The following is a 64314-nucleotide window of genomic DNA, read 5'->3' on the forward strand; positions in this document are numbered from 1 at the left end:
ATGCATCTGAGCTGCAGTACCACACACACAGCGTGGATAAGGGTGGCGCTGTCTCTGGAGGAAAGCAGACATGTTTTTCTAATATCGAGCAACCCCCTTTAAAGGGGTTATCTACATTTACCTGTATCTAGGCAAACGGTGCAACATATTTAAAGGGAATCTGCCAGCGGGTTTTTGCTATGGAATCTGAGATTATCATGATTTAGGGGCAGAAAGCCTGATTCTGGCAATGCAACGCTTACTGGGCTGCTTGGTGCAGTTTTGATAGAATCTCTGTTTTCTCTGCTGTAGATGTAGCAGTAACCCCGCCCACAGCCCTGATTGGCAGCTTCCTATGTACACTGTCAGCAAACTGCCAATCAGTGGTGGGGGCGGGGTTACACAGATTAGCTGGACTGTCTGGCACGAAACACCTAGTCACGTAGTTATATCTCCTGCTTGTCTTGAAACTGCAGCACACAGCCTAATAAGTGACACATCCCTGGACTCAGGCACTCTGCCCCTGCATCATGCTGCTGTCAGATTAAATTCTGGATTCTCGTTATTATCTTGTAATTTATCTTAGTTAGTAAAATGTTTGGAGATTTATTAAAATTACTGCAGGAAAGGCGTTACCCAAAGCGACCAATCGGAGTGCGTCTTGCATTTTGAAAAATGAAAGGTGGAATCTGATTGGTTGCTAAGGGCAACCTATTCCTACGCTGCCATGTTTTAAATATTATCCTCCATTATGGTTTTAGTTTTCTGGGATTTATGTAGAATAAATTGTTCTGTATATGTTGTTCTGTAACAAAAGTGGATTCCAACTACATTTTATAAAATAAAACGTGTAATTGGGAATATGGCCGCATTTCAGGGTCCATAGCACTTCTACAGGGAGCAGTCTTAAAGAGGTTGTCCCCTACTTTTTCATTGATGACCAATCCTTAGGATAGGTCATCAGTGTGTGATTGGTGCTGGTGCTCCCACCAATCGGCTGTTATCGGTGTCGGCAGCCGGAACTGCTCCATCTTCTGGTAGTGGCCGCGGCAGGGTACTACACGTCCGCCTCCTATTCAAATCAATAGCAGGCGAATGTGCAGTACCAGGCCTCGGCCACTAGACGGAGCAGCACTGCAGTCGAGCAGTTCTGGCCGCCGGCACTGAAACAGAAACAGGCATTGATGACGTGTCATTAGTAGAGGTCATCAGTGAAAAAGTAGTGGACCACCACGTTAATGCACCATACCGAGGTTTAACTGCGAGATGTCCTACATTGGAGCACCGTAAAAGTGGCCGTTAGGACGATTCCGACCATATGTGCGGTGTAAAAATGACTGCTCAGTGGCAGGACCTTTACACCTCTTTAAGGGTCGTCTGTGCTGAAACAATCCTTCAATGGCCCAACGTGACTGCTGCCAAGCTGTTTTTCCACTTGCTTGTCAAACGTTTGACTTATCAGACTGGTTGCTATGGATTTGTCCATGACAACCAGTCTGTCTTGGTTACTAAGCTGAAGGTAGAGCAACAGGAAAGGGGCATGGTGCCTATGTGGACTTAACGAGGTACTCGTATCTCCTATGCCAATATGTAGTAGGTGTAATAATAATATCAGCAAATGCCTCAAATCTGAAATGTAGTATAGTTCTCCTGATTTGCTTTGTCGCAGTAGCTTAGTTGTCCATGGTTACGACGGCTCATTTAGTAGCAGCAATTTAGTTAGCTGTTGGTTGTAACCATGGTTACCTGCTACTGCATGAGGAAAGAGACATAGCAAATCAGAAGAACTGTACTACATTTCTAATTGGGGATCTTTGCTAATATTCTTATTATTACACCTACTACATATTGGGATAGGATGTTTGAGATGGAAATACTCTTTTAAAGTATATATATATTCCCTGTATCCAGTTACTTGTATTTATTGCTTGTAGGATATATTAGGAGGCAGGCCGTCTACCATACCAGTCAGCTGCCCACGGCCTTGATTGTTGCCCGGCATTGACTACTGATTCATTGGTCCCGTGCAGGGACGTGTTGGCCGGGTCTGGCTACAGTGTTTACTATGCATTGGTGATGGAGTCAGAGGCACAGGACATGAAGCCGGGACGTGGATTCCTGTGATCTGGGACCATCTTTGTACCCCACCTTAAATCTATTGTACATTAATATAAATGAATGCGCCGGCGTTGTTACAGTAGCATCGTACGTTCTGCAAAAATATCCCTGTGTCTTGCAGCCTGAACTGTAATAAAAGCCGCCTGTCTATTATACAGATGTGTTCTAATTTTGTATTATTTATTTTTTAAGTTTTCCAATATAGCGGTCCTATCTGCATCCTGCTGTCATGTTACGAGTGTGCACTGCTCCAGGCCTGCAGCTGTATGGTGACAGATCACTGACATGCATGTTATTACTCTGCATAGAAAACAGCAAAAAAAAATATCACAAAGGGATTTTATACATTTTAGGGCAATTTCCCACCATGAGTTTTTGACGTTGCGTATATTCGATGCACAAAAAGTCTTCCAGCCCCAACAAAGTGGATGTGATTTATAGAAATTTCTTTGATTTCGTGATTTCTTTTTTTTTTTTCTTTTTTTTTTTCTTTTTTTTACTGTGAAAACTTTTAATACCTTCACCCCCAGGCTATTTTCTGTTTTCATTTTTTTTTTTCCCAAGAGCCATAACTTTTTTTTTTTTTTTTTCCCCACTAGCCATATGAGTTGTACTTTTGAATGACAACTTTGATTCTGCCACATAGTGTACTGAAAAATAGGAAAAAATTCAAGCATGATGAAATTGCAAAAAAAAGTGCAATTCCACAAAGTGTGGTTTTTTTTTTTGTTTTTTTTTTTATTTACCATGTTCAATATATATGGTAAAACTGACCTGGCAATCTGAAATCAGTACAATTCTGATGCCAAACATGTATAATTTTTTTTATAAAGTGGGAGGGAAAAAAAAATCTGAAATTTGGGGAAATTTTTTTTTTTCGCTTTTGTCGCCATTTTCTGAGACCTGTAACGTTCTCATTTTTCGGGATCTGGGGCTGAGTGAGGGCTTATTTTTTGCACCCTGAGCTGATGTTTTTACTGATACCATTTTGGGTAGATAAGAGGTCTTGATCACACTTTATTGCAATTTTTCTGCAACCAAAAAAACGTAATTCTGGTGTTTTGATTTTGTTTCTCGTTAGCGCGTTACACCATTTACCGATCAAATTAAATTACTTTATATTTTGGTAGATCAGACATTTCTGAATATGGCAATATCAAATGTGTATTTTTTTGTAAGGTTTTCAATTTTATTTTTAATGCGGCTTTTTTTAAATATTTTAAAAAATTTTACTTTTTTTATTTTTTTACTGTTTAATAGTCCCCTTATGAGAGTTGAAGCTGCGATAGTCCTATCGCCTGTGCCATACATAGCAAAGCTACAGCCCTACTGTGTACAGCAGAAATTACAATCTCCTAAATATACGTTTATTGATCATGAAGGAGTTAAAATCCACATGTCAATCTCTCAAGTGCGCTGCGTTTTGTGCGCTGCGTTTTGTGCGCTGCGTTTTATGCGCTGCGTTTTATGCGCTGCGTTTTTCACCATAGAATTGTAGTAGGTGCAGAAAATCCACAGGTAAACACATGTATGTAATCCACACATCACTATCCATGTTTGCTTTTGATACCCGGATATTTCACATTGACCAAAGCACCTTTTTTTTTACAACATGACATGCCAAAAAGCATTAAAAACACATGTAAAAAAACACAAGTAACATAATTTATCCAATAGGCGCAGAAATGTTGCAGAAAATCAACCTCACATATTCCTGGTCAGAATGCAGCCATAAAGTTCATTTGGTCACTAAGGCCCTGATTTATGATTTTTTTTTTTTTTTTAACTCCCTTATCTTTTTTGTCTTGTGATACTGGTTGCCGTTTCTAGCGCCAAATCCATCAAAGTGGTGTATGCGGTTCATGAATTTGCCGCAAAGAAAAAAAAAAAGGGCTTTTTTTCATGTATCACCCATGACAGCACCACGAGAGAGGGGAACTGCCCTTCAAGGACAGGAAACATACAGGCTAAAAAGAGCAGCATCTCTCCAAGCATCAGTTGGTTTCCTGTCCTTGACGGGGGAACCTCTGATAGGCATACCTGCAGATAGAAGACTGAAGACCAGTTCCTTCCCAGTCCTGGCCGGTCGGCTCAGGCAGCGATCCCTTCCCTGCCTCGGCCAGTGCAGGGTCCCTGATGGCACCACAGTGGATCCAAGGGGACTTTCACTTGTGTGTGGGCGCAGGTGAGCGTCATCCCGGGATGGTGATGGACTGCTCTGGCGCGGCTCCTCATGCTTTATACGTGCCATGAGACGCGGTGGATGCACGTCAGCAGGCGTGTTCCAATGGCCGGGAGTGTATCTGGGTGTTGCATGCCCGGAGGCGCGTCAGGGCCTGAATTATGTAGGCCTGAAATGCGCATTGCCAGATGACCCGGACATTTAGGTGGTACCAAAGAGGCAGGCAGCGTGGCTCCCGCATTTAAAACCGATGGACAAGTGCTTCCATGCTCAGCATCCCCTCCAGGATAATGGAGAGAAACACTGAGCAGCAGAAGCAGTCTGATGGGAAGCCCCAGAAGCAGGTGGAGCGGCGTCGACCCCCATGGCAGTGGTGGCGGTAGCCATGCCTGTGAGAGACCGAGTTCTGCAAAGAGCAGCAGATCTAGTCACAGGAGCTCCAGTAAAGTCGACGAGTCTTCAGCCTCCCAAGATGGTCTTTCGGCTGAGAAGTCTCCCCCGCTTAATCCGGTACCATTTGATTGCCTCACAGTGGTAAGTGATCTTTGTGAAAGTTTTCTTGGTAATGTGGCTTTTTTTTTTTTCTTGTCTTTTATTGCCAGGGAAAGAAGTGTGTGACAGACTAAGCACAAGGAGTGTGCGCTTTGTAGAATATTATTGCCTGATTCCTACCAAAAAAAGACGTTGCCAGTCGTGCATAGAACCGACTGTAACAGAAGAGACCCCTAACTTTGCCACTAATTTAAGGTCCATCATCGGGGCAGAAGTTAAAGAATCCCTAAGATCACTCTCTCAAAGTGCTTTATAAGGAAAACCTAAAAGGATAGAAGGGCCTAGGCAGTTATCTCCTGGGTCAGACGTTACTAGTAAATCAGCGGTGACAACTCCTACGATTCCTCCTTGTCAGCCTCTTCTTCAGACAGCAACATAGGGTGTCTCTGTTTTCCTATAGAGGAGACGGATAAGCTAATAAAGGCTGTCAGAGCCATGATGGGGATAGTGGATTCCAAACCAGAGAGGTTGGTGCAAGACATTGTTTAAACCTCCTCCCAGGATGCAAAAAAAAAATCAGGCAAATGAAATGACTCCAATCCCAGGTGGTAATTAAATCTGGGTTACAACTAGAGTTCCAGTCAATCCCACAATGAAGGTTTGTTGTCTACCCCATGGTCATCGTCAAGAGAGCAAAGGGCCCTAAAGGCTGAAATCTCAGATCTGGTTCAGAAGGCTGTCATCCTAGAAGTTCCTGCGTCGGAAAGGGGAGAGGGGTTTTACACATCTTTGTAATTAAAAAAAAAAATCTATAAACAACAAGGTCTAAATAAATTCCTGAAAATTCAACCATTCAAAATGGAACCTATAAAGTCAACAAAGATGCTCTTCCCAGACTTTCATGGCAGTTTTAGATCTGAAGGATGCTTACTATGATGTGGCCATACACATAAAACACCACAAATACCTTAGGATAGCATAGTCATTGGGGTGGTAGTCAAGCGCTTTCAGTTCAGGGCCCTTCCATTTGGCCCAGCAATTGCTCCTCGTGTCTTTACAAAGGTGATGGCCCTTCTCTGGGAGAAGGAGATGTTAATTGTCACGTATCGCGATGACTTTCTGGTGGTGGGTAATTCGGCCCAACATTGCGCAAGTCATCTAGAGGAAGTAATATCTACCTAAAAGAACTTAGGCTGGCTGTTTGAATTTTTTTATTTTTTTTTTAAGTCAAGATTAGAGCCAAAAAAAAAAAAAGAATTTGTAATGCTCCTGTTGAACTCTGAGAGGCAAGAGTGTCTTTTTCCAGACGACAAAATAGAAAAAATTAGGAGTCAAGTGTCAAAAGCCCTGAAAGTCCCCACCATATCCCTTAGGAGTGCAATGTCCCTCCTAGGTTCTTTGACCTTGTGCATGCCGGCAGTTCTGTGGGCCCAGTTCCATTCTAGGATCTTGTAATCAGAAGTGTTAGAAAACGAGATTTCCCTTAAGGGGCACTTGGAAAAGAGGATGACGTTATCCCTAAAAACAATGTAGTCTCTCTATTGGTGGCTGAATGTATCTAACCTGTCCAGGGGGGGTTCCCAGGGTAAATTTACACAGGTGGTCATCATGAATGCAAGTCCCAAAGGGAAAGCGGCTCATCTAAAGGATAAAATGGTCGAGGAGGTCTGGGCAGGGAACGAGGTAGCACTTTCATCAAACGCAAAGGAGATATTTGAGGTACTGCTAGCTGTAACGAAACTCCTTGTATCCTTACAGGGTCATCATGTAAGAATCTTCTCCGACAATCAGGTGGCAGTGGCATACATAAATCACGAGGGGGAACTCGATCCAGACCCATGATTTAGGTGACAGCTTATTCCAACTAGCGGAGAGTTAGTTCCTTTCTTTGATGGCTCTTGAGTCTTGACATAAAATGAAAAGAGAACATCAGGGTGGACTTCCTGAGTAATCAACTAAGGCAAGGAGAGTGGGAGCTAAATCAGTCCATCTTCAACCAAATAGCACAGATGTGGGCCGTCCAGACCTATTCACCACAAAACTGATAAGAAAACTGAAAAGATTCTGTTCCCTGAATCCCAGAGAAGGTCCCCGGTGGGGGGGGTAGATGCCTTCCTGATTCTGTGGGATTTCAACCTGACATATGCTTTTTCACCAGTAGCCCTAATCTCGTTGGTAATAAGGAAGATCAGGGAGGACTGGGCAATTGTTTTGATTGCTCCCTTTTGGCCCAGAAGACAATGGTTTTCATGATTGAGGGTAATGTCCGTCACCGATCCTTGGGTCCTCCAATCTCCTCACAGGGGCCCGGTGCACCATCCACAAGTAGACAACCTTCATTTAAAGGTGTGGAATTTGAGAAGGTGCTGTAAAGAGAGGTTTTACTCCTTTCTTCCCTTCTTCAGAGTAGGAAGGCAGCTACTACAAGACTATATGCTAGAACTTGGAAAAAGTTTCTAACCTCTTCAGGATCAAAGATAGAGGATGTGGTGCCAGTGGGTCTATTCTGGAGGTCCGGCAAAAAGTTCTCTAACTAGGCCTATCCTCCAGTACCTTCAAAGTCCAGGTGTCAGCTCCAGAGGACCTGTATAACTGTGATTTAGCAGCAAATTATTGTATGTCAAGGTTTGTGTCCTTCAATGGACTTAGGTAGGGACTTAAGGCTTCAAAATGCACAATAAGTAGGTGGTACGGGGAGGCCATTCCTTTTAGCTTATTCTGCAAGTTGCAAAGCAGATCCAGAAGGTCTGAAGACTCACTCAACAAGGGCCCGCGGCATCCTCCTGGGTGAAGAGATCGGATGTTTCACTTTACCAGATTCGTAAGGCTGCAACCTGGTGGTCTTCCACTTTTTATAAACCTTATAGACTGAATATGGTTTCATTTTCTGACCCTCACCTTTGGGAGAAGGGTGCTCCAGGCTGTGGTCCCTCCCTGAATTCTTATTACTGTGTAATACTCTTGTGGTGCTGTCATGGGTGATTGGTAAATACTTAATTACTTACTGGTAACAGGATTTTTTGGAACATATGATAGCACTTATATTCCTTCCAGTCAGAGGTGTGAGTGAGCCCTTCTCTTGCGAGTTATATGTTCACGTTTTAAGTTGTGAAATGTGGTGTTGGTAATTTTTGATTTGTTGTAATAACCATTGGAGGTCCTCTCGTGCTCTGTAATCCAACTGATGTAAAGGAGAGGTGCTGCCCTTTTTAGCCAGTAGGCTTCCTGTCCTTGGAGGGCAGATCCCCTCTCTCGTGGTGCTGTCATGGGTTCCGAAAAATCCCGTTATTGGTAAGTAACTAGTCTTTTCCAATCTTAACTATCTTTCTGACTTCTACACAGGGTTGAGCGGGGGGTGAGGGGCTAGAGTGAAGTTCCAACAAGTTTTGTCACTTTTTAAAAAGTCTCAGTTGATGAATAAGGCGAAAGTATGTGGTTTAGTTTTCCACCCAGAAAGCGGAAAACAAAAAAACAGACGAGCACACATAAAATATACAATAAAAGACCAACTATAATAATAATAATGATGATGAATCGGGGCCTGGGTGCGGAGTAAAATCCCTTTCTGTAGTGAAATGGAAAGTTTTGCAATGATTGTTATACTCGGACATAAGAATTGTAGGGCTGTGTCCCTATTACTGACAAGTTCTGGCTTAGTCTTCAGAGAAGATACAGCCCATTCCAGATAATGTTGAAAACAACCATCATTTTTATGGAAGCTCTAAAAATTGCAGAGTGAATGCGCTTAGAAATTTGAGGATTTTCCCATAAAAATGCTCAATCATCCTCCATTCCTGGGTGTGTGAACAGGCTCCTATCAGTATGGTATAAATGTTCCAGAGGGAACAACATTGTTAGGATTTCTCTTCTGTGGAAATAGGGAACGAACCTTGAACAGGCACCAAACCATTACAGGACTGTCTAGGTCTATCCCTGCAATTATCAAACCAAGAAGTCTCCACTTGACTGCCAAATGTGAGCGCAAATTCCACTATAGATTTTTTTTTTTTCACAGTTTATGCCCCATGTGGACAGTCCCCAATTTATGTCCCACGTGGTCCACCAGAGTGCGATCTACTCCAAAATCCACATTGAAACCTGCTTCAAATAAACGTTCTATTGCATGTGCAATTAATGTTGTTCATACAGTTAGGGTTTTTTTTTTTCCTGATGGGGCTAAAACTTCACCGTGAAAAACAAAATAAAGGGACTTTGCACTTTTTTGATGCAGATTTCTTGTGGAATTCGCAACCAACTTGACACTTAAACCAGAAGACTTCAACAAAAAACAACAACTTGGGAACTGTTTTTAATTTGGATTTTGAAGTTGATCCATTTCGAGACCCACATCAAAGAATTTTTTTAAGTACATTTGATTGGATCAGGATTGGACCCATTTACTTCCTGATGAAAATCTTTTTTGGGGGCAGAAATATGGAACTCAACACTGAATGGGTCAACAAAGGGCGGATGAGATTTAGGTGCCATAGTTGGACCTCAATGTTTCCAGTCCTTACAGGAGAGCAGGACGGCTCTGGCCAGACAGAAATGTGACGAATGTCAGAAGATGTCGGTGATTATAAAAGTCAAAGAACAACTCTGTGCCAATCATTCTACAGGTAATGTCACTTTATGGAGTCTGAATACATGTGTGTATGATCTCCTAGATATCGATTAACTCCGCATGTATTTACTTTGATGAAAGTTCCCAGAAAACGTGATAAAAATGTTATTAAAGAGTGTTATAATAAACATGAAATGTTCAGTGATGTTTGCAGAGAATCCGAATGTTGCTTGCCCGTGACCCCCGTTTGTCATGTGTCACATGCTTAATAAGGATGTGGTTCGCCCACGTGGTTTTGCTAAGAATACATTGGAAATGAGTAATTATAATGTGTTATTACCCACGAGGTATAATAATGTCATCGCCTATGCGTATAAAGAATAAATACCAACAAGAAATGATCAGCGAAAAAAAACCCTTTTCAGAGACGCACCCAAAGGTAAATCTGCAAACCAACATTAGAACAAAGAGTGCAAAATGGGTGTCGTAAAAAATAACATTTTATTTCAATATTATTATAAAAATATATATGTATACGTATGAATAACAGAGTATTCCTGAAAAAGTGGTGCCAGTACACGTGTACCATATATTACAGCAAAAGATGTTTTGCATAGAACAGCCCAAACAAAATAAGGGCCCCTTAATGAATACCCCTAGTCAAAAAGCAAATACTAGGACTATTGCTAAATAATTGTAGTCCTAAAGATAAAGCAAGTACCGTATTTTGTGGATTTTAAGACGCACCCTAAATTTTGAGGAGAAAAATAGGAAAAAATATATTTTTTAAATAAAATGGTGGTGGAGCTTAGAATCCATGCGTCTTATTGCTTACCGGGGGTGGTGGCTGCGGTGAAGCGGGGGACCCAGGGTCGCCGCTGGAGGAGGCAGGAGTGGAGCGTTGCTGCAGGGTGGGATGAGGGGGTGTTCGGATGTGCGGCGCGCCGCTGCAAGTGTTCAGAGCTGCGGGCGTCCGCTGCCCCTCGGCCAGAAGCCATTTTCCCAGAGTCCAGTCCACCGCATAGGAAACCATGTCACTGTGGGGGCTCTGAGCTTTCACAAGATGTCGGCAGAACCCCCACAGCGCTGGACATCCGCAGCGGTGCATCGCACACCCGAGCTCTCCCTCATCCCATCCTGCAAGGTATATCCGCATTATAAGACGCACCCCAATTTTCCCCCCAGTGCGTCATATAATCCGAAAAATACGGTAAGTACTTACAACTTGATGGTATGTAAATGCACAGGGGCACACGTTTCACCCAAGGCTTCACCCCCTGACGAATTGTGGATATTGGGGAACCTCAGCAGATGACCGCGCTGTTACTGAAAATACATCTACACAAAGACCAACACTGATATTACCGCCATATGGTGACACATAGTGGTAGATACCAGTCCAACAGGACTTTTATTGATGGTGTCTTACAGCTGACGTTCTTTCTGGTGGAATCGTTCACTTTTCCCGTCTTTTCCATCTGGTCCAGACCGTCACAACTTCTCCAGCAAGGACTCGGCTGCAGAGAATACAACAAAGACACATCTGACTTCTCACATTTCCTACACGTCACCATCTATTCCCAACCTGCACAAACTCCTCATCCTGATGATACCCCAATACTGAGCCGCTGCTGCCGTATGTGTCCCTATTACTGCACCTGATACCCCAATACTGAGCCGCTGCTGCCGTATGTGTCCTTATTACTGCACCTGATACCCCAATACTGAGCCGCTGCTGCCGTATGTGTCCCTATTACTGCACCTGATACCCCAATACTGAGCCGCTGCTGCCATATGTGTCCCTATTACTGCACCTGATACCCCAATACTGAGCCGCTGCTGCCGTATGTGTCCCTATTACTGCACCTGATACCCCAATACTGAGCCGCTGCTGCCGTATGTGTCCCTATTACTGCACCTGATACCCCAATACTGAGCCACTGCTGCCGTATGTGTCCCTATTACTGCACCAGATACCCCAATACTGAGCCGCTGCTGCCGTATGTGTCCCTATTACTGCACCTGATACCCCAATACTGAGCCGCTGCTGCCGTATGTGTCCCTATTACTGCACCTGATACCCCAATACTGAGCCGCTGCTGCCGTATGTGTCCCTATTACTGCACCTGATACCCCAATACTGAGCCACTGCTGCCGTATGTGTCCCTATTACTGCACCTGATACCCCAATACTGAGCCGCTGCTGCCGTATGTGTCCTTATTACTGCACCTGATACCCCAATACTGAGCCGCTGCTGCCGTATGTGTCCTTATTACTGCACCTGATACCCCAATACTGAGCCGCTGCTGCCGTATGTGTCCCTATTACTGCACCTGATACCCCAATACTGAGCCGCTACTGCCGTATGTGTCCCTATTACTGCCACTGATACCCCAATACTGAGCCGCTGCTGCCGTATGTGTCCCTATTACTGCACCTGATACCCCAATACTGAGCCGCTGCTGCCGTATGTGTCCCTATTACTGCCCCTGATACCCCAATACTGAGCCGCTGCTGCCGTATGTGTCCCTATTACTGCACCTGATACCCCAATACTGAGCCGCTGCTGCCGTATGTGTCCCTATTACTGCTCGATACCCCAATACTGAGCCGCTGCTGCCGTATGTGTCCCTATTACTGCACCTGATACCCCAATACTGAGCCGCTGCTGCCGTATGTGTCCCTATTACTACACCTGATACCCCAATACTGAGCCGCTGCTGCCGTATGTGTCCCTATTACTGCACCTGATACCCCAATACTGAGCCGCTGCTGCCGTATGTGTCCCTATTACTGCCCCTGATACCTCAATACTGAGCCTCTGCTGCCGTATGTGTCCCTATTACTGCACCTGATACCCCAATACTGAGCCTCTGCTGCCGTATGTGTCCCTATTACTGCACCTGATACCCCAATACTGAGCCGCTGCTGCCGTATGTGTCCCTATTACTGCACCTGATACCCCAATACTGAGCCGCTGCTGCCGTATGTGACCCTATTACTGCACCTGATACCCCAATACTGAGCCGCTGCTGCCGTATGTGTCCCTATTACTGCACCTGATACCCCAATACTGAGCCGCTGCTGCCGTATGTGTCCCTATTACTGCCCCTGATACCCCAATACTGAGCCGCTGCTGCCGTATGTGTCCCTATTACTGCCCCTGATACCCCAATACTGAGCCGCTGCTGCCGTATGTGTCCCTATTACTGCCCCTGATACCCCAATACTGAGCCTCTGCTGCCGTATGTGACCCTATTACTGCCCCTGATACCCCAATACTGAGCCGCTGCTGCCGTATGTGTCCCTATTACTGCACCTGATACCCCAATACTGAGCCGCTGCTGCCGTATGTGTCCCTATTACTGCACCTGATACCCCAATACTGAGCCGCTGCTGCCGTATGTGCCCCTATTACTGCACCTGATACCCCAATACTGAGCCTCTGCTGCCGTATGTGTCCCTATTACTGCACCTGATACCCCAATACTGAGCCGCTGCTGCCATATGTGTCCTTATTACTGCCCCTGATACCCCAATACTGAGCCTCTGCTGCCGTATGTGTCCCTATTACTGCACCTGATACCCCAATACTGAGCCGCTGCTGCCGTATGTGACCCTATTACTACACCTGATACCCCAATACTGAGCCACTGCTTCCGTATGTGACCCTATTACTGCACCTGATACCCCAATACTGAGCCGCTGCTTCCGTATGTGTCCCTATTACTGCACCTGATACCCCAATACTGAGCCACTGCTGCCGTATGTGTCCCTATTACTGCACCTGATACCCCAATACTGAGCCGCTGCTGCCGTATGTGTCCCTATTACTGCCCCTGATACCCCAATACTGAGCCGCTGCTGCCGTATGTGTCCCTATTACTGCATCTGATACTCCAATACTGAGCCGCTGCTGCCGTATGTGTTCCTATTCCGGCATCTGCTGTGCGGTACAATAACATCACTCCTCTTAGTGCCCCACATAATAATGCCACCACTGTGCCCCTTACATAGCAATATTGCCTTCTTTTGTGTCCTCTAGATAGTAAAATTGCTCCCTAGAAAATAGTAATGCTCAGTGCAAGTGCCCTAGAAAAGTGTCCATATTTTGCCCCTAGAAAGTAGTAATGCCCCATGTTTTACGGTCACAGTACTCTGAGTGCCCCCATAACAATAATGCTTAAGTCCCCACTTAAAGGAGTATTCCCGTCTCCAAGATCCTATCCCATTATGTAGTAGGTGTGATATTAATAATATTAGAAAATACCTCCAATAAGAAATGTAGTATAGTGAATCAGAAGAACTATGTCGCTTACCCCATGTGCAGGGCATTGCAGGAGCTTAGACATCCATGGTTACGTCCACTCATATAGTGACGGTTAGTTAGATCTTAGTGGTCGTAACCATGGATACCTAAGCTACTGCAATGCCCTGCACATGAGGTAAGCAACATAGCGAATCAGGAGAACTATACTACATTTCTAATTTGAGGTATTTGCTAATATTATTATTATTACACCTACTACATATTGAGATAGGATTTTGGACATGGGAACACCCCAGTAACATTTAAAGAGGTATTCCACTACTAATTTCACCACCTTTCATTTGTCCTAATTCTTCCTAGCTAACAGTTTTCTACTACACTTTGATTACCTGCCCTGCTCCTGTAAGGTCATCTCTCTGTGGGTCATATATCCTTCTGTTTTGATTCTGCGACTTCTGATATGGGGACCGTAATCAGATGAAAAGAGCGGGGCACGTCACTGGTGGGGGACAGGGCTAGGCCTCGGTGAGTGACAGCAGTCTGAGCGCGCACGCTCATATCAGATTTCTCTCTCCTCTCTGCTTGGAGACGGCACCTAAGGCATCCGCAGACCCAGTCCGCACTACGCATGCCCGAGCTCAGAAGTGCTGTCCCTTCAGCTGACAAGCCCTGTAATATACTTCCTAATGATCAGCACATCGCAGGGCTTGTCAGCTGAACGGACGGCTCTTCAAAGAAGCATCCAAGCAGAAAGGAGAGTGAAGTTTAAGCATGTGTGTAGACTGCTGTCACTCACCGAGGCGCAGCCTGCCCCCACCAGTGACGTGCCCTGCTCTGTTCTATACATTAAACATTTCCATAGTGTCCCATTTACTCATTAGAGGCTAAATAGATGCCCTTTTGGTCTACATCGTGCCAATTAATGTTGTTTCACCTTTTTTTTTTCAGAATAGAATAAATGAAACACAAAACCTAAATGAGATCCTATTAGCAGTGTATTTCTACATTGCATACTTCTGATGTAGATCCACCGAACCTCCAGTATTCCCCTGACATAGCCTCTAAACAGTACGTATGTAATGTGTGACTCCATGCACTTGTTTAATGCCCCAGATGAAGCCGTGAGGTGAAACCTTGGGTTAGGTTTGTGCAATTTGTGCCACTGTTTTTAACGGTTTATGCTGAATTTGTATCCTAACATTTGCGAGTATAATATATTGACTAAGCTTTGCCGTAATCTGGATCTTGTAAAGGGCACCAGTCATAAGTTTTGTCTGGCAATATCCTGGAGGGACTGGTTGGCAGTATTGGGGAGCACTGGTTGGCACTGTTATAATGGTGCTGGTTGGCACTGTTATAATGGTGCTGGTTGGCACTGTTATAATGGCGCTGGTTGGCACTGTTATAATGGCACTGTTATAATGGCACTGTTATAATGGCACTGTTATAATGGCACTGTTATAATGGCACTGGTTGGCACTGTTATAATGGCACTGGTTGGTACTGTTACAATGGCACTGTTATAATGGCACTGGTTGGTACTCTTACAATGGCACTGTTATAATGGCACTGGTTGGCACTGTTATAATGGCACTGGTTGGTACTGTTACAATGGCACTGTTATAATGGCACTGGTTGGTACTCTTACAATGGCACTGTTATAATGGCACTGGTTGGCACTGTTATAATGGCACTGGTTGGCACTGTTATAATGGCACTGGTTGGCACTGTTATAATGGCGCTGGTTGGCACTGTTATAATGGCACTGGTTGGTACTGTTACAATGGCACTGTTATAATGGCACTGGTTGGTACTCTTACAATGGCACTGTTATAATGGCACTGGTTGGCACTGTTATAATGGCACTGGTTGGCACTGTTATAATGGCGCTGGTTGGTACTGTTATAATGGCGCTGGTTGGCACTGTTATAATGGCGCTGGTTGGCATTGTTATAGTGGCGCTGGTTGGCACTAATACAGTACCGCTTGGGTTTATTATGCAGCTGGTTCTGTTATGAGCACTACTGATCAGTGTTAGAATTTCTCTCTGACAGTATCCTGGAGGGCTGGTTTGCAAAGTTATGGAGCAATATTTTAAGAAAAAAAAAATTGGAGCAACGAGTTGGCACTGTTATGGGGCATTAAATGGCTACTTTTTGGCGATACTGTCTGGCATTGGTTTGGGCCCGGGTAATCAGTGGTAAAAGAATTGCCCGGCAATAATATGGAGGATCTGGGGGGCACTGTTATGGGGCCATTATTGATAATGGCTGGAATAATTGGGGAGTGATTGTCTTTAGTAGAGGGGCACCCACTGGCTCTGGTATGGAGGAACTGACACTGGTTTGGCACTGTAATGGGGTACCAGTTGGCTTTGTTATGGAGTTGTCTGTCTGGCAATATTGGGCTGTAGTGGGGGCACCGCTGGGAGCTGTAGTGTGGGCACTGCTGGAGAGCTGTAGTGGGGGCACAGCTGGGAGCTGTGTAGTGGGGGCACAGCTGGGAGCTGTGTAGTGGGGGCACAGCTGGGAGCTGTGTAGTGGGGGCACAGCTGGGAGCTGTGTAGTGGGGCACAGCTGGGAGCTGTGTAGTGGGGGCACCGCTGGGAGCTGTGTAGTGGGGGCACCGCTGGGAGCTGTAGTGGGGGCACCGCTGGGAGCTGTAGTGGGGGCACCGCTGGGAGGTGAGGTGGGGGCACTGCTGGGAGAACTGTAGTAGTGGGGGCCCTGCTGGGAGCTGTAGTGGGGGCACTGCTGGGAGGTGTAGTGGGGGCACTGCTGGGAGAGCTGTAGTGGGGGCACTGCTGAGAGAACTGTAGTAGTGGGGGCACCACTGGGAGAACTGTAGTAGTGGGGGCCCTGCTGGGAGCTGTGTAGTGGGGGCACAGCTGGGAGCTGTAGTGGGGGCACTGTGTGGAGGACATGAGAGCATTCTGCCACAAACATCCTCCCTCTTTCTCATCAACGAAACGTGAGAGACATAACAGAGCTAAAACCTGTGTATAACCACCACCCACAATGCAGTTCGCTTCTGTCCCCGTCTCTACGGCTATTTTCCGGAGCTCACTCCATAGAGTACAACGAGGGTTTGACTTCAACAAAATGGCCGCTGATTCCGCATTTTAGAGGTTTGTTTTGTGTGAAAGATCCAGCCCTGGAAGGAGGTGTCACTTGTGGTGGGAGGGATGAAGCTTGTGAAGTGGAACAACCACAGGCTGGTACAGCAGAGATCCGAGGAGGATGAGGCAGGGTATGGCGGGGACGCTCTTCACTCTGCTGCTGATTCTGCCTATGATGGCAGCCTGGTCGGAAGGTAAGTCACACTGACAATGTGGCGTGTTTACTGCCCTGTGCCCACTGTACTCCTGCCAGTCCCTGTGCAGTAAGTGACGCCACTGTGTGTATTAACCAATCACATTGCTGCTTCCATTATTCTCTTTAACGTGACAAAATGAAAGCTGCAATCTCATTGGCTGGTAGTTCGATGGCAAAATTGGAGCTTCCATATCAGCCAATTACATTGCTGCTTACATTCTCTTCTCTGACTTGATGAAATGAAAGCTGCAATCCTAGTGGTTCAAGTGAAATGTCCTCCAGGGTGTACGGGGCTTTCATTCTGAACTCCTTAGGCTACTTTCACACTAGCGTTAACTGCAATACGTCGCAAATGCAAATGCAAAAGTTCTTGCTGGATACGTTTTTTCGTCATAGACTAACATTAGCGACGCATTGCCAAACGGTGCGTCCGTTTTGCGACGCTTGGGCGTGTGGTAGCGGACCGTCGGGAGAAAAAAACGTTACATGTAACGTTTTTTGCTCCCGACGGTCCGCTTTTTCCGACCGCGCATGCGTGGCCGGAACTCCGCCCCCACCTCCCCGCACTTCCCCGCACCTCACAATGGGGCAGCGGATGCGTGGGAAAAATGCATCCGCTGCCCCCGTTGTGCGGAGGAGACCACGCTAGCGTCGGGAACGTCGGCCTGAGGCACCGCGACGGGTTGTTCCCGACGCTAGTGTGAAAGTAGCCTTAGGCTACTTTCACACTAGCGTTAACTGCATTCCGTCACAATGCGTCGTTTTGCCGAAAAAACGCATCCTGCAAAAGTGTTTGCAGGATGCGTTTTTTCACCATTGATTAACATGAAGCGACGCATTGTGACGGATTGCCACACGTCGCACCCGTCCTGCAACGGATGCGTCGTGCAGTGGCGGACCGTCGGGAGCAAAAAACGCTACATGTAACGTTTTTTGCTCACGACGGTCCGCTTTTTCCGACCGCGCATGCGCGGCCGGAACTCCGCCCCCACCTCCCCGCACTTCCCCGCACCTCACAATGGGGCAGCGGATGCGCTGGAAAAATGCATCCGCTGCCCCCGTTGTGCGGCGGGGACAACGCTAGCGTCGGGGACCTCGGCCCGACGCACGGCGACGGGCCGAGCCCGACGCTAGTGTGAAAGTAGCCTTAGGCCTCTTTCACACTTCAGTTGTTTGGCGTCAGTCTAAATCCACCATTTTCCTCAAAAAACGGATCCGTTTTTTTCCCCATAGACTTGCATTAGCGACGGATTGTGACGGATGGTCGTACGTTCCATCCGTCATGCGACGGATCCGTCAAAATTTGGCGGACGTCATCTAGACATTGACGGTCATTGCAACGTTTTTTGTCTGCGTTGAAATGGCGGATCGCGACGGATCCGTCGCGTCCGTCATTTCATAGAATGGCCACCCATGGGCGACGGATCCGTCGCGACCGTTATTTCGGCGGATCCGTCGCCCCAATCCGTTTTTTCAATTTTTTTCAATTGCGCATGCTCCTAAAAGTATATACAACCCCCGAGTAACGGATCCGTCAAAAAAACGGATCCGTTACATCCGTTTTTTCAACTATTGTGACGGATCCGTCGATCCGTCATTATGTCGGAAGTGACTGACGCCAAAAAACTGAAGTGTGAAAGAAGCCTTAGGCTTCTTTCACACTTCAGTCGTTTGGCGTCAGTCACTTCCGACAAAGTGACGGATCCGTCACAATTGTTGAAAAAAACAGATGTAACGGATCCGTTTTTTTGACGGATCCGTTACTCGGGGTTGTACATGCTTTTTGGAGCATGCGCAATTGAAAAAAAATGAAAAAACGGATTGGGGCGACGGATCCGTCGAAATAACGGTCCGTCGCCCATAGGTGGCCATTCTATGGAATGACGGACGCGACGGATCCGTCGCGATCCGTCATTTCAACAGAGACAAAAAACGTTGCAATGACCGTCAATGTCTACATGACGTCCGCTAAATTTTGACGGATCCGTCGCATGACGGATGGAACGGACGACCATCCGTCACAATCCGTCGCTAATGCAAGTCTATGGGGAAAAAAACGGATCCGTTGAAAAAAAAAAACGGACCCGTTTTTTGAGGAAAATGGCGGATTTAGACTGACGCCAAACAACTGAAGTGTGAAAGAGGCCTTAGTGACGGCCATTTGTGATGTCCCTATTAGTGATGAGCGAGTATACTCGTTGCTCAGGTGACCTCCGAGTATATGTGACTGCTCGGAGATTTAGTTTTTGTTGACACAGCTGCATAATTTACGGCTGTTAGCCAGCCTGAGTACATGTGGGGGTTGCCTGGTTGCTAGTGAATCCCCACATGTAATCAGGCTGGCTAGTAGCTGTAAATCATTCAGCTGCGGCGATGAAAACTAAATCTTCGAGCAGTTACAAATACTCAGAGGACCCCCGAGCAACGAGTATACTCGCTCATCACTAGTCCCCATAGGTCCCTACAAAGTGCAGCTCATCCTGCCAGTTGTATCTAAATCTGCAGCAGAATTGATGCTCTGCAATCCCAGCCATGCCGCACTGCACAAAATATATCATTATTCCATATTACATCTGCACCTAACAAGAAATATGACATTTTTTCTTTCATTTCGAAGCAAAAAAAACAAACACCACAGGCCTTAAACTGATTAAAAATAATGTTTGGGGAGAAAGTTCTGTGTCCAGAAATGAAAGTCACATTGAGTATGGGCCCTTGTCGGGGTAAGGGCCGCGGGGCCTGTGTCAGGAGGGTGGGGCCTGTGTCGGGGGAAGGGCCGTGGGGCCTGTGTCAGGAGGGTGGGGCCCATGTCGGGGTAAAGGCCGTGCGGGGCCCGTGTCGGGGTAAGGGCCGTGCGGGGCCCATGTCGCGGTAAGGGCCGTGCGGGGCCCGTGTCGGGGTAAGGGCCGTGCGGGGCCCGTGTCGGGGTAAGGGCCGTGCGGGGCCCGTGTCGGGGTAAGGGCCGTGCGGGGCCCGTGTCGGGGTAAGGGCCGTGCGGGGCCCGTGTCGGGGTAAGGGCCGTGCGGGGCCCGTGTCGGGGTAAGGGCCGTGCGGGGCCCGTGTCGGGGTAAGGGCCGTGCGGGGCCCGTGTCGGGGTAAGGGCCGTGCGGGGCCCGTGTCGGGGTAAGGGCCGTGCGGGGCCCGTGTCGGGGTAAGGGCCGTGCGGGGCCCGTGTCGGGGTAAGGGCCGTGCGGGGCCCGTGTCGGGGTAAGGGCCGTGCGGGGTCCGTGTCGGGGTAAGGGCCGTGTGGGACCCCTGCCAGTGGCCTGTGTTGGGGGTCAGGACCGGCTTCCCGTTGATGCCGCAGACTCCTCAGTGTGGGCCCCTCTTGGGTTCATAGCTTTCCCCTCTCACCTTCCAGAAGTTACTACGTTTGCTTTTGTTTTTAGGTCTGTGGCGTTGTATCAGGGTTGTTGTTTTTTTTTTTTTTTTACAGTACTTTATTTCTTTTTTTATTCCATTTTTTGAGTGGATGAAGGCAAAGGGAATAATTTATTTATTTTTTCCCCCATTTCATCGTTCACCGTATGAGATAAATATTCTACTATTTTATTCGTTCAGACAGGTTACACAGGCCGCAGATTTATTTATTTATTCAGATTTCAGTTCCATTCTGGGAAACATGGGGGTGATAGAAGGTACATATATATTTATTTATTTATTTTTTACCTACTTTTTTTAATTTTATTTTGACTGTATCTTAGCGGGCAGGAATCTGCGATCACTTGGTGGCTTGTACGATGCGCTGCAATAATGTGATATTGTAAAATCACCCATCCTCTATGAAACCCCCCACAGGCAAGCGTGGCAGACATGAGGGGCCTTCATTGGGGGGGGCAATGTCATTGGAAGGGATGCCGCTCCCCAGTTCCAACCTCTTAGATGCGCTGTTACGTTTGACAGAGGGATCTAAGACATTAATCCCACCCAAGAAGTTTTGCTTCAAGGTGGGCACAATTTCCTGACCCATTGCTGCAGGAATCCTCACCTGTCCGCACACAGCACTCTGACTCCCCTCTTAGGTCCTGTCCAAGGAGAACCCCCCCCCACAAAAAAAAATAGAATTGTATTTATTTATTTATTGCAAAAAAAATAAAAATAAAAATCAGCGCCTCATACCAGTTGGTCAAGGAATTCTGTATTAAATACATTTTTTTTTCTCAGCAGTAATATAGAAACAGCTGCAGCTTCACAGATGTATTTCACTCGGCTGCTTCTTATTTTTCTTTCTTCCTGTGCCAATGCTGAGACCTTATTTCCTCGGTGACCACACACACGTCTCGCCTTCCTGTATTTTGAGCTTTTTGTCTTTTTTTTTCCCCCATCGTTCACCACACTGGCATTATGTAAAGCACCCTACGCGAAATTTATCAAAACTGTCCAAGAGGAAATCCAATTTTTACCCGTAGCAAAAAAAAAATCGTTGCACATTATTATTATTATTTATTTTTAATGACTCCATTCATTTTCCCATGTGATGTAGTGAAACGTGGGAGTGAAAATAATCCAAGTGTGATAAAATTGTGGAAAAATAGAAAACTGCAGATTTTTTTTAATTTTTTTACAACCTTCCTTGTGCTGTAAAAATAATCTGTAAATATGATTCTCCAGGTCAGTACCATTACAGCAATACCAATCCTGTACAGTTTTGCTTTTTTATGAGTAGTTTAAAAAAAAATATACATAATATATAAATAAAATACATGAAAGTGTATAATATTTTAATAAAATATATCATATTTTTTGGAGATCGGAAACATTTTTTAGTTTTTACGCTGGTGTTTTTATTAACTTTTTGGGGTACAGATGACGTTTTGATCACAACGCATTTTTTTGGCCACTGTTAAGGTGAAGGGGGAAAAAAAAAAGATCGATTCCGTCTTGGTTTCTTTTTTCTTTTTTTTGGCCATCAAAGTCCATTAACATTTTGAGATAGATATAGATATATATATATATATATATATATATATATATATATATATATATATATATATATATATATATATATATATATATATATATATATATATATATATATATATATACGATAACATTATTTAACTCGTATATTGAACAACAAAGAGAAAAAAAAATGGAAAACGCCAGAATTTCCGTTATCTTATTCACTGCACTTCCCCAAAAATGCAATAAAATACGATCATGGCGTAATACTAATAATCAAAAAAAAATGTTCCCGATGTCGACACAAGCAAAGGTTTTTTTTTTACCAATTTGTTGTTTTTTTGTTTTTTCTATTTGGTATTGCCGTACCTGTACTGGCCTAAAAATTCAGGTCGAAATTTTAATTTATTTTTTTTAACCATTTCTTCTCATCGATTTTTCCTTCTCCCCAGCCAACTTTCAGTAAATTATACGGTAAAATAAATAGTTTCATTCAAAACTACAACTCATCCGGCACACAACATCTCGATAAAAAAAAAAATACAGAAAGAAAGTTACAACCCTTGGAAGAAGGGGAGATAGAACAAAAAGAAGCAAAAATCGTCCGGTGGTTTGGCAGGGATAAGACGTCGTCCACTTCTGGTTTTGCAGCCTCTGAGTCATCTCTTTGGCGCTGATCCCTGTGAGTGGAATTCCCCCGCTGTCAGTTTCCCTTTTTGTTTTCACTTCTGTGGTTTCCGTGATAAAACTACATAAGAAGGTAACAAGGGTTTATTATTATTATTATCATCACTTCTGGGTTTAGTGCGGCCTCCAGTCTATGGGGCAGATACATAATCCTTGTGTCCTCCCTCGTGTCTGCACTTTATGTCGTGCTGTGATGAGAGCCGGCGGAGTTTATCACTTCTGAACAGCAGTAGGGCCGGGCATAATTGGGTATTTGCCCAGAATTATCACACATTGCCATGGACCACACGCCCTATATGTTTTTATAGGGGTTATCCATCTATGCAGTATTATTGTTAGGGCGGGTGCAGACGTCTCATCGGAGAAAAGCTGGTTAGCGTTTGATCCAATTCTCTCGGATGAGGAGAAGGCGGAGAAAAAAAAAATTGTCTCCTTCTCCATTTTGTCAGTGGAAATCGAACTGCACTCAGATGTCATCCGAGTGCAGTCTGCTTGTTGTGCTCAGACTGGCCGGCGGCTCTTCTCACCCGAGCATCATGGCTCCATGTAATTCTATGCAGCTGTCGTGCTCGGACTGGCCAGCGGCTCTCCTGACCTGAGCGTCATGGTTCCATGTAATTCTGTATCCTGCTTATTGATCGTTTCCATGTAACAATGCAATATTTTTTTTTCCCATAGGTTACATTGACAATAAATGGAAAAGAATGTCATTTTTAGACTAAACAAAAAATTCTTATTTTGCAGATGAGAAAACCATTGAAATTTCTATCTCCAGAACTCCCGACGGCTTTCAGGTGACGTTGGACTGGGACGACCAGTGTCTGACGGATGAAAGAAGCGTCACCTTTACAGCTGTTTATCACAAGTATGTTCTTTGCCGCTTTTCTGTTTGTTGTAGAAGAGTCCGAGAATTTGGTGAAAATGGCGACAATCTTTTCAGTTACTAAACGGTGGGGGGCGCAGAGTCTTTAGGTATTGAAGTATCACGTAAATTGTACAATATTATCCTCGTAAAAAAAAAAATTGGTTTGTTGCCATATTTCGAGAAACATAAATTTTTATTTTTCAGTCGATAGTTATAGGACAAATTTTTTTTTGTAATTTTTTTGGCGGTACGACCTGTGGTTTTGATTTGTACCAATTTGAGAGGTGTTACGACTTTTTGATCTATTTTTATTACTGATTTTTTTGGAAGGGGGGAGGAGGATGAAGGAAGCGTAAAACAGCAATTCTGCTATTTAAGATTATTTCTTTTGAATTAAAAAAAAAAAAGTTCCTAAAATTTTTTTTTATATATATATAGTACAGACCAAAAGTTTGGACACACCTTCTCATTTAAAGATTTTTCTGTATTTTCATGACTATGAGAATTGTACATTCACACTGAAGGCATCAAAACTATGAATTAACACATGTGGAATTATATACTTAACAAAAAAGTGTGAAACAACTGAAATTATGTCTTATATTCTAGGTTCTTCTAAGTAGCCACCTTTTGCTTTGATGACTGCTTTGCACACTCTTGGCATTCTCTTGATGAGCTTCAAGAGGTAGACACGGGAATCCTTAATTACAGCCAATCACATAGTACTTTCATAAAGCGCAGTACATCATAGCATATTATACAGTCATCAAGGCGCACTATTTCATATTTCCATTTTCTATAGTTTACATAAAGTTCACAAGTGCCAAAGTGTTCCGTGCTCACATAGATGAACAATACATTCATTGTTACTCTTCAGATCACACGATTACTGTGTAGCTCATCGCTCTATTCTATATTGTACTTCCTCTTACCCCAGGGAACACGTGTTTGTTCATGGAGGACACCAAACTCTTTGCTCATGCCCAGGCGCGTCATCACTGAGTAACGGGTTACCGGCCAATAATATGTCGTGTGTGGCATTTTTCGGGCTGCATATGCGCATTGTTTTGCCATATTTGTTGAGGCATTTTCAAAGGCGATATATATCTCATTATTTAGCATATTTAAAGGGCTCCACGGTGCCGGTACTGCAGCGCCCTATGCCACCATATTAAATTATTTGAGATCTATCCACAGACAAAACTCCCAAGTTATTTGATTTTCTTATTGTTTATATTTTAGACTTATTCTGATATTGGAAATACTGTGCAATGTGCTCGTCACCACATGGACGTCATAGGTGCATAATCCCACCCTGACTCAGCGGACGGCACCTTGCTCATGTTGTCTCCGGCAGTCATATAGTGGCCAAATATTGCAAATGACCCTCGCGGACCAATTGCAACAACTAAAGGCAGTCACACCATTGTCCCGGCCAATTCATGTGTGCCCATCAACCACGGCAAGGTGATCTCCCTCTGATGGGTCCTACTCTACCGTACATGCCACCAGCCTACAACTATGGACAAAACATGTCACTCTGGGCTAAACCTACAATTTATGGGCAGGTAGAGTTGATTACCGCCACGTGCAAGGTCAATGGGAGGAGTGCAAGATCAGTCTGGATGCAGCCACATCCAATAACTAAGTAGAGAAAAAAAGCCAACCAGCACTCCTAATGTGAACACGTGCAAAGCTGCAAACTGCATCATATAGATAACAAAGAACACAGCAGCACATGTACATGTAATCAACTCCACCTGCCCATAAATTGTAGGTTTAGCCCAGAGTGACATGTTTTGTTCATAGTTGTAGGCTGGTGGCCCAAAAGTGGCATGTACGGTAGAGTAGGACCCATCAGGGGGAGATCACCTTGCCGTGGTTGATGGGCACACATGAATTGGCCAATTTATGCACTAAGAATCTTCATTTCATCTATTACTGTAAGTTTTATGAAATTTTTTTTTTTTGAATAAATTTGTGAAAAATATTTTTTAAGAAGTATAGTCCATATTGAATATTTGTCTGTGTCTTCACATGGCCTAGATTCATGTACATGTGCTGCTGTGTTCTTTTTTATCTATATGATGCAGTTTGCAGCTTTGCACGTGTTCACATTAGGAGTGCTGGTTGGTTTTCTCTCTCTCTCTCTCTCTCTCTCTCTCTCTCTCTCTCTCTCTCTCTCTCTCTCTCTCTCTCTCTCTCTCTCTCTCTCTCTCTCTCTCTCTCTCTCTCTCTCTCTCTCTCTCATCGTACATACATACATATGTTATTTGTTATTTCTGTGTGAACTAAAAGCCTAAGGGTATGTGCACACGTTTCGGATTATTTGCGTTTTTTGCGCATTTTTTCGGCGGCTTTCCGCTGCACAAACGCTTAAAAAACCCATACATTAACCATCCCATTATTTTTAATGGTTTCCGCAATTTTTGTGCACATGTTGCGTTTTTTTCAGCAAAAAAAAATGCATGCGGAAAAATACGCAGCATGTTCATTAATTTTGCGGATTTCCCACTATATTATTGCACTAGCTGTTTCCAGCCAGCTAACGCTCGGCATGCTCATTGCTATCTAATTGACGCTGCTAGTGATTAAACTAAAGTAAATAATGACAACATTGAATAGCGCTTACACAGGTGGTAAATTAACTTAAAATGAAGTTAATAATAATAATAATAATAATAATTAAAAATCAGAATAATACTAATATATTTTATTCACAGTGTAAAATCAAAAGCAAACTGGATTCGTGTGGTAATGTGTAAGGACGGAGCCTCGTGTGGTAATGTGTGGGGATGCAGCCTCATGTGGTAATGTGTGAGGATGGAGCCTCATGTGGTAATGTGGAGGGATGGAGCCTCATGTGGTAATGTGTGGGGACGCAGCCTCGTGTGGTAATGTGTGAGGACGGAGCCTCGTGTGGTAATGTGTGGGGACGCAGCCTCGTGTGGTAATGTGTGAGGACGGAGCCTCGTGTGGTAATGTGTGGGGATGCAGCCTCATGTGGTAATGTGTGGGGACAGAGCCTCGTGTGGTAATGTGGAGGGACGGAGCCTCATGTGGTAATGTGTGGGGACGCAGCCTCATGTGGTAATGTGTGAGGATGGAGCCTCATGTGGTAATGTGTGGGGACGCAGCCTCATGTGGTAATGTGTGAGGATGGAGCCTCGTGTGGTAATGTGTGAGGACGGAGCCTCGTGTGGTAATGTGTGAGGACGGAGCCTCGTGTGGTAATGTGTGAGGACGGAGCCTCGTGTGGTAATGTGTGAGGATGGAGCCTCGTGTGGTAATGTGTGGGGACGGAGCCTCGTGTGGTAATGTGTGAGGATGGAGCCTCGTGTGGTAATGTGTGGGGACGCAGCCTCATGTGGTAATGTGTGAGGATGGAGCCTCGTGTGGTAATGTGTGAGGACGGAGCCTCGTGGTAATGTGTGGGGATGCAGCCTCATGTGGTAATGTGTGAGGACGCAGCCTCGTGTGGTAATGTGTGGGGATGGAGCCTCGTGTGGTAATGTGGGGGGGCGGGATTATGTGTGGTAATATGGTGGGGGGCAGGATTATGTGTGGTAATGTGGTGGGGGGACGGAGCCTCGTGTGGTAATGTGGTGGGGGGCGGGATTATGTGTGGTGATGTGGTGGGGGTGGGATTGTGTGGTAATATGGTGGGGGGCAGGATTATGTGTGGTAATGTGGTGGGGGTGCGGGATTGTGTGTGGTAATGTGGTGGGGGAGGGATTATGTGTGGTAATGTGGGGGGGAGGGATTATGTGTGGTAATGTGGTGGGGAGGGATTATGTGTGGTAATGTGGTGGGGGCGGGATTATGTGTGGTGATGTGGTGGGGGTGGGATTGTGTGGTAATATGGTGGGGGGCAGGATTATGTGTGGTAATGTGGTGGGGGTGCGGGATTGTGTGTGGTAATGTGGTGGGGGAGGGATTATGTGTGGTGATGTGGTGGGGGTGGGATTGTGTGGTAATATGGTGGGGGGCAGGATTATGTGTGGTAATGTAGTGGGGGTGCGGGATTGTGTGTGGTAATGTGGGGGGGAGGGATTATGTGTGGTAATGTGGTGGGGGCGGGATTATGTGTGGTAATGGGGTGGGGGGGGGCAGGATTGTGTGTGGTAATGTGGGGGGCAGGATTGTGTGTGGTAATGTGGGGGGGTGGGATTATGTGTGGTAATGGGGTGGGGGGCAGGATTGTGTGGTGATGTGTGTATGGCGGAGCTACTGTGCAGGGGGCGGGATTAGAGAGTAATCACGATGCCTCATATATATATATAGATTGGGAACCTCCGGAAAAAAGCGCAAAAAATCCGCACAAAAAAACGCGATAAAAACGCGTGCAGAATTCCTGCGGAAAACCTCCGGATTTTCTCAGGAAATTTCTGCATACTTTCCGGACGTGTGCACATAGCTTTAAAGAAATCATAGTACTGTATGTATCTCATATGGTGAAATGGGGAAAAAAAAATCAACGTAAATGTTCAATTTGCCTCCTAAAAAGAATGAGATAAAGATCAGCAATTGGTATTGACCGCACAATATACGTAATTAAATGTACGTCTCGCCCTGTAAGTATGAAAAAAAAGAAAAAAAGAAAAGCCCAGGTATAACTTTGTCAACAGAAAAATAATAAGTCACACTAGCACAGAAGAGACAAATTGTATTGGCGGTGTGCAGCGTGATGGCGGCCCGGGGCACCAGTGCAGGGAGGGCCATAGATGGCGCATCGTTCCTCCAGTGATGGGCGCCCTCTTGATTTCTTTTTAAGGTTAGGAGCGCCGGACAATGATTCCCAGACGTGTGACATTTCTGGCGACTGCTCCTGTCGGATCCCGTCTGCTGCACTCGATCGCAGCCATAACTATACTCTGTGGGTCACTGCTACAACTCCCCATGGGGAAATCCCACCAGCCTCCCAAGACTTTGATCCCAACAGGAGTAAGTAGATTTTATTCTGAAGATGGTCATTTTTCTTTGAATATTTCCATTGTCCAGAGCTGCACTTTGTGCTCCTGAGCCGCCCCTCCTTTTTGATTTACCACTTTCTAGGATCTCTCCTGTATTGGCCAGCGCTGCATGAAATCTAAGCCGATGCTCCTCCGCCGGGGTCAGCGCCGGCTCTCCACTGCTGCTGTAGTCTCCGAGCTCAGCTCAGTGATTGGCTGCAGCGGTGATGTGGGTTCACTACAGCCAAAATACAGAGACTGCAGTAATGGTGGGGACTGTGCCCTGATTTTATAAGGGTTCATTCAGACGTCGGTGACCATTCATCAGTGCGATCCTACAGAGAAAAACTATGAATGAAAGATTGTCATCTGGCCGGTATTTTGGAGACACCCCTGGTTTGTGCAAAAAAATAAAAATACTGATTAACAATTACTGAGGTCTGAGTGAGCCCTTATTCTTACATAACGCTGACTAATAACTGGGAGTGAAAACGGTTTACACACACCGGCTTTTAAATTCCCAACGACTCGCCATGGTTTTCAAGCAGAAGATGCGTCAGAAAACTCCTTCATGATTTTCCGATTTTTTTTTTTCATTTTTTGAAGAGCCATAGCTTTGTTTTTTTTTTTAAATTATTATTATTATTATTAAAAAAAAAGCAATTCCACAATAGTTTTTTTTTAATATATTTACAATTTTCGCTATATGGTAAAAGTGACGAAATTTTGGAAAATTGTATGAAAACGTGCTGGGATAAGGTGTTACCCGCCATGCCCGGGTGCTAACCACCAATATGGAGACTGCAGTCCACCATGGTCCGGGGGAAGTGAACACTGCGGCTCCATTCGGGATTGATGAAGGTAGCAGAGTCCCATAGATGTAAATGGCGCGGCAGGGGTCCTACTCCACCAGGCATCTCCAGGAGAAAAGGTGTTCAGCACCCCCCGTTCTAGGGAGCAGTGGACGTTCTCAGCGATGCATTTTGTATCCAGTTTTATTTAGCATTTTACAAGGTTTTCCGGTCCATAGTGATCTGTCCTGAGCTTTCCTGATATTTTAGCTCAGTCACACTGTCCTGCAGTACCCGGCAAAGCCACAATGTCCTGTGCGGCGCTGTAGCAGTAGAAGTATAGAGGAAGCGGCGCTTTTGTTTTTTTTTTAAATAAATTTACAATCTAACACATTTTAATCTTGCACATTTCACCAGAGACTAAACCTCCGCCCGATTTCCACATCACGTCTGCAGACGCGTTGGTCGTAGTATCAATCCAAGAGGAATCTCCCTATGGCAAAGAATATAACATAAGTCTCAGAAGAAACAATTCCTCCGAGGAGGTTAGTGGCTCACGCCTGCTTGTACCTTTTTAGAACGTTGATTGTACCGACGTAATAATAATGGCGGATCTGAAAAGTCTGCGACTGCCACAATGAAGGCTGCCGGGAGGAGGGTATATGCACACGTTATAGGTTTACCTGTGGAGTTTTCTGCGCAGAATCTTCCTCTCTTGGCAGAAAACGCAGGTAAAAATCCACGCTGATTTGATGCGTTTTTTATGCTGATTTGTATGGGTTTTTGTAAGCTAAATAAAGATCTATTATTTAACAAAAAAAAAAAGAATTGTGATGTAATTTCTTGTCCAACCTCTTCATTTACATACTCCAATGAAGAATAATGTTTACACACACAGAAAGATAGATAATAGATCGATCTATAGATAGATGATGGATAATACCAAGCCCGATGTTTAGTAATGAACATAATAAAATGGTACATAAAGAGTTAAATTAAGACACACACAATCTGCATTGGGGTATGTTCCCACAGTCCGGATATGCAGCGCTTTGGACTCAGCAGATACCCGCTCCTCCCAAAGCACTGCCAGCTTTTGTACGCTCGGTGATTCCGCATGTATCTTTCCATCCTCATTTAAACATGCCATCATAACCCCTTTACTTAAAAAGCCATCCCTGGACCAGAACTGCACTGCTAACTACAGACCTGTCTCTAACCTTACGTTCATCTCTAAACGCCTGGAACGCCTGGTCCACTCCCGTCTAATCCGCTATCTCTCGGATAACTCTCTTCTCGACCCCTTACAATCTGGTTTCCGCTCTTTACACTCCACTGAAACTGCCCTCACTAAAGTCTCTAATGACCTACTAACAGCTAAATCCAAAGGTCATTGCTCTCTGCTGATTCTCCTAAATCTATCTGCCGCATTTAACACTGTGGATCACCAGCTCCTTCTCACTATGCTCCGCTCCATCGGCCTCAAGGACACCGTTCTCTCCTGGTTCTCCTCCTACCTATCTGACCGCTCCTTCACTGTATCTTTTGCCGGCTCCTCTTCCTCTCCTCGTCCCCTTACTATCGGGGTTCCGCAGGGCTCAGTCCTAGGCCCCCTCCTCTTCTCTCTATACACTGCCCCTATTGGACAAACAATCAGCAGATTTGGGTTCCAGTATCATCTCTATGCTGATGACACCCAATTATACACTTCTTCCCCTGACATCACCCCCACTCTAATTCAAAATACCAAGGATTGTCTGTCTGCTGTCTCTAACATCATGTCCTCCCTCTATCTGAAACTAAATCTCTCCAAAACGGAACTTCTTGTGTTTCTCCCCTCTACTAACCTCACTCTACCCAACATCGAAATTACTCTGGAGGGTTCAACCACAACTCCCAAGCAGCATGCCCGCTGTCTTGGGGTCATATTCGACACCAAACTTTCCTTTACTCCCTCTATCCGATCACTCACTCGCTCCTGTCACCTGCATCTTAAAAACATCTCCAGAATCCGACCTTTTCTCACCGTTGAAACTGCTAAGACTCTTACTGTCGCTCTTATTCATTCCCGTCTGGACTACTGCAACTCTCTTCTGATCGGTCTCCCTCTTACCAAACTTTCTCCTCTCCAATCCATCTTGAATGCGGCAGCCAGGGTCATATTTCTGTCCAGCCGCTTCACCGATGCCTCCATCTTGTGCCAGTCATTACACTGGCTACCCATTCGCTACAGGGTCCAGTATAACCTCATCTCTCACCCACAAAGCTCTCCACAGTTCTGCACCGTCTTATATCTCCTCTCTCATCTCTATCGCCCTACACGTGCCCTCCGTTCTACAAATGACCTAAGACTAAGGGTACCGTCACACAGTGCAATTTTGATCGCTACGACGGCACGATTCGTGACGTTGCAGCGTCGTATGATTATCGCTCCAGCGTCGTAGACTGCGGTCACACGTTGCAATCACGGCGCTGGAGCGATGCCGAAGTCCCCGGGTAACCAGGGTAAACATCGGGTTACTAAGCGCAGGGCCGCGCTTAGTAACCCGATGTTTACCGTGGTTACCAGCGTAAAAGTAAACAAAAACAAACCGTACATACTCACCATCTGATGTCCGTCAGGTCCCTTGCCGTCCGCTTCCTGCTCTGACTGAGATCCGGCCGTACAGTGAGAGCAGAGCGCAGCGGTGACGTCACCGCTGTGATCTGCTCTCACTTTCCGGCCGGCAGACAGTCAGAGCAGGAAGCAGACGGCAAGGGACCTGACTGACATCAGATGGTGAGTATGTAGTGTTTGTTTTTGTTTACTTTTACGCTGGTAACCACAGTAAACATCGGGTTACTAAGCGCGGCCCTGCGCTTAGTAACCCGATGTTTACCCTGGTTACCAGCGAACGCATCGCTGGATCGCTGTCACACACAACAATCCAGCGATGACAGCGGGAGATCCAGCGACGAAAGAAAGTTTCAAACGATCTGCTACGACGTACGATTCTCAGCAGGGTCCCTGATCGCTGCTGCGTGTCAGACACTGCGATATCGTAACGATATCGCTAGAACGTCACGAATCGTGCCGTCGTAGCGATCAAAATTGCACTGTGTGACAGTACCCTTACATCCCCTGTAATCCGAACCTCGCACCTCCGTCTCCAAGACTTCTCTCGTGCTGCACCAGCTCTCTGGAATGCACTTCCCCAGACGATCAGACTGATACCTAGCCCCGACCTATTCAAGCGCGCTCTAAAAACCCATCTCTTCAAACAAGCCTACCACATCAACTATTCAGTAAACTAACTTTGTCCTGTTCCCTCCTTCCAAATATCACTCTGAATCTGCACCCTACTATTCATCTGTCTCCACACCCTCCATGCACACGATAACTGCACTTGATACTTGACTCTTGCACTTAAACACACAGGCTGATGACCGGATCATGCAGCTTTATATGAAAATCCCTATTTATTATAATTGCCAGACCTGAAATAACGAGCACTTTTCACCTATTGTGTCCCCCCATTTCCTTGTAGATTGTAAGCTTGCGAGCAGGGACCTCACCCCTAATGTCACTGTTTAAATTGTCTTAACTTGTATTGAATTTATTGTCTGTATAAGTCCCCGCTTAATTGTAAAGTGCTGAGGAATATGTTGGCGCTATATAAATAAAAATTATTATTATTATGTGTTCATTGAATCACCGTATCCAATCCATAGACTGTGTAATTTATCTTGGGGAGACTGAGTGTCTCCACAAGATAAATAAACATGCTGCGGTCTATAAAGACGCACCGCATGTGCGTATACGCAGGTCTTCCCCCTGCATCTTTGAACGCATAGTGCAGATGGGTTTTCATAAAATCCCCTCCACTATGCTGGAACATTTGGACGCTGCGGCTGTACGCTGTGGCCAACCCGCAGCAAATACTGACTGTGGAAACATACCTTAAGGCCAGGGTCACACTTGCAAGAAACTCGTGCAAGTCTTTTGCGTCAATTCCCGGCACTGCCACCAGCACTCGGACTGGAGCGTTCAGCTACATAGAAATACATACAGCCGCACACTCCGGTCCTGAGTGCCGGCAGCAGTGCCGGGTATTGAGGTGCGAGTTTCTTGCAAGTGTGACCCCGGCCTTAAATGCAATAGCTGTTTAATTTAAAACAGTTTTTTTAAAAAAAAAATGGCGTGGGCTCCCGCTCAATTTTCTGCGCCAGAGAGGGGAAGCCAGCGACTGGGGCCAATGTTTATAGCCTGGGAAGGGGTTAATACCCATGGATCTTCCCAGGCTATGAATATCAGTCCGCAGCTGTATATTTAGCCTTTACTGGCTATTAAAATAGGGGGACGTGGGGTCCCCCTATAATTAATAGCCAGAAAAGGCTATGCAGACAGCTGCGGGCTATTATTAATAGCCTAGGAAGGGGCCATGGATATTACACACCCCCCCGGCTACAAACATCAGCTCCCAGCCGCCTCATCTCTAAGTCTGCGTGTATTTTTTCGCAGTGTGTGCACACCAATTCTCAATTTCCCATTGACTAACATTGCTTGTGCACTACACTGCGGATGTGATGCAATTCTGCTCATCCAAAAATGCTGCGGAAACGCATCAAAAGTCCGCAATGTGTGCACATAGCCTGAGGGGGCCGTTCAGTGCATGCACTCGTACGGCACCATTGCAGCCTGCAGACAGATTGTGGCAGAGGTCTGTCGCAATGCTGCCGTCATACCGTGTGGACTGTGATATATTAGGTTTTATTTACCGTATTTACTTTTTTTGTATTTAGAAATTTGCAACTAAACGATTGCAGAATTATATCATTCCTCCCAGTGAGCTCCTTCCCGAGCAAATGTATTGCCTAAAAATGACTGTTTATGACATCGAGACAATGGAACTGAGTCCATTCAGCCCAGAAAAATGTTTCACAGCGCCCGCTCCAGGTAAGAAACCGATATACCAAATCCAGCACCAGCTATAACGTGGACTTGTAATTTTTATTACTGTATTTATTTTAGGATTTTTTCTTTGTACTGTAATACTAATAAATAGATGTTTTCTATATTGTATTATTCTCATTCCTAAATTGTCTTACCGATGGTCTTATTATCCTGACTGGAGTAGGGGGCAGTGGGCCTGTTATAAATTCTCCATCATTCGTGAATGCCCACCCATAGCTATTAGTGTACCCGTCCTTAACCGCAAAGCATTGTATTGTTGCCCTCCTCCAAAAAAGGACCCGCCCCTGACTTCCTGGAGTGAGAGAAGGACCCGCCCACTGACTTCCTGGAGTGAGAGAAGGACCCGCCCACTGACTTCCTGGAGTGAGACATGGACCTGCCCCTGACTTCCTGGAGCGAGGCAAGGACCCGCCCCTGACTTCCTGGAGCGAGGCAAGAACCCGCCCCTGACTTCCTGGAGTGAGTCATGGACCCGCCCCTGACTTCCTGGAGTGAGTCATGGACCCGCCCCTGACTTCCTGGAGTGAGTCATGGACCCGCCCCTGACTTCCTGGAGTGAGTCATGGACCCGCCCCTGACTTCCTGGAGTGAGTCATGGACCCGCCCCTGACTTCCTGGAGTGAGTCATGGACCCGCCCCTGACTTCCTGGAGTGAGTCATGGACCCGCCCCTGACTTCCTGGAGTGAGTCATGGACCCGCCCCTGACTTCCTGAAGGGAGACAAGGACCCGCCCCTGACTTCCTGGAGCGAGACAAGGGCCCGCCCCTGACTTCCTGGAGCGAGACAAGGACCCGCCCCTGACTTCCTGGAGGGAGACAAGGACCCGCCCCTGACTTCCTGGAGCGAGACAAGGACCCGCCCCTGACTTCCTGGAGGGAGACAAGGACCCGCCGCTGACTTCCTGGAGGGAGACAAGGACCCGCCGCTGACTTCCTGGAGGGAGACAAGGACCCGCCGCTGACTTCCTGGAGGGAGACAAGGACCCGCCCCTGACTTCCTGGAGGGAGACAAGGACCCGCCCCTGACTTCCTGGAGGGAGACAAGGACCCGCCCCTGACTTCCTGGAGGGAGACAAGGACCCGCCCCTGACTTCCTGGAGGGAGACAAGGACCCGCCGCTGACTTCCTGGAGGGAGACAAGGACCCGCCGCTGACTTCCTGGAGGGAGACAAGGACCCGCCGCTGACTTCCTGGAGGGAGACAAGGACCCGCCGCTGACTTCCTGGAGGGAGACAAGGACCCGCCGCTGACTTCCTGGAGGGAGTCAAGGACCCGCCCCTGACTTCCTGGAGGGAGACAAGGACCCGCCCCTGACTTCCTGGAGGGAGACAAGGACCCGCCCCTGACTTCCTGGAGGGAGACAAGGACCCGCCCCTGACTTCCTGGAGGGAGACAAGGACCCGCCCCTGACTTCCTGGAGGGAGACAAGGACCCGCCCCTGACTTCCTGGAGGGAGACAAGGACCCGCCCCTGACTTCCTGGAGGGAGACAAGGACCCGCCCCTGACTTCCTGGAGGGAGACAAGGACCCGCCCCTGACTTCCTGGAGGGAGACAAGGACCCGCCCCTGACTTCCTGGAGGGAGACAAGGACCCGCCCCTGACTTCCTGGAGGGAGACAAGGACCCGCCCCTGACTTCCTGGAGGGAGACAAGGACCCGCCCCTGACTTCCTGGAGGGAGACAAGGACCCGCCCCTGACTTCCTGGAGGGAGACAAGGACCCGCCCCTGACTTCCTGGAGGGAGTCAAGGACCCGCCCCTGACTTCCTGGAGGGAGTCAAGGACCCGCCCCTGACTTCCTGGAGGGAGTCAAGGACCCGCCCCTGACTTCCTGGAGGGAGTCAAGGACCCGCCCCTGACTTCCTGGAGGGAGTCAAGGACCCGCCCCTGACTTCCTGGAGGGAGTCAAGGACCCGCCCCTGACTTCCTGGAGGGAGTCAAGGACCCGCCCCTGACTTCCTCGAGGGAGTCAAGGACCCGCCCCTGACTTCCTGGAGCGAGACAAGGACCCGCCCCTGACTTCCTCGAGGGAGTCAAGGACCCGCCCCTGACTTCCTGGAGCGAGACAAGGACCCGCCCCTGACTTCCTCGAGTGGGGGCGAGCACCCGCCCTCGGCTTCATGGAATGGGGGGCATAAATAATACAGTTTTAGGATTCTACACTCTGCAGCGGTCACTAGAGGGGAGGCAAGTGCACACTATTAAGTAGGATCGGTGGGAGGCGGTTCCTCAATACTGCAGGAGTGCGGATGTTCTGTACTAGGGAGGGGTTAACAAAGTGCCTGCAAAGTCATCTGTCCTTCAGAGCTCATGCCACATGCAAATTGGACTGGAAGTGCATTGGGGCGAATCCATCCATTCCCACGCCCCCAGTGCACTTCCAGTCTAATTTGCATGTGTCTTCATAGTTTGAATTCCCAGCACTGGCTCATCGGATCACTACCGGACAGATGTCATCTCTATGATTGACCTGCACAGCCACTAGTTACAGTAGTGAAATCCTCTTCTCAGGTCCTTTAATAAGGACTCAGGGTTTTATTTGTTACGTCTATCTCTTGTCTTGCAGGACTACCAAATAATCTGAGCATGGACGCACTAGACTTGGCATACCTCTTGAAGTGGGACTGGGACTTTGACCAATCTCCAAACGCCACATTTTCTGTGGAAAGCTGGTAAGTGCTCCGGTCTGGTAAGAGGAAAGTCGCTGTAGAACTGCCCTCTGTACTGTACCGCATGATGTGGCATGACTGACCCCCATGTGTTGGACTGGGTCGATCATCACGAGCTTTTATATGATCCGTAGCATGCGCCATTGAGACCGATATCTGATGGTGAAACAAGGTGTGCTTACCTGCTTTAGATTTATTGGTGCAGTGCACAAGCAGGTTTGGTACGCTATGTTTAATTACGCACATGCCAGAATCAGGCATCAGTGTTGTCAGGAGAGAAAACTATGAGGACCTGCACATCACAAAAACTGTGCAAATGCTGCAGGACCTGACGAGCTGAAGGACATTTTAGGTCGTGTGATCAATCATATGCCTGGAAGGAACATCAAACTGTAGTAATGTGCATACACTGAGTGTGCAGTCGAGGTGTGTGTTTTGATGATGTGCGTTAACTATATGCGCACATGTAGCTGAGTTATGTATGCAGGTGAAGCTGTGTGTGATTATCTTGCTGAGCTGTGTAGGTAGCTGAAGCTGTGCGCACATATAGCTGAGCTGTGTATATAGCAGAAGATGTGTGTGTGTATGCGCATGTAGCTGAGCTGTGTAGGTAGCTGAAGCTGTGTGCGCATGAAACTGAGTTGTTTATGTAGCTGAAGATGTGTATGTAGGCGAAACTGTGCATGTAGCTGAAGCTGTACGTGCGCATGTAGCTGTGTAGGTAGCTGAAGCTGTGCATGCACATAGAGGAGAGGTGTGTGTATCGGCGCGATGTAGCAGAGCTGTGCTTGTACTGTGTGCATGCAGCAGTGTTTTGTATACGTCTGTGTTTTGCAGAGTTCACATGGTGTGTGCATACCTCCCAACCGTCCCGGATCCCGCGGGACTGTCCTGATTTTGACAGTCAGCCCCGGGATCCCGGGAGGGACATTAGTTGTCCCGCACTGGTTGGGAGGTGTACATATCACCCAGTCCCTGAGCCCCTGCACCCGCCCGCAGACTAGAGAGCTGCAGCATATTGGCTGCTCTGTGCGCACAAGCTCAGGACCTGTGATGAAGTCACAGGATGGGAGGAGTCAGGGGGTCACATGATCGGGAGGACCTCCGTGTACAGGACTCTGCTGGTTGTCATGACGCTGGAAGGTAAGCATGTGTGAGGTCAGGAGGTGTTTACAGTGTGGATGTAGCAGAGCCGTGTGTGTACAAGGTGTGTGGATCGGAGCAACGTGTGCAATGTGTATGGAGCGGAGCCGTGTGTGTACGAGGTGTACGGAGCGGAGCCGTGTGTGTATAAGATGTATGGAGCAGAGCCGTGTGTGTACGGAGTGGAGCCGTATGTGTACGAGGTGTACGAAGTGGAGCCGCATGTGCAAGGTGTATGGAGCGGAGCCGTGTGTGTACGAGGTGTACGGAGCGGAGCCGTGTGTGTGCGAGGTGTATATAGTGGAGCCGTGTGTGTACGAGGTGTACGAAGCGGAGCCGTGTGTGTACGAGATGTACGGAGCGGAGCCGTGTGTGTACGAGGTGTACGGAGCGGAGCCGTGTGTGTACGAGGTGTACGGAGCGGAGCCGTGTGTGTGCGAGGTGTATATAGTGGAGCCGTGTGTGTACGAGGTGTACGAAGCGGAGCAGCGTGTGCAATGTGTACGGAGCGGAGCCGTGTGTGTACGAGGTGTATGGAGCGGAGCCGTGTGTGTACGAGCTGTACGGAGAGGAGCCGTATGTGTATGAGGTGTACGGAGCGGAGCCGTGTGTGTACGGAGAGGAGCCGTATGTGTATGAGGTGTACGGAGCGGAGCCGTGTGTGTGCGAGGTGTATAGAGCGGAGCCGTGTGTGTGCGAGGTGTATATAGCGGAGCCGTGTGTGTACGAGGTGTACGAAGCAGAGCCGTGTGTGTACGAGGTGTATGGAGCGGAGCCGTGTGTGTACGAGGTGTAAGGAGCGGAGCCGTGTGTGTACGAGGTGTACGGAGCGGAGCCGTGTGTGTGCAAGGTATACAGAGCAGCGTGTGCAATGTGTACGGAGCGGAGCCGTGTGTGTACGAGGTGTACGGAGTGGAGCCGTGTGTGTGCGAGGTGTACGGAGTGGAGCCGTGTGTGTGCGAGGTGTACGGAGCGGAGCCGTGTGTGTACGAGGTGTACGTAGCGGAGCCGCATGTGCAAGGTGTATGGAGCAGAGCCGTGTGTGTACGAGGTGTACGGAGCAGAGCCATGTGTGTACGGAGTGGAGCCGTATGTGTACGAGGTGTACGTAGCGGAGCCGCATGTGCAAGGTGTATGGAGCGCAGTCATGTGTGTACGACGTGTATGGAGCAGAGCCATGTGTGTACGACGTGTATGGAGCAGAGCCATGTGTGTACGAGGTGTACGGAGTGGAGCCGTGTGTGTACGAGGTGTACGGAGTGGAGCCGTGTGTGTACGAGATGTATGGAGAGGAGCTGTGTGTGTATGAGGTGTACGAAGCGGAGACGTGTGTGTACGAGGTGTATGGAGCGGAGCTGTGTGTGTACAAGGTGTATGGGGAGGAGCCGTGTGTGTATGAGGGGTACGGAGCGGAGCCGTGTGTGTACAGAGCGGAGCCGCATGTGCAAGGTGTATGGAGCAGAGTCGTGTATGTACAAGGTGTATGGAGCGGAGTCGCATGTGTACGAGGTGTACGGAGCGGACGCTGGCTGTGTCGGATCGGAGCAGATATTGCTCCTCGCTCTGACACTGACTGGCACAGGAGACACGGAGGTCTTTATCAGTGGCGTATCAAAGCTGCAGCGACGTGAGCAGTCAGCGGCGCAGCTGGATGACACCATTCAGCGCCGTGGGAGTGGAAGCTGCCGGCTGCTGCGAGGGAGCGCGGTGAAAGGTGTTTGTGTGTAGTGATGGAGAAGGCAATGATGGGGGTGGGGTAACCATGTGTGGCCATTATACTGCACCCAGCATTATGTGTGGCCATTATACTATACCCAGCATCGTGTGGGGCCATTATACTGTACAAAGCATCATGTGGCGTCATTATACTGTATGGACCATCACGTGGGGCAAGTATACTGTACGCAGCATCATGTGGGACCATTATACAGTATGGAGCATAATGTGGCCAATGGCCATTGTACAGTATGGAGCGTCGTGTGTGGCCATTGTACAGTATAGAGCGTCGTGTGTGGCCATTGTACACTATGGAGCGTCGTGTGTGGCCACTGAACAGTATGGAGCGTCGTGTGTGGCCATTGTACACTATGGAGCGTCGTGTGTGGCCACTGTACAGTATGGAGCGTCGTGTGTGGCCATTGTACACTATGGAGCGTCGTGTGTGGCCATTGTACACTATGGAGCGTCGTGTGTGGCCACTGTACACTATGGAGCGTCGTGTGTGGCCATTGTACACTATGGAGCGTCGTGTGTGGCCACTGTACAGTATGGAGCGTCGTGTGTGGCCATTGTACAGTATGGAGCGTCGTGTGTGGCCATTGTACAGTATGGAGCGTCGTGTGTGGCCACTGTACAGTATGGAGCGTCGTGTGTGGCCATTGTACAGTATGGAGCGTCGTGTGTGGCCATTGTACAGTATGGAGCGTCGTGTGTGGCCACTGTACAGTATGGAGCGTCGTGTGTGGCCACTGTACAGTATGGAGCGCCGTGCGTGGCCATTGTACAGTATGGAGCGTCGTGTGTGGCCATTGTACAGTATGGAGCGCCGTGCGTGGCCATTGTACACTATGGAGCGTCGTGTGTGGCCATTGTACACTATGGAGCGCGTGTGTGGCCATTGTACACTATGGAGCGTCGTGTGTGGCCATTGTACACTATGGAGCGTCGTGTGTGGCCATTGTACACTATGGAGCGTCGTGTGTGGCCATTGTACACTATGGAGCGTCGTGTGTGGCCATTGTACACTATGGAGCGTCGTGTGTGGCCATTGTACACTATGGAGCGTCGTGTGTGGCCATTGTACACTATGGAGCGTCGTGTGTGGCCATTGTACAGTATGGAGCGTCGTGTGTGGCCATTGTACAGTATGGAGCGTCGTGTGTGGCCACTGTACAGTATGGAGCGTCGTGTGTGGCCATTATACAGTATGGAGCGTCGTGTGTGGCCATTGTACACTATGGAGCGTCGTGTGTGGCCATTGTACACTATGGAGCGTCGTGTGTGGCCATTGTACACTATGGAGCGTCGTGTGTGGCCATTGTACAGTATGGAGCGTCGTGTGTGGCCATTGTACAGTATGGAGCGTCGTGTGTGGCCACTGTACAGTATGGAGCGTCGTGTAGCCATTGTACAGTATGGAGCGTCGTGTGTGGCCATTGTTCAATATGGAGCGTCGTGTGTGGCCATTGTACACTATGGAGCGTCGTGTGTGGCCATTGTACACTATGGAGCGTCGTGTGTGGCCACTGTACAGTATGGAGCGTCGTGTGTGGCCACTGTACAGTATGGAGCGTCGTGTGTGGCCACTGTACAGTATGGAGCGTCGTGTAGCCATTGTACAGTATGGAGCGTCGTGTGTGGCCATTGTACAGTATGGAGCGTCGTGTGTGGCCACTGTACAGTATGGAGCGTCGTGTAGCCATTGTACAGTATGGAGCGTCGTGTGTGGCCATTGTACAGTATGGAGCGTCGTGTGTGGCCATTGTACACTATGGAGCGTCGTGTGTGGCCATTGTACACTATGGAGCGTCGTGTGTGGCCACTGTACAGTATGGAGCGTCGTGTGTGGCCACTGTACAGTATGGAGCGTCGTGTGTGGCCACTGTACAGTATGGAGCGTCGTGTGTAGCCATTGTACAGTATGGAGCGTCGTGTGTGGCCATTGTACAGTATGGAGCGTCGTGTGTGGCCACTGTACAGTATGGAGCGTCGTGTAGCCATTGTACAGTATGGAGCGTCGTGTGTGGCCATTGTACAGTATGGAGCGTCGTGTGTGGCCATTGTACACTATGGAGCGTCGTGTGTGGCCACTGTACAGTATGGAGCGTCGTGTGTGGCCATTGTACACTATGGAGCGTCGTGTGTGGCCATTGTACACTATGGAGCGTCGTGTGTGGCCATTGTACAGTATGGAGCGTCGTGTGTGGCCATTGTACACTATGGAGCGTCGTGTGTGGTCATTATACAGTATGGAGCATCGTGTGTGGTCATTATACAGTATGGAGCGTCGTGTGTGGCCATTGTACAGTATGGAGCGTCGTGTGTGGCCATTGTACACTATGGAGCGTCGTGTGTGGCCATTGTTCAATATGGAGCGTCGTGTGTGGCCATTGTACAGTATGGAGCGTCGTGTGTGGCCATTGTACAGTATGGAGCGTCGTGTGTGGCCATATTTTTTTGTTCATAATTATTGTTAACGAAACATTGTGATCAGAAGTGCTAAATGGGTGTGGTTGGGGCGTGGCTAGTTGTGAAATGGGTGTGGCCTAAAATTTGCCGCGACGCGCTACGCGCACCGCTGACTTTGTCCCTCTTTCCCTTCCCCAGAAGTTGGGAGGTAGGTGTGTGTGTTGTAAAGCTATATGTGTGTAATACAAGCTCTGATACATCACTATTCTGCTCAAGTGTATTCAAGTTAGTGATATTGAGTCTGACTGCTGAAGTTATAATTCGTAGAAAATATATTTTCCTATTTTCTGCTGTTTAAACCTAGGGTGCGTACAAAAATAGAGCATCTATAGTAAAAAAAAATAATAATAATAATAATAAAAAAAATTACTGTGTTTTGTCTTCAAGGACGTAATTTTTTAACCCATAGCATGAAAGTAAAGCTAGTAATATAACCTATTACAAAATCTTCTGTTTTACCCAAATTTAGTTGATTAGAAAGTGAGTACACCCCACATCAAAAATTACTACATCTATTACTTTGTAAGACCTCCATGATTTGTAAGGACAGCACCAAGTCTTCTATTGCCGCATCTATCATTCTCCATTCTCCAAGAATGACCTCATCTGGAGGCTGGATGGAGAGTGATGACAACTTGTCTCTGCAGAACTCCCCATAGGTGTTCGGTTGGGTCCAGATCAGGAGACACTTGGCCACTGAGTCACTTTTTTTATTTTTCTGTTGATGGAGCTGTTCGAGGGTGTTTTTGTTGTTTTTCAGTAGTGAGCTAACATTTTGGGGGGGGTACATATGACATTTTAATTGGTTTATTTCATTTTTTTGTTTCAATTTTTTTTTTCTTTTACTGTCAAATTTAAGTAATTTAATATTTTGATAGATATGACTTGTGTCATGCTGGGTAAAGGATAATTAAATACACAACAACAGGGAGAGGGAGGGAGGAGCCCAAACACTAGTGAAATGGGGAGTGGATACCCTTAGGCAGATCTAAAATCACCCTGTCTGCCCTAAATGTCCCTATATAGGTTCTGCACCAATCGCCGAGCAGAAACCTAATCCCTGCCTGGCCCTGGTTGGGGAGGGATGTGGTAAGAACTACTCAGTCCCCACTACAACTAAAGACAGAGAGGGTAGATGAAGGAGGGGAACACTTAGCTTGAGAAGACCACCGAGATGTCAATCCTCCCAAGAGTCCCCTAAGAAGGAACTAACTGTCTAATTGGATGTACTGTCAGAGACAAGTATGAGCACCCGCACCTTGCTAAAGACATGGAATCTGTTTAAACCTTCAGCACAGGTGTGTCATTAGCAGCAGAAGGTGGTGGTAACCGTTGGGTCCTAGAGGGAGAAGGATATCACTCCATAACAGAGATGCAAAAATCAAGAAGGTGCATGTAGAGCTAATTGAAAATATTTTCAATTTTTCTTTTCGCTTACTATATATTTTTAAAATTGTTGTATTTTTCGAATCTTTTTTTTTTTTTTTTTTAGTTTTCTTAGGGGATATGAACCTGCTTGTTCTCTATAATGCTGTGCCACTGTATTGCAGTATATAATAAATATGATGATCTCTTGCGGCTGGGCTACACAGGAGTCCCAAGGAGACAGTCACAGGGAACAGCTAACACCTATCCCATTTGTTTTCAGCCTTAATTACAAAGGATGCAATAAAATAAGAGGGTGTGAAAATATAACGACTCCTCGGTGTAACTGCTCAGGATTGACGTTCATCGGAAAGTTTATCCTCCGTGTCTCTGTGTATGACGGCCGAAGAAAAAAAAAAAGCTCCAGCGTTATAATGTTTTTCCCCTCTGAAGACAGTAAGTAGAGTTATCAGCCTGATGATGTACTATATAGTCATGTACACTACTCATTTGTTATGTTAAAAAAAAGTTAGAAATGTCCCAAAGTTCCGATTTTCTGACAGAAAAAAAAAAAAACTTCCGACAAGCAGAGCAAGATCCCACAACACTGTGGGGGTCCCTACCATAGTGAATGTGCGAGAAAAAGCATGTTATCGCGAAGGATCACATTTTAACTAAGCCAACTCTGCTACATCCTTTTACTAAGCAGTTACCGAATGTTGTATATACAGGTCCTTCTCAAAAAATTAGCATATAGTGTTAAATTTCATTATTTACCATAATGTAATGATTACAATTAAACTTTCATATATTATAGATTCATTATCCACCAACTGAAATTTGTCAGGTCTTTTCTTGTTTTAATACTGATGATTTTGGCATACAACTCCTGAAAACCCAAAAAACCTGTCTCAATAAATTAGCATATTTAACCCGTCCAATCAAATAAAAGTGTTTTTTAATAACAAACAAAAAAACCATCAAATAATAATGTTCAGTTATGCACTCAATACTTGGTCGGGAATCCTTTGGCAGAAATGACTGCTTCAATGCGGCGTGGCATGGAGGCAATCAGCCTGTGACACTGCTGAGATGTTATGGAGGCCCAGGATGCTTCAATAGCGGCCTTAAGCTCATCCAGAGTGTTGGGTCTTGCGTCTCTCAACTTTCTCTTCACAATATCCCACAGATTCTCTATGGGGTTCAGGTCAGGAGAGTTGGCAGGCCAATTGAGCACAGTAATACCATGGTCAGTAAACCATTTACCAGTGGTTTTGGCACTGTGAGCAGGTGCCAGGAAGCATGAAGTGCTCCAAAATCTCCTGATAGCTAGCTGCATTGACCCTGCCCTTGATGAAACACAGTGGACCAACACCAGCAGCTGACATGGCACCCCACACCATCACTGACTGTGGGTACTTGACACTGGACTTCAGGCATTTTGGCATTTCCTTCTCCCCAGTCTTCCTCCAGACTCTGGCACCTTGATTTCCGAATGACATGCAAAATTTGCTTTCATCAGAAAAAAGTACTTGGGACCACTTAGCAACAGTCCAGTGCTGCTTCTCTGTAGCCCAGCTCAGGCGCTTCTGCCGCTGTTTATGGTTCAAAAGTGGCTTTACCTGGGGAATGCGGCACCTGTAGCCCATTTCCTGCACACGCCTGTGCACGGTGGCTCTGGATGTTTCCACACCAGACTCAGTCCACTGCTTCCTCAGGTTCCCCAAGGTCTGGAATCGGTCCTTCTCCACAATCTTCCTCAGGGTCCGGTCACCTCTTCTCGTTGTACAGCGTTTTCTGCCACATTGTTTCCTTCCAACAGACTTACCATTGAGGTGCCTTGATACAGCACTCTGGGAACAGCCTATTTGTTGAGAAATTTCTTTCTGGGTCTTACCCTCTTGCTTGAGGGTGTCAATGATGGCCTTCTTGACATCTGTCAGGTCGCTAGTCTTACCCATGATGGGGGTTTTGAGTAATGAACCAGGCAGGGAGTTTTTAAAAGCCTCAGGTATCTTTTGCATGTGTTTAGAGTTAATTAGTTGATTCAGAAGATTAGGGTAATAGGTCGTTTAGAGAACCTTTTCTTGATATGCTAATTTATTGAGACAGGTTTTTTGGGTTATCAGGAGTTGTAGGCCAAAATCATCAGTATTAAAACAATAAAAGACCTGACAAATTTCAGTTGGTGGATAATGAATCTATAATATATGAAAGTTTAATTGTAATCATTACATTATGGTAGATAATGAAATTTAACACTATATGCTAATTTTTTGAGAAGGACCTGTAGATCTGGACATAAAGAAGAAGAATGCCAAGAAAGAAGAGGAAAAGACACAGAAGTCCGTCAAGATCAACCTACAATTAATAAATTTTGTTGATCCAGAAAAAGGCAAAAACCCCATGAGACAGATGTGAATTGTCCCATATTAGGGGAAAAATTGATGTCAAATCAGAAGAATCCCTGAATGTTTAATTTCTAAAACATTAATACTTACAATCTTTAATATTTATTAAGAAATGCGTGCTGACCCTCCTTGAACTTTTTTTTAGAGAATTACAGTAACATCATGTGGCAGAAGGTTCCATAATCTCACTGCTCGCACACTAGAGAATCCATAGCCTCACTGCTTGTACAGCAGATAATCCATATTCTCTCTGCTCGTACAGCAGAGGATCCATATTCTCAAGGCTCGTACAGCAGAGGATCCATTGCCTCACTGCTCGTACAGCAGAGGATCCATATTCTCAAGGCTTGTACAGCAGAGGATCCATATTCTCACTGCTTGTACTGTAGAGAATCCATAGCTTCACTGCTCATACTGTAGAGAATCCATATAGCCTCACTGCTTGCACTGTAGAGAATAAATAGCCTCACTGCTTGTACAGTAGAGAATCCATAGCCTCACTGCTCGTACTGTAGAGAATCCATAGCCTCACTGCTCGTACTGTAGAGAATCCATAGCCTCACTGCTCATACTGTAGATCAGGGGTCCCCAACCTGTAGCTCGGGAGCCACATGTGGCTCGCGGCCCCATGAATTGTGGCTCGCGACTGTCTGCCAGCTTGATGCATTAGGTCCAGGTCTAGCAGACAGGTATGAAAAGCACATCTCAAAATGGTGAATTTTGTGAGTAGTCCTGCACAGAATTGCAGATCTGGATGCACATTTACTTAGGGGTTTAGAGATGTTTTAGGTACACTGGAGGTTTGTACTGCCTGTTAGAGGAGGTGCTCAAAGCTGGATGTGACAGTGTGTTGGGAGAATACTGAATGGAGGTATTGTGGGAACCCCTGGATCTCCGTGTACTTCTCTGGAGTGATTTCTGTGGAAAAGCTTTGGATATCATTATACCTGTAATGGGGGCTTTGGTTGACACTACTTTGAAGGGGGTGGGAGCTGGATGTGGCTTGCGACCCTCTCTCAGTGCTGAATGTGGCTCGCGACCCTCTCTCTAAGCTGAATGTGGCTCGCAAGGTCAGAAAGGTTGGGGACCACTGCTGTAGAGAATCCATAATGTCACTGCTTGTACAGTAGAGAATCCATCGCCTCAGTGCTTGTACTGTAGAGAATCCATAGCCTCACTGCTCGTACAGTAGAGAATCCATAGCCTCACTGCTCGTACAGTAGGGAATCCATAGCCTCACTGCTCGTACAGTAGGGAATCCATAGCCTCACTGCTCGTACAGTAGAGAATCCATAGCCTCACTGCTCGTACAGTAGGGAATCCATAGCCTCACTGCTCGTACAGTAGAGAATCCATAGTCACACTGCTCGTACAGTAGAGAATCCATCGCCTCACTGCTCGTACAGTAGGGAATCCATAGCCTCACTGCTCGTACAGTAGAGAATCCATAGCCTCACTGCTCGTACAGTAGAGAATCCATCGCCTCACTGCTCGTACAGTAGGGAATCCATAGCCTCACTGCTCGTACAGTAGAGAATCCATAGCCTCACTGCTCGTACAGTAGAGAATCCATCGCCTCACTGCTCGTACAGTAGGGAATCCATAGCCTCACTGCTCGTACAGTAGAGAATCCATAGCCTCACTGCTCGTACAGTAGAGAATCCATCGCCTCACTGCTCGTACAGTAGGGAATCCATAGCCTCACTGCTCGTACAGTAGAGAATCCATAGCCTCACTGCTCGTACAGTAGAGAATCCATCGCCTCACTGCTCGTACAGTAGGGAATCCATAGCCTCACTGCTCGTACAGTAGAGAATCCATAGCCTCACTGCTCGTACAGTAGAGAATCCATCGCCTCACTGCTCGTACAGTAGGGAATCCATAGCTTTGCTGCTTGTGCAGTAAAAAATTGCTGCCGATGATTGAACTTCCTTTTTTTAGATGTAGAGGTTACTCCTTGTCACAGTCATAGGCCTAAGTGTAAAAAGAGAGAGATTTCTGTACTGTCCCTTCATATATTAGTGCACTGTAAGAACATCGGTGAAGGCGCCGGTAGCGGAGTATATCACTGACAGTACATACACGTATACACAGGTTTAGTAAAAAAAAAAGTTTTCAGAGAGCTCCTGTGGCTGGGCTTCAGTAAAGGACCATGATTCTTGCTATATGTAGCAATATTGTGGCAATACTGGATACAGCGCAAGCAAAAAAAAAAATGATGTTAATAAAAACGTATTCTCTCTCCTCAAAAAAAAAAAAGACCTCACGCGGTTTCATTGAAATAAAAAGGTTATGAGCCTCGGGAAATGGCGATGTAATAAAACAAAAAAATATATATATAATTTTTTTTTTTTTTTTTTACAAATTTCTGCTTTTTTTTAATCATTAAAATATTATAAAAACTGGACAGGTTTGGTATCGCCATAATTGTACTGACGGGGAGAATCATAATGTCAGGTCATTTACCACATATTGTACTCCATCAAAATAATTCCTGACAAAAATGATGTCAAAATTGCGGATTTCACTTGGAATTTTTTTTTTCCTTTTTTCCAGTACAATATGTGGTGTAATGAAAGGTGTCATTAAAAAGTACAACTCGTTACATACAAAAAAAAACAAACAACAATCCATCAAGAAAACTACAAAAAAAAGTTATGGCTCTTGGAAGAAGGTGCAGGAAAAAATGAAAGTAAGGAAAACAGAAATTGTCCATGTCGGGAAGGGGTTAATCTTCTGCAGGCTGCTTGGTGTAAATGATGTAAGGATATAGCGGAGCAATGATATCTGCCCCTGCTGTAGGGTGGAGGTCACACACTGCCGGTGACGCGCATGCGGCTCCGCAGAGCACAGACTGCAGCTTCTCCTGGGCCTTGGTCCTGGTTTCCCTCTTTTAAAGACACCAGTATAGGGGATTGATGTGTAACATATATATATATTTACAGCTGTTTTTGGGCCTCCAAAACATTTGAAGATGGACATTATAGACCATAAACTGTTCATTAATGTGACTGCACCTGAAGGCTTCAGACACCCAGAGATATATAACTACTGTACGTGGCAGACCAGCCTGAGCTATTGGGTCAATTCCACAGATACCCGGGAGGTAAGTTCTCTATGTGTCTTATAGAGCCCAGAATAAAGTGACAACCGCTGTCTGAACCTGAAGTGCAGAGAACCGTTGTCAGCTCCCTTCCCCCACCCTTGTTTCTAGATCGTGTAAGGGGAGCGGTAATTGTAGATGTTTCTTCTATAGCGCGGACCTCCGCATCTGTAGGGTCAGGGGCCAGGTACTCCAGTGTTCATAGCTGCCTACGATCAAGTGGAATATTTGTATCTCACCGGTCTGTTTTATCCTGTGTTACAGGTAACGGAGAAAGATTACGAGCAGCCATTTTATACAATCGATTCGCTAGAACCATCAACCACGTACTGTGCGAAAGCAAAGAAGAAGTGCAAGAAAAGTAATAGGAGCAGTCTGTACAGCCAGGAGTATTGTATCACAACAGGTGTGTGTGACGGATCTGTGGGTGCATAGATAATGGACAGATATGTGATCAGTAGAGGCACGAGAGATATATGACACTGATGATTGTGAGACATGGATGACGGAGGGAGGGATGGACGGAAGGATAAATGAAGGAAGGACGGAGGGATTAGGGAAGCAGGGAGGGATAAAGGAGGGAGGCATAAGGGAAACAGGGAGGGATAAAGGAGGGACAGACTGAAGGATAAGGGAAGCAGGGAGGGATAAAGGAGGGACGGACGAAGGGATAAGAGAAGAAGGGATGGATAAAGGAGGGAAGGAGTGAGAGATAAGGGAAGGAGGTAGGGATAAGGGAAGTGGGGAGGGATAAAGAAGGAACAGACGGAGGGATAAGGGAAGCAGGAAGGGATAAGGGAAAGAGGGACGGATAAAGGAGGGAGGGATAAGGGAAGCAGGGAGGGATTAAGGAGGGACGGACGGAGGGATAAGGGAAGCAGGGAGGGATAAAAGAGGGACGGATGGAGGGATAAGGGAAGCAGGGAGGGATTAAGGAGGGACGGACGGAGGGATAAGGGAAGCAGGGAGGGATAAAAGAGGGACGGATGGAGGGATAAGGGAAGCAGGGAGGGATAAAAGAGGGACGGATGGAGGGATAAGGGAAGCAGGGACGGATAAAGGAGGGACAGAAGGAGGGAGGGGGGATAAAGGTCGTCAATGTCTGTCGGGCGGCTGTTATCTGTGTTGGCGGACACCTGCCGGAAGTACTTGCTTGCGGAGCTGCTCCGTCCTCTGATAGTGGCCGAGGCATGGTACTATACATCCGACTCCTATTCAAATCATTAGGAGGCGGATGTGTATTACCGTGCAGCGGTATTGGCTCTATGTAGCAAGGTCAACGGCATGAGATTCCTGAGAAGTTACCGGAGTTATCTCTGACTAAGTCTCTTCTTTTCCTGTTAAACCGAGAATACAAAACTTCTCAGTTTCTACCCGATACAGGGGCACGGTCCATTACGCTCTGCAGTGACATATGTTGTGGTATTTTAGCTGTTTACCAAATCATATTCAAGAAACAGTTATATAATCAATATGGGCTTGAAGTGCAGATTCTCCGCTTTAATTTGAGGGTATTCACATCCTAATTGCAGTAAGGGTTTAGGAATTACAGCTCTTTAATATGTAGGTGTCTCTTTTTCAAAGGACCACAACTTATTGGATAGTTCTCAAAAGCTCTGTAATGGGCTGCATAGGCTAATCGTTAATCCATCATCAGTTACGCAGGTAAAATGTCTGGAGCCTATTCCAGGTGTGGCTTTTGCATTTGGAAGTTGTTGCTGTGAACCCACAACATGCGGTGAAAGAAGCCCTCAATGGAAGAGAAACAGACCATTATTAGGCTGAAAAAAAAGAAGAAATCCATTAGAGTGATATCAGAAATGTTAGGAGAGGCCAAATCAACAGTTTAATACATTCTGCGTAAAAAAGAAGAGCACACTGGTGAGCTTGGGAACTCTAAAAGGCCTGGACGTACACAGTAGACAAGTGGTGGATGATCGCAGAAACCTTTCCAGGGTGATGACAAACCCCTTCAACATCTACCCAAGTGACGTGCACTCTCCAGGGACTAGGTGTCTCAGTATCTAAGTATCTACCATAAAGAGAAGACTTCATGAGAGCAAATATAGAGGGTTCACCACAAGGTGCAAACCATTCATTAGCCTTAAAAATAAAAAGGCCAAATTAGACTTTGCCAAAAAAACATCTGAGGAAGCCGCCCAGGCCTGGAAAAGCAAAACTAAGATCAACCTGTACCAGAACGTTGGGAAGAAGAAAGTATGGAGAAGGCTTGGAACGGCTCATGACCCAAAGCCCAGCACATCATCTAACACATGGTGGAGGCGGTGTGATGGCGCGGGCATGCGTGGCTCCCAGTGGCACCAGGTCACTAGTGTTTATTGATGATGTGACTGAAGATGGAAGCAGCCGATGAATCCTGTATATAAATGGAGAGATTTTCTGCTCCGATTCAACCAAATGTGGCAAGGTTGATTGGATGAAACGTCACAGGACAGGCGGACAATGACCCAAAACATCCTGCGAAAGCAAAGAAGTGGAATATTCTGCAATGGCCGAGTCATCCCCAGATCTCAGCCCATGGAGGAACATTTCACAGGCTTAAGGCAGAAAGAGCCACAAACGAGCAACAAGTGAAGTCACTGCAGTAAAGGTGGCAAAACCTCACACAGGAGGAGACCCATCGTCTGCTGACGTCCGTGGCTTCCAGACTGCAGGCCGTCATTGCTGCAAAGATTCTCTACAAATTATTAAAAATGAACATTTTACTTATGGTAAAATTGATTTGTCCAATTACTTATGAGCCCCAGAAGTGAGGAGGGTTTGTAGAAAAATGGTCGCAATTCCTAAACGTTTGACAGGATATTTTTGTTCAACCCCTTTGATCAAACCTGAAAGTCTCCACTTCTATTGCACCTCAGTTGTTTCATTTGACATCAAAATTAGCGGCCTGCAGAGCTGAAATCACCAAGATTCAGGGACTCTTCAAATATTCCTGACGTGAAAAAATATATTCCAGCTTTTAAAAATCCAAAGGTTTATCAAAACCTGTTTACAAATGGAAGGTCTGCATGACGCCCTACAAAGCCCCGCGTTTCAGACGCTCTCAGACGTCCTTTTTCGTAGCAGGACACTTTAGGTGAGCAGGGTTCAATTCCCTTATTTCCACTAAGATTCCTGAACCCTAACTGTGTATATTTATTCCTAGATTTATTCCCAGGGCTTCCTGGATCCCTCTGCACCAGGGTGAGGTCACCATAGGTTCCCAGATGTCCTCCTTCAGCTGTAATAAGGATTATCGTGTCTCTTGTCTTAGATCCTAGGTCTCATTTGGCTGGGTGGATAATTGGATTCACATTTTTTGGAATAGTGCTGACTTCCACCATCCTTTACCTGTGCTTCTGCCCCTTCAAACGTTACATGAAGCAAATATTCTTCCCATCTAACAAGCTGCCGTCCAGCGTAGAGAAGGTAAGAGACTGGATAATGAGGAGTCCACCTCCCGGGACTGCGCCGGTATGTACTGATGTACCGGTGCCGGCTCCTAACATTACACAGCTCTGATGCACCGTAGCTTGCTGTGCAGCTTCCCCAGGACAGGTTCTCACACTTGTATTTACTGACAAACAGCCAGTATCTTAAAAACAGTATAGGACGACCCATCTTGTCATTTTAACATGCAAAAGTCTGTTCTGATTAATTTTCTAATGTATATCTATGGGAGCTGGAACACTGTTTTCCCAATACAAAGCTCAATTTCACATCATGGATGCACTGTAAAAACATAATACTGTGGATACCTGCAGCCACCACTAGAGGGAGCTCACTCTATATTGTTATCGCTTTGATACCTGCAGCCATCACTAGAGGGAGATCACTCTATACTGTTATCGCTTTGATACCTGCAGCCACCACTAGAGGGAGCTCACTCTATATTGTTATCGCTTTGATACCTGCAGCCATCACTAGAGGGAGCTCACTCTATACTGTTATCGCTTTGATACCTGCAGCCACCACTAGAGGGAGCTCACTCTATACTGTTATCGCTTTGATACCTGCAGCCACCACTAGAGGGAGCTCACTCTATACTGTTATCGCTTTGATACCTGCAGCCACTACTAGAGGGAGCTCACTCTATACTGTTATCGCTTTGATACCTGCAGCTACCACTAGAGGGAGCTCACTCTATACTGTTATCGCTTTGATACCTGCAGCCACTACTAGAGGGAGCTCACTCTATACTGTTATCGCTTTGATACCTGCAGCCATCACTAGAGGGAGCTCACTCTATATTGTTATCGCTTTGATACCTGCAGCCATCATTAGAGGGAGCTCACTCTATACGGTTATCACTTTGACACCTGCAGCCATCACTAGAGGGAGATCACTCTATACTGTAATACCTGCAGCCACCACTAGAGGAGGCTCACTAGATAATGTGTTATCACTTTGATACCACAGCCGTCACTACAGGGAGATAACAGTATATTGTGATACCTGTAGCTCTATGCTGTGTTATTGCTTTCATACCTGCAGCCACCACTAGAGGGAGCTCACTGTACATTGTGTTATCGCTTCCATACCTTCTTCCGTCACTAGAGGGAGATCACTGCATGCTGTGATACCTCCAGCCACCACTAGAGGGAGCTAACTCGATACGGTTATCGCTCTAATACCTGCAGCCATCACTACAGTGAGATCACTGTGTACTGTGATACCTGCAGCCACCACTAGAGGGAGCTCACGTTATTGCATGATGCTTACAGCCACCACTAGAGGGATCTCACTGTACATTGTGTTATCGTTTTGATACCTGCAGCGATCACTAGAGGGAAATCACTGTATACTATTACCTGCAGCCATCACTAGAGAGAAATCACTGTATACTATTACCTGCAGCCACCACTAAAGGGAGCTCATCACTGTACATTGTGTTATCACTTTTATACCTGCAGCCACCACTAGAGGGAGCTCACTGTACATTGTGTTATCGCTTTGATACCTGCAGCCACCACTAGAGGGAGCTCACTGTACATTTTGTTATCACTTTGATACTTGCAGCCACCACTAGAGGGAGCTCACTGTACATTGTGTTATTGCTTTTATACCTGCAGCCACCACTAGAGGGAGCTCACTGTACATTGTGTTATCGCTTTGATACCTGCAGCCACCACTAGAGGGAGCTCACTGTACATTGTGTTATCACTTTGATACTTGCAGCCACCACTAGAGGGAGCTCACTGTACATTGTGTTATTGCTTTTATACCTGCAGCCACCACTAGAGGGAGCTCACTGTACATTGTGTTATCGCTTTGATACCTGCAGCCACCACTAGAGGGAGCTCACTGTACATTGTGTTATCACTTTGATACCTGCAGCCACCACTAGAGGGAGCTCACTGTACATTGTGTTATTGCTTTTATACCTGCAGCCACCACTAGAGGGAGCTCACTGTATGTGTTATTATTGCATTGTGTGTGTAAACAGTTAAGCTCCTCCTAGTGGTATTCACCTGAGGACATTGTTGTTCACCTCTTCGCTTAGCCTGATGTAATTTTATGTCTGTCTGGGGAACCACTTAAATGGAGCTGTCCAGCACTGACTTTACATGGCGTTTAGATGGACTGGTTGGACTGGCTCCAGTCACATCAACACACACTGTCGTAGGGTGCCAATGGGTTTCCATGTCAGCCATGTTACTGAAGGCCCCAGTCGTTGCCATTTTGGTCCTCCGGTAAAGCCCAGAATCGTGCCTCTACATCAGTTTCACTATTTATTACAATACAACAGTATTGCAGTAAGTGATCAAAGAATCCAAAGTTCAAGGTTCTCCTTTGGAGTACTAAAAAATAAATGAAAAACATAAAAAAAATGTTTTAATAAATATTAAATAAAAAATTCATGCTGACCTGGAGAATCAGGCCGCCAGGTGATTTTACTGCACAATGAACACCCAAAAAACAACGGCACAATCGTGATTTTTATTTTTTTTCTTGCATTTTACAGCATTTTTCAATTTTTTTCCCCACCTCTTAGTGCACTTATATGGTAAAAGGAAAGGTGTAATTCCAAAACTATAATTCGTCCCATGAAAAAATAATCCAGCCCTCATATTTTTTTTCAGTTTCGATGGGGAAATTAAAAATCTCATTTAAAAATGTATCGTTAAGAATTTTCTGTTTGCAGACTTCAAACTTTTATTTTTTTTCCCCCCAGGGTTTTGGGAATCAGTCGTTGGATTGTATCAGGAAACCATTTTTTTCGTATGAAGAAGAGATCACAGACAAGTGCACTATTGAGAAGTGCCATACTGAAGATTTGGGGGAAGTGAATTATAGTAAAACATCTCAGGCCAATAGCCGGGATTCTGGGAACTATTCACATGAGGGTCAAACTACGGGGCAGACGTTCACCCAGTGATCTTCACGTGTTGGGCCAGTGATGGCCACCTTGTTCTCTTAGCTCCTCTACATGATGGAGTTGGCTTCTTCTGGCTGTGGTATCCCGGAGAGGAGAAGCCCCTTCATACTCCATCTACCAGTGTTACACCCCCAATTGTTGCTAACAGGCTAGTTCTTTTGGATGGAGGAGTGCTGGACAGGTCCTCCAACCCAACCACAGAGAAGCTGGAAACCTTCTCTCTATGAGCCCATAACGGAGTACAACCTAGCCTTCGTATGGTGGCCCACTCTTTATACTTTGTGTTGGTGCAGCAACACAGTGACTTCTGGATGTCTTCCTACACAAATGATCAGCATCTTGAAACTTCTCATGTACACAGATAGTACAGATCTGCGCTCAATCTCTACTTGACTTTTACTCATGGCAGAGGGATTAGCAAAAGAAACCAGGCCCATGGATATGGGTTCTCTCCACTTTCATCATTATGTTGTTTCTGGTTCAAATATCAGTGTTATTTAGTTTTTAATTCACTCAAACTGATTAGAACTCCAAGCATTGGAATCCCCAGCATAGAAATAGTTTTTGTTTTTATGTTTGTTTTGTTTTTTAAAGAGGGAGACTGAAATCTGTCTCTCCGCTGTCTCAATATCTTGACTGCTTGGTGAGACTTCCTGCATCTAAACTGGGAGCTGGAGACTTTATATAAACATTGGGAGAGCTGTGATACTGTCATTCTTACTAGATGCAGTAATATTGGATGCATTGAAAGACGGATTCTTGTGTATTCTAGTTCAGCAGGAGAAGACTAGAAGAAACCGTTTTGCCTCTATATCTAGCACGGCTTATATCCTCCTTTTGTCCGCTCTAGCCTCAGTGTGTATGTAGTGAAGTATTCTGATAAACCTTTTAGAAGCAGCTATGTTTCCCTCATAGTAGAAAAAAACCTTACCCTTTACAGGCAGCTGTTTTGTCTTTTTTTTTTTTAAAATCAGATCGTTTTTATTGAATACCACAAAAGGTAACAAACTTTTTTTTTTTTTTTTTTTCATTTTGTGTTGTTCAAAAGATTGTGACAAAAAAGCTGTTTGTTCTAGTATATTAACCATTTAGAAGCAGTTATGTCCTCCTCGTGCAGATTAACTCTTTAGGAGCAGCTGTATCCTCTTATTTAGGTTGTGTAAAAATACAGGGACACCATGTTACATAGCTGCTATATAACAGTATGTATGAAGTAACGTGTAAGCTCCTGGCGGAAAGGCACATACATTTTTTTCTTCTGCTGATTCACAGCACATTGACATGGATTTGTGAATTAATTCAGCATGTTTGTTCTTCTCTTTTAGTCAATTTATGAGACAAGTCTTGAAATCGTGTACTCTATGAAATAGAGACTCAAAAATTGAGAAATGGACACTTTTTTGCACAAGTCTTCATTTACCATTAAGGTGTTCCTACCCACGCCTCCATACAGTTGTTATCTCTGTAAGAAGCAATAGATCCACTTTAGAGGGATCATGTCATTACGTTTCGGGCCGCTAAACAACCAACATGACATTGTGCATTTGGGAGGCAGGTTTCCAAAAACGCTTACGTCAAAACCCGAAACGCTTCACATGCCACTGGACTTTTCGCCCTGGCTCACCTGGGTAAAGTCCGTATACTACTAGATCTCTGGACGACCCTTTTATAAGAGTGTTTTATTTATATATTGTACTTTACTGATGCAATGTGGATCAATGTGTTTTTTTTAATATTCCAAAAAGCCATACAAACAGGAGCACTGATAGCTGGAAGAACAAAGACCCCCTCCTCCATGTGCCTAGAACAAAGGGGGCACTCTGCACTTTATACTAAATCGCTCTGACCCTTTTACTTTTTCATTGCTCTTGAATATGGATGTGTTGCTATATCCCCTTGCAGCAGTAGGTCGGGAGTTGATACCTAGCTACATCCTCTGAAATGATAGTGGCGTAAAACCCCCTTTAAAGGTCTATTCCCAGCATTCATATATAGGTAATATATATGCCAATTTATCGCAGCATAGACTAATAATAAAGGATAATGTAAAGACTCTAATGTATGCCTTGTGGTTACCTGTTTAGTTCATACACCAAATATGCCATATTCCTTTCTTAACCTTCCTCTGATGTGGTTTACCCCATTATGACAATCACTTTCTAGAAAAAGATGGGGTCCCTTCAGAGCAGCATTTACTTTGCACTGAGTCTTATCTAAAGGCAGAAAATGTCAGAGTTCCACGACCTAGGACTATTGACCTTTTTCATTTTAAACTTTTCATCAATCTTACTCCATTGTACTTTCTTATAAGACAGTAAGTCCAGATTATTCCTTTAACACGCAGAGAGCTCATTGTTTCAAGTACAAAGCTGCTTCACGTTGCCTTCCCCTGCCTCCTGCTTGTGATAGGTTTCTCAGTGCCAAGCAGGAGAAGGGGAAGAGCAGTATGATAACACAATTTATAGGATACACTGCTGTATATTGTAAGAATATAGTGGACTGTAGGCACTAATAAATAGAGACTATCTTCAGCAGCACTCTATGCATGTGAGAAATGTAGAGGAAGAAGACATGATGCTGGATGTGGGGAGGAGGAATGTGATGGGTGATATAATCTTCTAGTTCTCAGGCAGTCACAGACTGCCTTTCTGTCTACACAGTACATCATATACTGGACTGGTAGTCAGTCTAAAGATCGCATGACATAGGGGGAACATGTATGGATATAACACAGTCAAAATGAAACAAATTGCACAGAATAATGCTGGTAAGTTGCCATTTTTTTGCAAAAATTTCTGGAGTGCTACTTTAAATCCATTCCCATTCTCTGTGACATAATTTGCACTTAAATTGTTTTACTTTTTGTTTTTTTTCTAAGATATCTACATTTTAAGGATATATGTGTTATATTTGAGCACAATGTTGCAAGATACTTGCCAAAAAATGTATAAAAAACTTTTATTGCTTCCTTTTGATTTTATATATTTTTTTTAAAATAAAAAATAACCAATGTTATCTTCTGTCTAGTCCTTTCTTTCTTTTTAGCCTGTTGATAAATTGTGGAGGACAAACCGTGTCCGAATATTATAAAAACATGGCTACTTTGTTACAATGATGGCGCTACTCTTGGCCATGGGTCGTGTCTGGTATTGCAGCTGAGCCTCCTTTAAAGAGCACGTTTTTCCAGTTTTAACATATTAACTGGACACCTCCTGGAATAGTTTTTGCAATTCTGGGAAAAAAACATTTTTATTTTTTAATTTTCCACTCTGTTGCAGAGATATTTGGCTTTTAAAGTTTAGATTCTAAATTATGCCAAGACCAAGGAGGCGTTAGAAGAGATTCTCTGCTGGTGTGTATTTTCTCCCCTGCATGATGTTGACCAATCATAAGAAGCAGGCGTTGTCCAGAGGAGGAGAAACGAACACCTCTCCCCAGAGAATGTCAGACCAGGCCTTCTCTGTGTGAGACCTATAATGACAGACAACTTTGCCCTACTTTGTGACCTGACTGGTGGCAGCTACTGTGTAGAGTACAGCAGAGCTGAGTCATTACAAACCCCTCCAGCTTTCATCTCATGGTAGTTAGTGTGAGGTGAGGAGGTGGGGGAAGTATAGCAGAGCTGAGCTTGGTGTCATTATAAACACCTCCAACTTTCATCTTGTGGCAGTCAGTGTGAGGACAGAAGGAGTCGAGCTAAGTGATGCTTCATTACAAACACTGCCAGCTTTCATCCCATGGCAGTCAGAGTGAGGGCAAAGGGAGTAGAGTAAAGGTATGTGTCATTACAAACACCTTCAGCTTTCATCTCCTGGTAGTTTGTGTGAGATTGGGGTTACAGCTGAGTGGGGCTATGTGTCATTACAAACACCTCCAGCTTTCATCTCATGGCACAGTGTTGGTTGAGTAGAACTAAGCTATATGTCTTACAAACAGCTCCAGCTTTCACCTAATGGCAGTCAGTATTAACGCAGATGGAGTAAAACTGAGCTATACAACTCTTTTAAGAGGTATTGTAGCCAAGACTGTTTTGGTTATACTGCTTCTTTAATGAGATTCTCAGCCTGGGGCTAAAAAGTGGCTAAACATTTCAAATGTATAGTCAACCTACCTGGTGTCCTCATTTACCTCTCAATGACACCTGTGCTCAGTTCGGCGTGCCTTTTGTCCTGCTTCCAAGATATCCGACAAAGTGTCATTGGCAGGGCATTGGTAGGTCTAACCCACTCCTGACAGCACAGTGAAGACCTGTTCTAGACTTGGTTTTCACTGCACAGCCCCCATTTTTGAGAAGTTGGGGTCTCCGGTATGAATCTCTATATTAGACCTATAGGATGATACAGTGATCGACTGATCGTCGTGGGACAGCTTCTTAAATCCCAACAATCGAAGTTTGCTTGTAGGAATACAGTTCTGTCTATGGTTCATGGTAGTAACCTTGGTTTCCAGATTCAGCAAAAATTAGGCTCAGGCACTTCCAACTTTTCTATTTATGCTTTTAATTAAAAGGCAGGATGGGATGGATTTACTTCTACAATTGGGGGTGGGGGAGTTGGACTATGTACAGGCGCCTAATGGCGAGGGCAACCTCCCACCCCTTTAATGCTTCCTTTGTCTTTTTTTTACAACGTTAATAAAACTGATATACTCTTCTAAGGCTGGTTTCACGTTTGCAGATGGAGGTGCTGTGGAGGGCTGCGTACTTCCGTGAAGCTCCGCCCACCGCCGCACCTCCTCCGGTCTGCTCCGCCTACGTCGGCGTGCGTACCTATCTTTACCATTAGGGACGCAGGCCATGCCGATGTATGTGGATGCCTCCACATGCGTCGTTTTGACGGTGCGGCGACTGCACCAAATTGCAACTCATTGTGTTCGGCGCAGGTCGCAGCACCTTCAAAACGACGCATGCGGAGGCATCTGTATACATCGGCATGGCCTGCGTCCCTAATGGTAAAGATAGGGTGCACATGTCAGCGTAGGTGGAGCAGACCGGAGGAGGTGCGGTGTGGGCGGAGCTTCACGGAGGAAGTACGCAGCCCTCCGCAGCACCTCCATCCGCAAAAGTGAAACCAGCCTTAGACTATTATCTACAGGCTGCACTCTGCTGGCCATGATGGGGCTGAAAATGGGGGGACACACACTTCGGTTATGTTATTTATCCACTGTGTGGCTATTATTGGTGCAGTATGGCAGCATGATGCATGTGCATGCGGCTAAAAAAAAAAAAAAAGTGACCCATCTGTTATGATCCGGTGTCTTTGGAGCCGCATAAACTTTCTCTGGAGTAGGTGGAAAATGTACTGACTGCAAAACCTGAACTAACACCGCAACTAGAAGTAGCTGTGGGGTGTGCCTAACAAACCCTAGACACCTCGACACAGCCGGAGGACTAAATACCCCTATAGATGGAAATAGGAATACTACCTTGCCTCAGAGCAGAACCCCAAAAGATAGGCAGCCCCCCACGAATATTGACTGTGAGTAGGAGAGGAAAAATACACGCAGGCAGAAAACAGGATTCAGCAAAAGAGGCCACTCTAGCTAAATAGGGAAAGATAGGACAGAATACTAAGCGGTCAGTATTAAAACCCTTCCAAAAATATCCACAGCAGATAATACAAAAAGTTCCACAATCTAACTAAAGACATGGAATGTATATCTGCAACTCCTGAGAATACAACAAGACTGAGAAAATACTGACACAATCTAAGCTGGACAAAAAACAAAAACAATGAGTAACACAGAATTACAAAGCACACAGCATGTGTGCCACAGAAACAAAACCAGACACTTATCTTTGCTGATTTGGCAGTAAGGCAGAAGGAACCAAACAAGGACCAAAACCTCCCAACAACCATGGACAACTGGCAAGGACTAATGAATCCTGCACACCTAAATACCCCAGTCAGAACTGCAATCAGCAGATACACCTGACCAGGACTGCAACCCAGGGACAACTGCATTACCACCTACAACCACCGGAGGGAGCCCAAAAGCAGAATTCACAACACCCGTCCATTCTTCCCCATATATGTAAAAATAAAATTACTTAAAGATGACTGTTTAGAAAAAAACACTGATGTGTTCCTGAAGTATCTTCTACTTCAAAAAGTAATCTGGTACGCCGCCGCTGGCAATAGGCCGCCGTGTGCACATGCCCCAAAGGCAGTGAAAACTTTCTGTAATCTTGCAACGAGGCAGGATCTCAACAATATTCAGGATGCTCCATTTCTTGATTTCCTGGGGCAAAGCACATGACTAAATCAGACCTGACAAGTTTCAGTCCTGTTTTTTTTTTTTCTCACTGCGACCAAACCGACACACAAGTGTAAATGTGAATAAGGCCTGTGTCACGCTTGCAACTGCAATGCGAGAAACTCCCTCGAGTCTCTCCTCAATAACCAGCACTGCCGCCGGCTCTTGGGACCGAAGTCTGCGGCTGTATGTATTTCTCTGCAGCTGAACGCTCCGGTCCCGAGTACTGGCGGCAGTGCCGGGTATTGAGGCGAGAGACTCGCGTGAGTTTCTTGCATTGCGGTCACAAGTGACCCCGGCCTAAAAGTCATCCTAGATGAGAACAGCTGCTGATGGAGGGTCCAATGTGCTCTCTGATGGGTTTTGGCCGGCAGACACCAATCCACAGAGACGAGACACTTGGCGTCATCAACTTCATTCTGCTTTATTAAAGGAGCCTTTGTCTACTTACTATGATGGTTCTTGTTTTCAAGTTTTTCTCCGCACAGAGCGCTGAGTACTATTAGAGCAATCTAATCACTATGTAGTTTTAGCTGCTAATTGAGAAGTTAAAGGGCTTTTCCCAATATCACAAATTATTTCCTACCACTAACTTGTTGATTGCTGGAGATCAGACATCTAAGACCCTCAACAATCCAGAGAACGAGTCTCTGCAGAGCTCTGTTTTTGAGAACCATGCCAGGTTGCATTTTCACTGCAGACAAATTGCGCTAAATTGTGCAAAAGAAACCCAAAGCCAGGGAAATAACCAACTCCATAATGACATCCCCTTAAGAAAGCATAAAATAAAAAGCAAACGCGCCTTGGGGTCTATTGGATCCAGCCCTGTGCCTTCAACTCCTCACTCACACTGGTAAGCGCTGCTCTATTTTTTTCACACTTTGATACCTGGTTGTAACTGTTTACTCAACTGAGCTGCGTCTTGTCTGTTTACAGTACAGGTTCTCTGGTTGTTGATTGTCACCCGGGGGTCCTTTGTTTCCGTTCTTGTGCACCTTACGGTCACTCTATTGTATTAATTATATTATATGTAGCTAATAAAATTATAACTTTTCTAACCATGAAACACCCTTTTCCTCCGTATTTACTAGAGCTATATTTTTGTAAGAAGCGGAGGTGTGCACGCTCAATTTCTCCAATCATTGTGTATGGGACTGCCAGAGAAAACCCGAGTACAGCCAGTGTTGGACTGGAGCACCTTGGGCCCACCAGAGAAAATCATTCTTGGGGCCCAGTATGTGGCTACATAGAAGTAAATACAAGACCACCAATTGTGCGGTAAAACGCACTAATATCAGGGTGTAATATAAAGTAGTACGTCTTAATTATGTAGCAAGGGTTGGGGTAGCCCCCTCATAGAATATAATGTAGCCCCTTCAGTATATAAAGTAGCCTCCTCATAGTATAATGTAGCCCCCTCACAGAATATAATGCAGCCCTCATATAGAATATAGTTTAGCCCCCCATAGAATATAATGCAACCAGCCTCCGAGTATAATGCAGCCCCCTTAGAGTATAGTGCAACCCCCTCATATGGTATAATGCAGCCCCAATAGAATGTAATGTAGCCCCCTCATAAGATATAATGCAGCCCCCCACATAATATAATGTAGCCCTCTCATAAGTTATAGTAAAGTCCCCTCATAGGGTATCATGCTGCCCCCATAGGGTATCATACAGCTCACCCCCTATTGGGTATCATGCAGCTCACCCCTCCATACAACAAGACTCTATAATATATATAAAAAAAACAACAACAATACTCATCTCTCCTCACTCCCATGCCGACGTCAGGAGCTGTGCTGCAGTCGGCCTCGCACACAGCAGGTACACAATGAAGTGACGTCATCGCACACCCGCAGTGTCAGAAGCAGAAGGGAATGATTGGAGAGGGAACGTCATCTGGGGACGGTGCTGACGCCGAGACCCCCTGGCTTATGGCCCCATAACAGCAGCATGGGCTGGCGTATCTAGGGGGGGGCAGCCGGCAGGGGGGCGCAGTCGGGCCGCCTAAAGCGGCGGTCCGCAGTGTCTCCCCCGGCGGCTGCATTCTGCCGCCCCCCGCACTGGGAGTCAGCTGTTCTCTGTGCCGACTGTCAAGCTGACAGCCGGCACAGAGAAGCTGCGGCGCGCCGCCTCCCAGTGTTCAATTGTACTGCATCTGAGATGCGAGTACAATTGAAGCTCTGACTGCCGGGTCAGAGCGACGCCAGCAGCGTGATCAGGTCATGTGATCACGCTGCTGACGTCACTCACCCGCGCGGCAGAGCAGACTCCGAGGCAGAGCAGGAGAGATGCAGAGCGGTGGTAAGTGCTCCTGTGGAGCTGAAGACACCAAAGGTGCAGGGGGGATTTACTGTAAGTGGGAATGGGGGGGATATATTATGAGGGGGATTTACTGTGAGTGGGAATGGGGGGGATATATTGTGAGGGGGATTTACTGTGAGTGGGGATGGGGGGATATATTGTGGGGGGATTTACTGTGAGTGGGAATGGGGGGATATATTGTGGGGGGGGATTTAATGTGAGTGGGGATGGTGGGATATATTGTGGGGGGGGATTTACTGTGAGTGGGGATGGGGGGGATATATTGTGGGAGGGATTTACTGTGAGTGGGGATGGTGGGATATATTGGATGGGGGAGATTTAATGTGAGTGGGGATTTATTGTGGGGGGGATTTAATGTGAGTAAAGATGGGGGTATTTATTGTGGGGGGAGATTTAATGTGAG

General features: G+C 46.1%; 1 protein-coding gene across 1 annotated transcript; it reads left to right on the forward strand.

Moving 5' to 3' along the window:
- Nucleotides 1-16761: 16761 nt before the first annotated feature.
- Nucleotides 16762-58342, forward strand: LOC143815086 (interferon alpha/beta receptor 1-like). The gene is made up of 11 exons (XM_077293933.1): nucleotides 16762-16918; nucleotides 23254-23374; nucleotides 28149-28318; nucleotides 29535-29662; nucleotides 33900-34053; nucleotides 36637-36742; nucleotides 43719-43891; nucleotides 48792-48952; nucleotides 49214-49355; nucleotides 52224-52378; nucleotides 55125-58342. The coding sequence occupies exons 1-11, from the start codon at nucleotides 16846-16848 to the stop codon at nucleotides 55326-55328; spliced, it is 1587 nt and encodes a 528-aa protein (XP_077150048.1). The 5' UTR covers nucleotides 16762-16845; the 3' UTR covers nucleotides 55329-58342.
- The last annotated feature ends 5972 nt before the right edge of the window (nucleotides 58343-64314 follow it).

The sequence above is a fragment of the Ranitomeya variabilis genome, chromosome 3 (genome assembly GCF_051348905.1).
Source record: "Ranitomeya variabilis isolate aRanVar5 chromosome 3, aRanVar5.hap1, whole genome shotgun sequence".
Classification (NCBI taxonomy): Eukaryota; Metazoa; Chordata; class Amphibia; order Anura; family Dendrobatidae; genus Ranitomeya; species Ranitomeya variabilis.

What these genes read in the sequence shown, in the direction of transcription:
- LOC143815086 (XM_077293933.1), top strand. Translation starts at nt 16,846, where the DNA reads ATGAGGCAGGGTATGGCGGGGACGCTCTTCACTCTGCTGCTGATTCTG. An exon ending in ACATTTTCTGTGGAAAGCTG is followed by an intron (nt 36,743 to 43,718) that starts GTAAGTGCTCCG and finishes ATTTGTTTTCAG; the next exon opens with CCTTAATTACAAAGGATGCA. An exon ending in TGCCGTCCAGCGTAGAGAAG is followed by an intron (nt 52,379 to 55,124) that starts GTAAGAGACTGG and finishes TTTTCCCCCCAG; the next exon opens with GGTTTTGGGAATCAGTCGTT.